Source organism: Aedes aegypti, chromosome 2 (assembly GCF_002204515.2).
Source record: "Aedes aegypti strain LVP_AGWG chromosome 2, AaegL5.0 Primary Assembly, whole genome shotgun sequence".
Classification (NCBI taxonomy): Eukaryota; Metazoa; Arthropoda; class Insecta; order Diptera; family Culicidae; genus Aedes; species Aedes aegypti.
This window is the reverse complement of record NC_035108.1, coordinates 373266369-373338457: the sequence shown is the minus strand read 5'-3', so window position 1 is coordinate 373338457 and position 72089 is coordinate 373266369. Positions and strand designations below refer to the sequence as shown.

At 38.5% G+C, this 72089-nt stretch overlaps 1 protein-coding gene across 1 annotated transcript; it reads left to right on the top strand.

The window, feature by feature from the left end:
* The first annotated feature begins 23447 nt into the window (after positions 1-23447).
* Positions 23448-43334, top strand: LOC110675215 (uncharacterized protein PB18E9.04c). Its single transcript, XM_021839635.1, has 4 exons — positions 23448-23724; positions 26919-27156; positions 27210-27372; positions 36792-43334. The coding sequence occupies exons 1-4, from the start codon at positions 23448-23450 to the stop codon at positions 39807-39809; spliced, it is 3696 nt and encodes a 1231-aa protein (XP_021695327.1). The 3' UTR covers positions 39810-43334.
* Positions 43335-72089: the final 28755 nt, after the last annotated feature.

Genomic DNA, 72089 nt, shown 5'->3' with positions numbered 1-72089 from the left:
CAAAAAATCTCCATCTAACCATACTGATGTGTTTATCTCCTGTACCTGACTGGACTCATCAACTACTAACGAGCAACTTTTTAGTAGTACCTCGCAAACACACCCACCAAACTATCCCGCTCAATTTCGAGAACCTGCACAGAAACAATTTTCCCCCGAAAACCAAACAGTTTCTATATTTTCCTGTATTTCGACATACACACACCGTATAGATTAAGCTGTGGTCCAAAGCTCCGCCATCGACAAAAGGCATCAATTGCGAAAGTTTTTCAATTACACACTGTGTATGGGAGCGTTCTCGTATCCTCAATGCATGCACAGTAACCATCGCGCGCACAAGTGCCCATACTATCTCACTGCTACATTCCGTATTCAGAGGCGTTTGTAGGGTAACCCGGGGAAATATGGGGCACCCTTGTAGCTTCCTGCGTACGGACAAGAATTAACGAAAAAAGTTAGTTAATTATACAAACTGCATCACATACCCACTACATCATGAATTAAATCGTTTGACGAATTTTCTCGCATAAACCGCTTTTACATTTCTTATCGAATCTTAAACGTTTACAAAATGAGTCGAATCAGTCCGTAGAAACTGTCAAATCAACCATGTTTTCATAAATTAAGCCGTATAAGGTTGTAGATTCGTTCGCAATAAAATCCTTTCACTCGCATAGTATGCCATTTTTCATCATATAAACTATGCACGCATATCGTCTCCTTTTTTGTACGTATTAGGGCTTTTGAAGATATATTATACGTGAAACTGTGCACATATAGGCATCGTTTAACATACAAGTTTATGTGCCTTCTTATTGTATCGGAAAATAATGCTAAACTACACAATTATGTTTAATAATTAGGAAACGTAAAAATTATAGTAATAAATAGGAAGCTTTGAAGCTAAACTTGTTGCTAACCTAAGAGAATCATTCATGTCATCTAAACATGCATCTTCTTCTTCTTCTTGGCATTAACGTCCTCACTGGGACGTTAGCCTGCTTCTCAGCTTAGTGTTCAATGTGCAGCTTAGTGTTCGTATATCGTGTGACAGGTACGATGATACTCTATGCCCAAGGAAGTCAAGGAAATTTCCTTTACAAAAAGATCCTGGATCGACCGGGAATTGAACCCGGACACCTTAAGCGTTGCTTTGCTTTGTAGCCGCGGAATCTAACCACTCGTCTAAGGAAGGCCCCATCTAAACATGTATACTGCGCTCAAAAATGTTACTGGCTAATTTTGCCCCGGGCTACCCTACCTATGAACGTATATCACTGGTACTGTACGCCAATGCTACGAACAACAAAGCACAAGGCGCTAACTTCCAGATAATTGATTTAGCACAAACTTCATCTCCAAACACTAAATTAGCACACACCCACCCGCTCGCACTCGGTTTGGGCCTCTCGAGTGAACTCAAAACGCACACCAGATCGAACGGTGAGAACCAATAACCCAATTTCAATTGCTAGCTATTTCGATGCGATTCAAGCACGGTGGGGCCAAAAACGAAATAAAAACATAAGTAGTGGGGCTCAAAATTTGTACTACTACCAAGTTTGACAAGTGGCAGTACATAGTTTTCAGCATTCTAAATTTTGCTCTATTACCTCATGTGCTATCAAATTTTAATCAAATGCAACAGACATGATTGGGGTCATATTGGTTCAACTCGGATAAGTCGTCGTTGAACTCAGTCGCTTTATATTTAAACCGTAATATGAGCCTCGTTACTTCTATCGTTTAATATATGGGACTTATGACATAGGACTTAGGAGTTAGGGCTTAGGAATTAGGTCATGGGACTCATGACTCAGGACTTAGGACTAAAGACTTTGGATTTCATATTCTTAGGGTCGTATTGCTCCAGATCTTTTTGTCAAACTTATAAAAAATATTAATGTTCTGAATTTATTGTACGATTTTTTTTTATTTTGACAATCAGTTTTGAAATGTTCAAATAATGTCCACTGTAAATCCCACCGTGCTTTTGAAGTTAGAAAGGGAGGCCCGCAGAGATCGAATCGAAAACATCAGAAACCCAGCGCTGTGTAAATGTATAATTGATTAGCTTAGTCATGCGAGTAACGTTTTCGTTAATCCATGTTATTCGACTGTCAGAGACAGTCAGACAGTCGCTTCCTGATCCTGGACCATATTCGGTCGTAGTCCAGATGGTTCGCAATAGAAGAGCCAGATAACAGGCATTACCACGAAAAGGTGCTGATTTTGAACTTCGTGTAGAACAAACTATGAACTAGGAACTAGAGCAGGGTATTTATTCCGAATTGAATAATCACATGAGGTTTGAAACAGAATAATGTTTGTAATAGTAATGTTTTATTGAAAAAATATTCCTCATAACTCATTGACACATGATTTGTATCATGTGATCATCTCATCCCATGATTTTGTATTCATCTCAATAGATGAGATCATGATTTCTTCGTATGAAGGATTATCCTAAGGGTGAAATAAACACATTGTGTTGCTCCTAGTCTAGATTCAAAACTGAATTAGAATCTAATAAATTTTAGCTCATAACACTTATACTTGGCGCTTAGCCTCAAACATTCGACCAATTTTGTAATATTGCTAGATGATAAAGGAACGCAGGGAACTGGTGGACAAAAAAAAATCAAAAATCATGTTCCTGTCATGCTCCACCCTATCCGTTGAGTTTGTTGACGAATTTTAGAAGTCCGCCAATGATCTTACGAGAAATCATTTCAAAGATTCAAAGATTTTGTCAACAGTCCGCAATACATCTCGAGAGAATCTGCAAAAACTCAATTATGGAACTCGTAAAATTCATGCGAAAGATCTGCCAAGTTATCATAAATCGAATTCGTCCAAGAATTCTTCTCAAAATTTTATAAGATCTCCTGGGATTTCTCTAGAGGTTTTTTTTCAGTTCTAAGGAATTTTTTGAACAACCACTCCAGAATTTATATTCAGAAATTCTTTAACAAATACCTCAAGATGCTTTTGAATGAATTTTCGGAATCCTGACAAAATTTCTTCAAAACATAATAAATTCTTTCATTAATTGCATCAGTCAAACTCTTGACGTTACTGATAAATTAAAGGGATTCCACTATGTTTTTGTTACGGTTAAATTCCTATGTATATTTCAAAAAATCTTTCATTCATTCTTCAAAGAAATTCATACAGAATTTTAGCTCTAGGCAAGTTCATTTTGGAGATGGGATTCGATTCCAGGTCTTCGGCGTGAGAGGCGTGTGTTCTTATTTATATTTTTATGTTATTTCTCTTTCTGATTTTTTTATGAATTTGAAACGAAACTCAATTTTATGTGAAATTGTTCCAGAAACAACTCAAATTAACAACGAACTCCCACCGTAATCATTCTGAGTTATCTTCTAGCATTTAATAAGGAATTGCACTAGAAACATCTCCTAGTATTGCCTTAGGAAGGGTTTCCCTAAGATATTGCGCTAGGGATTCTTTAAAGCAGTTTTCCTAAAATAGTTTTTTGATACTTTCCTAAAATTGATTCATAAATACCTTTTGAGCTTCGTCAGAAAAAGTTTGCAATTTTTAATTTGTTTAGAAATTTTAGGTATTTCCCTTGTTATTTTTCTGAGAGTTACTTCCTGGAATGTTATTAATTAGAAATTACTCAAGGTATTGAGGTAAAAAATATCATATGATAATCCATGCAAAAATTTCTGCAGATAATTCTTTGGGATTCCGTCAGAGATTTTTGAACTATTTAATCTATGGAATCGCTTCAGGATTTCTCCTCCCATTTCCTGAAGAATTCTGAAAAAGTTCCCTGGACAATGTTATAGAAAGTTAGGTAACTTCCAAGGGTTCTTCCAGAAAAAAAACATTCAATTTGAAGTAGATAAAGCGATATTTTGATTTAAAATATGAATTACATCTCTAGAACCTATCGTAAAAATGTCTTGATGATATTTCAAGAAAAAAGTTAAGAAAAATTCGAAAGAATTCTTTGGAAAAATCCTGAAGAAATTCAAGACGAAATCTTCATAACATCTGTTGAGGCAAAGCAAATTGAGGAGCCTAAACGCAATGGGGAGTAAGTGACATTTTGGTCAGTTTTGAGTTAAGTATACAAAAATATTCTACAGAAAAAATAAGATGATTGGCAAAGAATTTGCTTGTTTTTCGTCTCACAATAGCATGTTTAAAATTGAAAGTTGCAGAAAACACAACAAAGTCGATTTTCTTCGAACTAGGATTTTGTTACTTTTTTCTTCTAACCCCCTAAATCAACCAGACGGTAAACTAAAAACATATGCTGGAAAAATCTCTAAGGGAATCCCTAGACATTTTCATGTGGGATTTTCTGTCGAGTTGTTTTTAGGAATACTTGTTAGATGCCTTAAGAAATTCTGGAGTTTATTCTGGAAGAAATACTGGTGGAATCTATCGAATGGAATTCTTGGAGCAACTGTATGAAATCTTTATGTTACTTATCAATAACTGGCAGGATTGAAATTTACGATCGATAGGAACTCTACCAATCGAATATTCTAACTTTTTCAACCTGGAATTTTCCGAGGCTTGGCTTACTGTGGAAGCAAAAGGAGGAAAGATGTCCAAGCTTTTGAAGTCGCTTGCCTTCCTTCTGAATGAAATCCTGGCTACTCCCATTGATGATATCATATAGCCCAGTAGAAATACAGTAACCCCACGTAGTTGAATCACCCAAAATTTATGAATCAGCTGATTTAAAAAGACAAAATTATTATCAAACTTATCACAAAACATCACAGAATCATTTTTACTGATAAGCAATACATAGTGTTCAGCCATTTCAAGCCTTTTTATCTCAGTAAAAAAGCTCTTGATCGCGGTATGAACCAACAATATTACTAATTCATTTTTGTAGCTAGTTGGGCTGTATTTTTGTCCAACTTTGTAAGCCGTGTGGCGTTTGACGCTCAACTAGAAACAACGTTTTAAAGTTTGTTTCAAAGATTTTTTGTGAGAGATTAAGCCCCAGACAACTTTTACAGATTCAATAAGCATAGCTATGAGAGATAAATGCGTATTTATACGGATTTGACTAAGATTTTTGAGTAAAATACTTGTTACAGCGTGGCTCGTTCGGAATCGACCGACAGTAGGCTCACCTGTAGACGGACAGAAGGACCAAATGTTACAGCGTGGCTCGTTCGGAATCGACCGACAGTAGGCTCACCTGTAGACGGACAGAAGGACCAAATGTTACAGCGTGGCTCGTTCGGAATCGACCGACAGTAGGCTCACCTGTAGACGGACAGAAGGACCAAATGTTACAGCGTGGCTCGTTCGGAATCGACCGACAGTAGGCTCACCTGAAGACGGACAGAAGTAACTGCTTTTTGGGGGAGAGGAGCACCAGTTTTGGCTCCAGCCAGGTTCCACGATATGCAGCACTTCAAACACGTGACTCAAGCGAAACACTTCCACGGAACAAACCACTCAATCCCACTCGGATAACTAATTGGCGTAAATATAAACTAAAAACTCATTTAAACTGACTATTAAACTAATTTTATTAACTATTTTAAAAACGTTTTACAATTGCTTCCTTGCTACACAAAAATGCTTCCTTCTTCTCGAATATTTTTTTCACTTCTGATTTTCAGTTTGATTTTTTTCCCGCTTGCTACGATCGCGGGTGCGCCGTTGCCACGGCAACCTGCTCACGTGGCTGCGACGACAAGTTCGGCGTCGGGTGCCTACGGTACCCGAGTAAAATATTTGCGTTGCTCATAATGTTCGCAACATTCTCCGGGCCAGACTTCGAGCTGATGGGATTCAACAATACAATCTTGCTGACCGGTCTCTTGTACGTTGACTTCGATGTTCGGACGTCCACTGTTCTTATCTTGTCGTCAGGGCCCCGGTAAACTCGCTCTACTACGCCTTTTGGCCAGTTGCCACGATGCAAAGTCTCGTCTACCAGCATCACCAAGTCACCAACCTTAAACTCATGGTACATCCTGTTGTCGGGCCATTTGCGACTCCGGATCAGCTCCGGACGATAATCTGCTACCCACCTACGCCAAAAACGATCCGCATAAATCTGGGAATGCTTGTAGGCTGCACGACAATCTAGATCTCGTTCATCGAAATCATGGTCGAATTGGATCACGTTGTTCCGTCCTAACAACAGCATGTTCGGCGTCAGTGGTTCCGGATCCAGAGGGTCATCAGTAACGTGTGTCAACGGTCGATTGTTGACGGTGTTCATTGCCTCACACAAAGCTGTCCGAAGCACCAGGTCTGTGGGATGTCGATCGTGTAACATAGCACGAAGCGCGGTTTTAACAGAACGCACTAGTCGCTCCCAGCATCCTCCAAAATGGGGAGCACCAGGGGGTATGAACTTCCATTCCACACCTCTGACGCTCAGTGACTCCTCAATCTGCGGCTGGTCCAATGTCTTCACAAGCGTCTTGATTTCTTGATCAGCACCGGTGAAGTTGGTGCCGTTGTCGGTCATGATGCACTGCGGCAGTCCACGGACGGACATGAAGCATCGTATTGCCATTATACAGCTGTTTGTATCGAGGGATGGCACCACCTCCGTACCTTGGTGAGCGTTGGCAATGTGGTACACACGAATCAACAGTGTTGAAAACGGATGGTTATCCGGAAGAATCACCGGATTGTTCACTTCGAACGATTTGCTGTTGTCTTGAATGCGACCTCGCATACGGATGATCCCGTTATGGAGAAACGGCGAATATGTTTTTAGGCGACTGCCACTCTTCACGTAGCCTGACTTCTTCAGGCTGCACAGTTCATCCCCGAAAACCTCTGACTGTACTTTCTCATACCAAGCTCTTCTAGCATCTTCCATGTCTCGTACGGTTATCATCAGTCGCTTAGGTTTTTCGTGTCTCGGCAATACTAACAGCTTTCTCATTTTCAGATAGTACGCAGTTGATCTGATCAGCCGGTTGAAGTCAGAGAATCTGGCAATGTCAGGAAGATCAAGTATTTTCTCTTCGAACGCTGCGCAACACAGCGGATCGGCCATGGGTATATCCTTGCACTCTAGCTCGCTATGGAAATTCGCTAACTCCGCAGAGGACATCTGTAGCGGTTCATCAACCGGCCAGTGAGCATTTTCACGATAGAGGAAATCTGGACCTCGCAACCATTCCTGCATGTTGCCAAATTTTGAAAACTTCGTTGCCAAGTCAGCCACGTTCAGCTGCGACGGAATCCAGTGCCACAAATCAACTCCATGACCATTCTCTTTAATCTTCATCACTCGAGCACCGACGTACGCCGTCAGCTTCTGGTTCGAGCTCAGCCAGCCTAGGCAGATCTTCGAATCGGTCCAAAAGTACACTTTGGTAATGTCCACCATCATCTCCGTTTGAAGCACACTTATCATCTGGCTTGCCAGGACACATCCTTGTAGCTCTAGTCGCGGAACAGTCTGCGACTTCAGGGGCGCTACTCTTGATTTCGCATACACTAGGGCAACGTGTAATTTGCCCTTCCGACGGTGAACCATGTAGACCACGCAGGCATAAGCCTTATCGCTCGCGTCACAGAAAGCGTGCAGTTCGACATCACCAAACGATGGAATCGCTGGGTAGTAATACCTTGGCAATCGAATTTCTCCCAGTCTTGCGGTTTCGTTCAGCCATTCTATCCATCGTGGCACCAGACCGTCAGGAATTTCGTCGTCCCATCCAGACTGTAGACGCCACAGCTCTTGAAATATGAGTTTCAGCTGAATCGTGATCGGACTAAGCAAACACAGCGGATCAAAGATGCCCATCATAAACTTCAACAGTTCTCGCTTCGTTGGCACCGCTTCGCCAGATCGGAATCGCTGGTTCAGTTTTGGGAAGTTAAGCGGAAATACAAACTCATCGGACTGCAGGTCCCACCTGATTCCGAGCACACGGACATCACTCTGCTTCTCCGCTACAATTTCAGCATCGAGAGAATCCAACACGGCTTTCGAATTGGACGAAAACTTCACCAGTTTAAATCCACCTTTATCGTGCACCTCGATCACACGTTGAACCAGTTCGATGGCGGCTTCCTCGGTATCTGCACAGTCGAAATAATCATCGACGTAATGCTGTTTGACGACAGCTCGTTCAACGCCGGGATATTTTTCGTCCAGCTCCTTCGCATTGAAGTTTTTGATGAACTGTGCCATTGATGGAGACGAAACAGCACCGAATATCATCACTTGCATCACGTACACGTTGGGAGGATCCGTACGGTTCATACCGCGCCATAAGAAACGTTGGGAATCTTGATCTTCTCTACGAATGAGGACTTGATGGAACATTTCTCTTATGTCCGCAACGAAGGCAATTTTCTTCATTCGGGCCCGTATCAGGATCGCAATCAACGGAGGAACGAAATCCGGACCCTTCAGTAGCAAATCGTTCAGAGAAAACCCGTGCGACTTTGCTTTAGCGTCCATGACTAATCGAAACTTTTCATCGGTCGCCACGCTGAAGTGAGGCAGGTACCAGGTGTTCGGTGTTTCAGCTAGCTCTTCTAGCTCTAACTGCCTAGCGTATCCCTCATCGACATAATCCTGAATTTTCGCGCAGTAACGATCAGCAAACTCAGGATTGGAGTCCATCTTTTTCTCGATGATTTGGAGACGCCTCAAGGCTTGAGGTTTGCTATCCGGGAAGACGAAGTTGTTGTATTTGTAAATCTGACCAACTTCAAAACGTTCACCACGTCGTCTAATTGAACGGTGCATGATGTCCAATGCACGTTGATCTTCGTCGGCTATTTTCACCGACTGGCCAGTAATCCCGAAGTCTTCAACCTTGTACATCTGCTTCACAAGATCAGTAAGCTCGCTATCATCGTTGTCAGAGCACAGGAATGCGTGATGGTTGCTCGATCCTACAATAGTCGGGTCGACTACTCCGTGGATTGTCCATCCTAGATGGCATCGAGTCAGCTGCAAGCCGTCAAGCGAGTATTGCACCGTCTTCAGAGGCACAATCAGACCCGCGTTATTCGATCCAATTAGCATACAGGGACATGCATCTTGAATCGCCGCTAGCTTGTTCTCATCGAGCATAGGATATAGCTGCCTTACCTTCGCCATATCGAATTTTACCGCTGGCAGTGCGATATTCTCTACTGTTTGGATGTTGCTCACTTCGTACTGTTTTGCTTGCTCCGAAGGTCCAGAAATGCGGAACGACAGCATCATTGACTGCTCCTCCTTGTGTAGGATACCATTCGTCCAACGATAGCTCACGGGGGCGATCGGTCCTCGCAGTCCGATGCTTTCAGCAACGGCAGCATCCATCATCGACAGCGACGAACCTTCATCAAACAGCGCAAAAACTTCCTCGACTCCTCGTGGACCATGGATTCTCACCTTTCCTACTCGAAGCAGCGTGTTCATGTTTCTACCGTTGACGTTGCACACGTTCTCGCGATTGTTCTGCACGTCCGGACGGTTGAATCCAGAATTCCTTGTTGGTTCCTCGGAATGGACCAGTTCGTGATGATTCTTGTTGCAGATGGAGCACTTTCTATCAGCTTTGCAGTTCTTTCGTGCATGGTCCGACTTCAGACAGATGTAACAAACCTTGCAAGAGTTTGCTGCGGATCGACGTTGACCAACCGATAATTTCCGGAATTGCTCGCACTTCTCCAGGCCAGAGTGAGAACTTGCCGAGCACATGGGACACTTCTTCGTTGCTTCGTCGTCGCGACGGTTGACGTAAAGAACCATCGGCTTCTGCTTCTGCTGATAGCTGGGTTTCTTGACACTGAAAACAGGATTTAGACTCGCAAGTTGGTTGTCCATCTCATCCTCCAACCAACGAGAGAAAGTGTCGAACTCAATAGCAATGCCTTCCTTTATCAGAGCGGCCTTATGCCGAACCCACATCTGTTTGCTGAAAGCAGGAAGTTTTTCAGCCAGGTGAGAGATGAGTTCGGGATTCATAAGATAGTTGTTGGCCCTCGCGTTGGTCATCGCTACCTTGGTACCAATTACCGCATTGTAAAAGGCACGGAAGGACTCGATGTTTCCCTCTTTCACATAATCCAGGTTTCTCAGTGTCTCCAGTCGGTTGGCAACCACCCACTCAGTTCGACCAAAGTTTGACTTCAGCATTCGCAGAATCTGCTCCACATTCTCAGGGGATGAAAGCAACGATTCCACGGTTTTTCGCGCCTTTCCATGAAGCGCTTTGTTCAGTCGTCTCAGATTATCGCGATCTGACAACTGAAACTCCTCAGTGGATGTTCTGAACTCATTTTCGAAAACTGTCCACTCCATCACGTCGCCGGAGAAAGGGGGCAGATCCCTCATGTTTCTGCTTTGCAACGCTCTAAACGCTTGCGACAGAACCTCGTTCACAGCCGGTTCGAGAACCGACGCGTTCCTCGCACCGATCGCTGCCATGTTTGGCTCGCCGCCGGTTGGCGACCAATTGTTTCCACGTCCTGCCGTTGCATTCTTCATAGTAGGTGCCGATGGGTTGCGCTTGCTGGGTGCAGATGGATACCACACATTGGGCGCCGGCGTGTCTGGATCTCGCGAAAATTGATGATCCATCCAGGGCGACGATTCAACTAACATGCTAGTTGTTCTTACCTTTTTCGTATCGGCAAGCCAATCTACAACGCGTTTCGACGTACTAGTACACGCACTTGATCTGCTCGTAGTAGTAGACCCACGACTTGAACAGGACTGCAGCTCAAACTTCTTCAACTCACGCTCTCGTTGCCGCTTCAAGAATTCCGTTTTCCTCTGCTCGGTCTTCAGTGCCAGGTCATGTTGGATTTGCAGCTCGGCCAATTGCTTCTCAGCAACGATCCTGTCGCGTTCGATGGACGCTTGCAATTCAGCCTCCTCGTTCTGCTCCTCCAGATCCAGAAGCTTAAGTTGGCTGTCAGTGTTGCTGCTCCGTGAGGTCCGCGATCCTTTAGATCGCAATTGGGATTTGGCAGATTTCGATACACCGGAAACGACAGATTTGTTTTCCGGCGCCGTACCTTGCTGAGCAGGAACGTTTTCCCCCCCGTGGGGATGGTTGGGTGGAGTACGAAGCATACTACTTTGCTTCGGAAATTCTACTACGTAATTATCTAAACGCTTAGGAACTACACCTTTATTCGTTCTTCCAGAGCGACGTACCTGTGGTTCCATATAGACCGTTCGTAGGCATTCGAAGGACCAAATGTTACAGCGTGGCTCGTTCGGAATCGACCGACAGTAGGCTCACCTGTAGACGGACAGAAGGACCAAATGTTACAGCGTGGCTCGTTCGGAATCGACCGACAGTAGGCTCACCTGTAGACGGACAGAAGGACCAAATGTTACAGCGTGGCTCGTTCGGAATCGACCGACAGTAGGCTCACCTGTAGACGGACAGAAGGACCAAATGTTACAGCGTGGCTCGTTCGGAATCGACCGACAGTAGGCTCACCTGTAGACGGACAGAAGGACCAAATGTTACAGCGTGGCTCGTTCGGAATCGACCGACAGTAGGCTCACCTGTAGACGGACAGAAGGACCAAATGTTACAGCGTGGCTCGTTCGGAATCGACCGACAGTAGGCTCACCTGTAGACGGACAGAAGGACCAAATGTTACAGCGTGTCTCGTTCGGAATCGACCGACAGTAGGCTCACCTGTAGACGGACAGAAGGACCAAATGTTACAGCGTGGCTCGTTCGGAATCGACCGACAGTAGGCTCACCTGTAGACGGACAGAAGGACCAAATGTTACAGCGTGGCTCGTTCGGAATCGACCGACAGTAGGCTCACCTGTAGACGGACAGAAGGACCAAATGTTACAGCGTGGCTCGTTCGGAATCGACCGACAGTAGGCTCACCTGTAGACGGACAGAAGGACCAAATGTTACAGCGTGGCTCGTTCGGAATCGACCGACAGTAGGCTCACCTGTAGACGGACAGAAGGACCAAATGTTACAGCGTGGCTCGTTCGGAATCGACCGACAGTAGGCTCACCTGTAGACGGACAGAAGGACCAAATGTTACAGCGTGGCTCGTTCGGAATCGACCGACAGTAGGCTCACCTGTAGACGGACAGAAGGACCAAATGTTACAGCGTGGCTCGTTCGGAATCGACCGACAGTAGGCTCACCTGTAGACGGACAGAAGGACCAAATGTTACAGCGTGGCTCGTTCGGAATCGACCGACAGTAGGCTCACCTGAAGACGGACAGAAGTAACTGCTTTTTGGGGGAGAGGAGCACCAGTTTTGGCTCCAGCCAGGTTCCACGATATGCAGCACTTCAAACACGTGACTCAAGCGAAACACTTCCACGGAACAAACCACTCAATCCCACTCGGATAACTAATTGGCGTAAATATAAACTAAAAACTCATTTAAACTGACTATTAAACTAATTTTATTAACTATTTTAAAAACGTTTTACAATTGCTTCCTTGCTACACAAAAATGCTTCCTTCTTCTCGAATATTTTTTTCACTTCTGATTTTCAGTTTGAATTTTTTCCCGCTTGCTACGATCGCGGGTGCGCCGTTGCCACGGCAACCTGCTCACGTGGCTGCGACGACAAGTTCGGCGTCGGGTGCCTACGGTACCCGAGTAAAATATTTGCGTTGCTCATAATGTTCGCAACAATACTTGATCAATAAATTGTGGGAAATATACACACCAGTCACAGTTTATGAATCAGCGTTCAAACTATTAGTGCTTGGTATTTTTAAAAAAGATTCTTAGTTTCAAGTTATTTCCAATGTAAAATTTTGTTACGGGAGAGCAAAAGTGGTTTAGGATCGTTCATAAACTACGAATTTTTTTATTTTGTAGAAAAAAATTTGAACATACAAATGAATTTCCATGATTTAGGAAAAACAAACAAATTCTTATGGAAAAAGTTATTGAGGGGGCTTTTAGTCTGATATGGCTATAAAAATTGAGGACGTTTTTCATGTTAGGCCTCAAAGATTATTATGTTGAATAATTTTTGGATAAATAAAAATCCTAAATATGTGAGGAACAAAAAGTAACGGAATAGGTGTAAAAATTGTAAACAATTTATTTAGTTATACCTGATAGGTTCTCCATAATTTCGCTATCAAAACGGGGTATCACTTCTGCAGAAGGACTAAAAGCAACGAGTGGAAAAGAAAAGAACTGGTTTGCATCCTCTCAGATTGATGTCCATACCAATTGTTTTTCATTTTATGATTATTTTTGTTGCACGTAAGTTTCTTTTGGATTAACTCCCAGGCTAAACTGTTAACTCTATTATCAGACACATGGAGAAGTAAAGATATTCACACCTTTAAAAAATAAAAACATCGGACCACTTTACTAATAAAAGAAAAATCGAATTCACAAACTTTCATATTACACATTCAGCTTCAAAATTTGCTGCTTCTCTTTGGAAGAATGATGATGACTGTTGTTCGACACGAGGTCCAACCGCAGTTTAGTTCGCTATGGGTTGATCACAAACAATTTAGAAGTTTCGAACATAGAAATCGATTGCAAAGCCCATCGATTTCAACATAACAAACTCATTGCGCAAATCGGTTAATTGACCAACTGGAACATAATGATCATGACACAAGCTAACCATAAGCTAAACACACTGAATCCGTGTTGGGTTATTATCTATGCGTCCATAGCTTGACGCATACAAATCTGAAGGGAAAGCTTCGGGAACTTGCGTGGAAAAAATTTGGAATCCCTGTAATCAATCCATGAACCAAAACAAAGGAATTAAATGTGTAACACACACGAAGTTCGCAAGAAAATCACAGCAATTCGATATGGACGTTCATGAATCGATCGATAATTTTAAACACACAAATCGAACGTGTGAATTTTGATCACTGCAGTAAAGGCAGTCGAAAGGTCAAGCATTTACGAGCTCTGCAATCTAGATATAATGATTGTCTAATTACACTACCTGCCATCATCCTGCTCCAGAAGCATATAAATCAACAAATTCAATGATCAGTTCAGCCCGCTTAGTAGCAACATCAAAAATCATGCAATGTCATGCAGATTCTTGAAATACTTGGTTCCGGTTCAGCTCCGGATATAATTAACGTTGTTAGAATTTAATTGCAAATAGTTGAAAGTAAATAACTGATTCATAAATCGTGTTCACATTGATTCATATTTGTGGACAACTTTTTTGCCGATTCATAAATTGTGGTTTAAGACAATGTTCAAATAAGTGAAAATTTCAAATGTTTTCAGTGTATATGATAGTAGAAAGTTACCGAGTTTAACAAAGGAATCTTTAACGGTTCAAAATGATTCAAACAGATTCTCGGAATCTTCCAGGAATATTAATGTATCACGTTGGTTTCCAAGGGATCTCCACAGGTTCACAGGGTTTCAAGAGATCATCAAAGCATCAACATCAGAGGATTTACCACGAGTTCTTACTTCCTTACTGCTTCGAATATACATATGAATTTAAGATCAGAAAGCAACACATGGAGGAATTTCTAAATAGTTCATTGCAGAAAACATCGGAAAAAAAATTGAGGTGCAGTTCAAGAATATCCTTGGAAGCAAATCTGGAGGCTTCATCAAATAAATCCTTTGAGAAATGCAATCCCAGCAATGCATCCTGAAGGAATGACTGCATGAATTATTTATTATAAAACTGAGAGGGACCTTCTGAAGAAGTCTTTATTCTATTGAAGTATCTGAAAAGATAGTTCTGCAGGAATATTTGAAATGCTGGAAAAAAATCTGTTACCTATTTGAAATAGTTTTAAACAAACTCAGGATATCCCGGGTCATGGACTCAGTCAGTCGTATTCCCTGAGGACTAATGATCAAATATTTTAAAAAGGGGTTCTAAAAACCACTTGGAAACTTCTAAAGACCACTTGAGAACATCCGAAGACCACTTTTTTCGATATTCTTAAAAACTTCTAAGAAACCACCGAAAAATTCTGCTGCTTTAGATTCAAATCGAATATATTTGGACGAATGCCAGTAGATTAAGTAAGAATTTCTCCGAAACTACATTGGATCCCTTGAGAATTTTGACTTTTTGAGAACCGTTGAAATCCCTTTTACAATCGTTGAGAACAGCTGGGATCCACTGTGGATTGTTCAAGAACCGCTGTAAATTCCGTGAGAATTTTACGAATATGGTCAACAATGGACCGAACAACAATATCAGGTCGTCCATGAACTACTCGGTCAAATTTGGAGCACATTCTCGATATAGTTTTGTATAGTTTTATAGAGATTTTGAGAGCCATTCCAGACCGTTCCAGCATCGCGATTGTTTTGGCAGTTCGGTTGGCATCAGGCCTCAGGATAGTTCATCGGCAGAATGGTCTATTCCGGGAACATGTTTTCAAGAATGTCCTTCTGTGTTTGATTGGATCGTCGATACTCGATTTGCCACGAATGTTTTCCAGAGATTCGGAGCGGAATTGAGCTATTGCAGAATGGTGGTTGAATCTGTTGTGCGTAATGATTGTTCAACCTTCTGGAACAGTCTGGTAGACAGGACGGCTGCACTGAGCTCGAGACGGGTGGTGGCTAGAGGTGCGACTTTCGACTTGGACGTGAGCAGTCTCACGATTATACGAGCATCACCTTCGGAGCGAACGTAGCAACAGGCGCCGTAGGCCAACTCTGACGCATCGGAAAAGAAGTGTAGCTGAATACTGGGTGCACTGCCAAAGGAAACGCATCGAGGAATCCGAAGTTCGGAGAGAACATCCAGCGTGGCGTGGTATTTCTTCCATTCGTCGAGCAATTTGGGTGGAAGCGGTCTGTCCCCCTCGTAGGGATGATTGCCCTCGGTTTCATCTTCCAAAGCCGCTGCATTAAAATCTTGGCGGTAGCTATCACTACGGATCAACTATTCTGGCGATTTTCGTTTGGTTAGGGTCGGTGGTGGAAGTAGCATTTCGACGTTGAAGCGCAGCATGTCTGTCCTTGTGTCTCAAACAAGTCCCAATGTTGAGACGGATCAGTCGTCTTGCAGGTCATGGAGTGATTTGATTGTCAGATCCTAGGGTGGTACTCCGGCCAGTGCATCTGGTGCGGGAACGGGAATCCAGTGAATGCAAGCACATTGATGATTTGACAACGTTTCTCGATGGCAGCTTCCACATTGTCTGCTGCGGAGAGCAGATCATCGACGAAGACATCTTGAACGACGGCTTCAACGGCATATGGATCATCCTTCATCCTGCTTCAACTGCAATAGGGTACCAGAAGCCAGGTTTGGAGCTGCTGCGGTACTGTATGTGACAGTGAGAAGCTCGTAGTGGTTCCGATAGATTTCGACGAAACAAGATGCGCAAACAATGCTGATCGACGGAATTATGGAGGACTTGTTGATACATTTTCTCCACGTCTGCCACAAATGCAAATACGTGGAAACCGAAGCGAATAGTAAAATTGACAAGAGGCTGTTGCTCAACTGGACCGACGGAGAGTGTATCGTTCAACGACACAGCGCAAGACGCGTCGAATACTACGCGCACTTTTGTGGTGGTAGGTACTACTCTCCTTAAACGCAGGATGGTGTTGCAGATAACAGAGAATTTGTTTATATAGAGAAGTGCGGATTCTGAAACCAAAGGTTCCAAATGAACCGTCAAACGTGGTTCCAATCGAGCAATTTCAATGAGACTCAAAGAGATGTTACGCAAAAGAGACGATGGACAGGAATGTAGTGGAAAAGGGTTTAGCTTGGGATTCGACCGTAGCGAAGATCAACCGCTTGGTCTGCTTCATTGATTCTCCGATTCCGACATCTGCAATGTCTACGACGGCTTGGCGGAGAGATTAAGTTGGTTATTGATAACGTTTAATAATTTGAAGGAATACATCACCAAATTCATATATAAATAATCCAAATATTTTATGGGCTAAAAATCTCGTTAATAAAGATAGAAAAAAAAAATATTTTAGAAAATAGTTGAACTCATTCTCACCCCATAGGGCCTAGAACAATTGTCACCTCCATCGACGGTAGGTGAAATAATCCTTGAAGAAATTAATGAGCATTAAGGGTTATTCTGAGAATTTTGAGTATATATTTTTGGAATTCGGAATCTACTTGAGAATCAGTAACACTAATTGGGCACATCTAGAAACTCATGAAGATTCATACACAAACATTCAGAATATTTAACCTCTTGGAGATTGCTGGTTGGTTTGAACCTTGCAACTTGTGTTGAACCGCAAACGCGCTCCTTCTCTGTGCCAATGTATCAAACCGAACCCGGTACATTAGAGATGGGCAAAAAGAATCGAAACCGTTCAAAAGATCCGGATAACTCAAAAGAACGAAAGATCCGTGACTCATTTTTGGCGAGAGTCGATTAATTTGATCAGCACGGCTCAGACAAAAAGTAACTCGGAAAAACAATGAATCGAAGAATTTTCCTCTTTTCTTTTTCGTTTGTTTGTCGGCTCTATAATAACGCTTGACACGAGCCTTGCTTTGCGCGTCACGTCACACTTGCAAGCAAAATTTTCTGCTGCTCTGTGCTCTCTGCGCTCTCAGCATATACAGACAGATGCCCACAGAACAAATGCCCACTTGAATAGCAAAGCACTTTTTGCTTGGGGTAGGGGAAATTAGCCAAGTGTATCGTGAGTTTCTTGGGAAAAATGTATGAAGAATGAGAGAGAGAGAGAAAGATACGAAATAAACGACGCATGTCGCGGGAGTGAACCGTTCTTTTTCCTTTTCGCTCGGATCAGTTCTTCCTTTGCGAGCCGCTGAATCACTGAACCGTTCAAAAAATCCGGTTCACTGAAATGAGTGATTCGGATCGGATCCGTTCACTGAAATGAGCCATTTTGCCCATGTGTACTTCGGTTCACACTTGGGTTCAAATAATGGCACAAAGCAGGCAGACAGAGAACGGTTGAAATCCACGCGGATACATTTCTACGATCACATATGGAACTTCTTGATTCAAATTGCAAGACCCTTGGGGCTTGAATAAACGTTTTATTTAAGCAAATCAACTAAGATCAATACTCTAAATAACATTCAGCGGTAACTTTTAAAAAAAAAACAAGGATTTCACTGTATCATACAGCAAGACACTATAAGTAGAAATTGATTAGCGTGGATATTAACTGTTTTCTATCTGTCTGTTTGTGCCATTGTTTTGAACCTCGGATGTAACCGAAAATTTGCACCAAAATTTGAACCGCGGTTGCAAATGAGGTACAAATGGACTGGTTTTCGAACCGGCGTTTGAACCGAAGTTCACTTTACACATGTTTGGGGTTAGGTTCAGGTTCGAGAGTTTCGTTTTGCTAACGAGAACAGAGTAGGAGAACTGGGTGTAAAATGCGCCGTTGGGGTAAAACGCGCCACCCTTGTTTTGAACGAACGACGTGCTTTGGGACGCTGTTTTTCACCTGAGATAATGGAAAATGTATTAAAATGCTTCTCTATATATATTTTTAAGTGTTTTCTTGCCAAAAATCGTGAAAAACTCGAAAAAACGTATTTTGCTGTTTTAGTTGTAATATTGTGTGATTTTCTAGACCATTTTTCAGGTCGATAAAGAACAAAACTTTTGAAACTATCACCGAGAATCGACTTGTGCACTCCCATAGTTCTTATTCCATGCGAAAAAAGTGTTGAATTTATCCTTAAAAAGCGTATTGAAGGACTTAAACTTTAATCAACTCGTGGGGCAAAACGGCCACTCCTATTTCGTAACACCAAAACAGCCGTTTGAAATCAAATTCCAGCAAACGTAATGCCAAGCTATAGTAAAGTGCCAATTTGAACCTTACAAATGCACATTTTTCGAATCAGCATGTATACTATAATCGAACAATATCATCTGATCAAACGCCCTTATGTATGCAACGTATTTGCAAGCATGATTGCGCATGCGTGCGCGTCAATGATTAACGCCGAGATCAGGTGGCGCGTTTTACCCCGCAAAAAATAAAAATGCGGATAAGCAAGTATTTTATAAAAATTGATTTATAAACTCCAGAAAAAAGAAAATGGATTGCTGTTTCTACTATTTGATAGAAAACATGTTTGTCTATGAGATAATGAATAAAAAAGGCTTATAATAATGTTCTTCGCAGCTAAAACCGCTTCCTTCCTTAGGGGGCGCGTTTTACCCCCAGTTACCCTACAAGGAGAGCACGAACCCTTGGGAAGACTGTTGATGCTTGGGAATCTTTGCAAAAACAGGTTAAGAATCCCTAGTCCTGTTCCTTGAGAACTGACGACTAAGGATTTTTAGAAGGAATATGAAAACCTCTTGGAAACTTATAATTAACCTTCGTGCTGTTTAATGAAATACCTATAAATAAATGAAAACTGAATTTGGTACTTCTTTGAAGTCGAGTGCAGACTGCCTTAAAATTGAGGATGAAATACGTCAATGGATACGAACTTTAGTAAAATTGAATGGTATAGTACTAAATTTGGTTTTCGTTGATTCTCTTGAAAACTGTTTAAAGTCCCATGAGAAACCCTGAGAACATCTATAAAGCACTACTTTTGAGTTATTTGTAAACTTCTAAGAAATCATCGAGAACTTCTGATATCCTCTGAATAATGTTCGCCACTAAGAAGATATTTGAACGAAGAAATCCCTTCGAGACTAAAATGGACCCCTTGAGAATTTGTAAAACCCTCTGCGGACTTTTTGAAAACCGGTGGAATCCCTTATACAATCGTTGAGAAACACTGGGAACCACTGTGGACTGTTCGAGAACTGCTGTAAACTCCGCGGGACTTTTACGAATATTGTAGAAAATTGACTGAACTACTTGGCCCAATTTGTATGTCATTATCGATATAGGTTCTATCGATCGATGGCTTATATTATTGGGGAATCATTACACAATCATGGATGGTTTGTCCATATCATGTGTATTTCTCCCCGATAAGCCACACACATGATCATTTTTTTATGAACTGCGTTTTTTGTTTTTAGCCGGTTGTTATTATTTTACATACAAAGGTATCGACCGTGATGATTTTATTTTGAATTTATTTATCGGCATATCCGGCATACCGATATGCCGATAAATAAATTCAAAATAAAATCATCACGGTCGATACCTTTGTATGTAAAATAATAACAACCGGCTAAAAACAAAAAACGCAGTTCATAAATAAATGATCATGTGTGTGGCTTATCGGGGAGAAATACACATGATATGGACAAACCATCCATTATCGATATAGTTTCTTATAATCTTTTTTAATAATAGGTTTCTCCTTTATATGTGGTTACGTTGCTCTTTCCGAAAATTGGTGAAAGATTGATCTTATATTCGCAAAACAATCGAATAAATTCATTTGAAATCAACTTGATAATCTTTCATGATATCGGTTTACCTTAAATTCTAAACATGACTCATATTATTTGTTGAGGACTTGAAATGCAAAGAAGTGATAATCTGGAAAATAAATTAAGGTGATTTTCTTTTAAAATTTCGGTACACAGTTGAGTGCTCAGAATATGAGTTATGTTCGGAATTTCTGACTTACCGATATTTTCGGATTATATCTTCTTCGATTTTGAAATTACGTGAAGTTCGTCTCTGATCCCTTGATCTGTGAATTAAGCAGTTGGCCATACAGTATGGCCCATAAAAAATGCGAAAATCGTCATATCATAACTACCGACGAGCTAAACATTACATATAATTTGCAATTGGATTAGATGGACAAATTGATGTGAAGATTTGCAAAAAAGTTACACGTCTTCTCAGTGAGAATCGAACTCACGACTCCCCGATCTCTAGTTGGGGCGCGTTACCACTACGCCATGAGAGGACTCATGAACGCAGAAGTAAACCTGAATTCGATTTCAGCTCAATAATCACGTGGTCCTCTTTCGCAAAGTGCACCTCTTTCGGAAGATTTAGATGCCCATCCAAACACAACGCTTTTCTATATATATCCAATGCCTAGCCCGAGAGCGCATTGTTTTTTAGGTATAGGAATAGCACACTACTTTAGCCAGCAACTGCGCTGGCTGAGGTTTCTATTGTGTGGGCTTCCAATGGGTCGCGACGTTCTCAAACGACCGGTTACGGAACATGAGTCCGTTGCTCGATAAATACTTGTTTTTAATTATGAATCGTGGTTTACGGCCAACCAGCCGAATGGAAGTTCAACAACGTTTGGATACGATTTTAATCAGTTACTTTCACCTTACCAGAGAGGAATTGGAAGCTACCTTCAAATTTTATCATGCGGACGTCGAGTTCAATATCTGTGTGATGGAAGCTTCTTAAACATCAACTATGGTGTGGGATTCTTCACAGGCCTTGTCTCCAGCATACGCCCATATCAAATGATAGAATTGGTTCATGCCTGGGTAATTGGAGACTCAAACATATTTTCGGAAAAACGGCTCATTTTGGAGAGCTTTGATTGAACCTTCATATAAGTGTGATAAGCGGCTCCGTTTTGCTTAAAACCTATGAGCTAGTATGATATAAGTTGTCTCTAACCGATGGAACAAATTTCATCCTCAAAAATCTGTTATAGGCCTCCTTATTTATTTTTTATTCAACCTTATGATATGCTTTTAATCAAACCTATAAGACGCAAATGCACTCAAAACTATGACCCTGGCAAAATGTTTTATTGTGATCATGGAAAACACGTTCTCTAAGAACTCCTCCATCCTCTGATACCAAACAAACTAAAATTTTCAACAATAAAGTGTGATTTTTTAAGGTGGAAAGTTTATCACCAGAGTATACGACAATCAGACGCTGTTTCTAACTTTGAGCCTACAAAACCTTTGAACTTATTTGCTTTTTACATTATTTAGAACAGTAAGAAAAATATGAAAAAATTGTCCTGGATAGCGAAGTTGTGTCAGAATATACTACAATAATCAGAAATTACATTTACTATCAAAAACAATGAAAATGACGCTTATGGATGCTATATTCACGTTCAAACAATTTTCGCGTTTTTTTATGGGCCATACTGTAATGCTCTCCTCATAATAGTCTTTTGTCCATACAGAAATTCAAAATTTTTGTTGGTTTGTTGTCTTTGATCAGCTTTTGGTAATTTTTAGGAATTTTTGTTTCTTCCCATTCTGCTACCTATAAAATGCAAACTTAGTATTCCATTTACTCAAGGCCTATTTTTTCGAATGTTACATATACTGTTACGGATAGTTTAGGATAAGTTCAATTTACGAAAAAGGTTCCATGTCCCAATCTATCGTTTCCTCATTTTTTTACTTATCTCGTTTATTTGGCAGGTTCGGGCACCGTAGGGCATAACAGAGCCGACATCTTTTCTTTTTCCACATCATTTACATTTTATAATTTGTATTTATAAAAAAAACTATGTTAGTTTGAGGATGTTTCAAGGTAAGGGAATACATTTACACAACAGGAAAGGATTTTTCGAGATCTTAAGTTTACTCTTATAATGATACTTAAGCTACTTGACTACTAGGCTGATGAAACTTGATGGGGCAGGATGTCCTGATATGTAACGAAACTAAACAGAAACGGTTTGTGGGAGACACGACGAGAAGAGGACAATTTTAAAAGGAAAAGAAAGACACGGAACGAACGACAAAATAACTCGGATATTGATTCTCTTTTCCTACTTGACCCCCATACATTGCTGTAACCTTATATCACGGTTTACTAATTACCACCACGGCCATTTGTCCGTTTCCGCCTGACTTGGTGAAGCATCAAGTCAGCGAAATAAATCAGAAACTCCTGCTGCTCCACTAACACATTTACCGCAAGCTGTCGGAAACTTCAATGCTGAAATTCTTTCCAGCAGTTTGACCATCAGAAACACAAAGCTGACCCATGACCATTGTCCTACTGGTGGTGGAAAAGTGTTCCAAATTTGTTTCGCACTGCCATCTCCGAAGGATAGTGAAGCAGTTTTTCCTATATTTCTTATTTCGTTCCGCTCTGGTTCTTCGCTGCTGCATCCTCTCGGCTAACACCGACGCCGACGGGTTTGTCTTCGAGTACCCATCTATCTATGCACCTATATACACTGTCGTGCAAAAGTTTGGGTTCACTCACACGAAAACATACAAAAGTATTTTGTCCATATCTCTGTGATTGCACGTCCGATTGAAACTCTCTTAGGTACATTCAAAATATTATGAGTTACTCTTACTTTGTGTGCATTTTGACATTAACATTTTTTTAAATTTGCTAAAATTTGACGCAAAACTCTAAAAACTATTTACACCTACCCTATATGTTTTTTTAGGTGATCACCAAACATTTAAACACGAGTGTACAACGATAGAACAAGTGCATCAGCATTTAGCAGCGCGCCCAGCGCACTGATTCCGTGATGTTTCCACATTTATTTAATGACATTTTTCCGTTTTCCAACCCGAATCTGACCGGCGATTTTCTTTTGTGCTCTTTTCTCCTGCAGGCGCCCGACTATTCCTCGTACCAGAACACCATCGGACGGCGATCGACACTGATGGGCGTGGGAGGGGGCGGCGCTCCGTACACCCACATGAGCAAGTACTCCTACCCGACCGACGTGAGCCTCAGCAGCCACTATGGGTACACTTCGTGGGGTTTGTGGCGCGGCGATACCCGGAATCTGTCCTCGTCGATGTACGGCAAGAAGCAGAAGAACTTCCGATCGGTGTCCATCCTATTGATGTCGGCTGCCTTCGTCGTGGTCCTGGCCGTGCTCTGTGTGGCGGCGCTGGCCTTCTACTTTAGCGCATTCAAGGCGGACATCAGCGATTGTGAGTATCAAGGGGAGGCTCGAAGGGGAATATTTTTTACGGGAGAGGGAAATTGATATTGTTATGGTGACGTTCGCGGGGCTGCCTTGGCTTAGAGAACGTCCGAATTTGGAAACCGGACTACATGTGCCACCCATAAGGTGAAGATGGATCGAAGCCAAACTTCAAATTTTCAAGAGCACGGGTCTGGACAACCAAACTTCCGTTTAAGCTGAACACTTAATCGATTGGTCGCCAGCTGGTAGTGACCAATCGATTAAGTTTTCAGTTAAAACGAATTTTTGGTTCTCCAGATCCGTGCTCTTGATGATTTGAAGTTTGGCTTCGATTCATCTACACCCTAAACAGGGCGCTGCTAAGGGTATGCAACATTTTAAATGATTCCGTCAAATAGCGTTCGAAACAAATTTGCGAGAAATTCAATGGAATATAATGAGGCAATTTTATGTTTTTTTTTATTTCGTTTTGTTTTGCTTAATAGAAAAGGTTTGTTTTTTCGGTACCAAACGGAATTTAAAAATAAAATGAAAATTTCGGTATTATTAATTAAAACTGCGTTCCGTGTAACATCGGATTTTGTATCGAGTTCAACGAATCCTTTTCATATTTCGTTTTTTTCATTATTACTACTTGCAATTCTATGTATCGTTTCGTTTTGTATCGATATGACAAAAACGCATGTCGCCGCATACCCTTATTCGCTGCTGCTGGTCGACTCTGGTGGTCCGGTTTCAGATTGTATTACTTTTCCACCCCAAAACCAAGCTGGTGGTGGTGGTCCTCTCGAAAAAGCCATTAAAGGATGCCATCTTTTCGGTTCGGACAGTGAAAGACAGACAGGTCATAAAAGTGGCATGGAGAATATGCTGCCATATTCTTTAATAAATAACGGCTGCCGCTCTGGACTACAAGTTTTATTGCACCGACGAATGATTTATCTCTCAAGTTGTTGGGGCGAGTTTTATTTTGGGTTTTACAAGCAGAAAAATTGATATTTTGTGGGGACCATTGCCAAAGCTGAAAGTGAAATGGTTCGGGATGATAAGAAAATTGAGCTGTAAAAGGTTTATCGGATGACAGTTTTTTTCTTTTATTAGAATTTAACTATATTTCGGCTTTTGATTACAGAACATACATCTTCGAGAAGCAGCCGTCCATATACCAGGTGGTCATTTGCCCGGTAGTCGGATGGGCTGGGGTAACAATATAAGACAGTTTTTCGGTATGTTTAATGGTACCGTAATCCGGGGTAACATTGATCAGTTTTTAGGATATTTCTTAAATATTTAATTCAAAAATGCAAATGCTCTGAGTTTTATATTTTTAAAACAAGTACTGCCACCCATAGCTCGTGACTATATACTGTATTTTGGTTTTTGAAAGATTTAAGCATGTTTACAAAAATGTTTTATGTGATTTTTTCATTTAGCTGATATGGGGTAACATTGATCATCCATGTAAACAACATTCGGTAATATTGAAAATGTCGTTACTTACTTAAATCATGGTCCCCTGAAGCCGAATATGATGTCCAAACGCTTACATCTCATTTACTTTTTGAGTTATTTTAAACTTAAAAACACCTCAAACAGCGGAATACGCCTAAAGGTAGGCTATTTCCTAAGGGAATTATACATTCTTAACAGTAATTCGTTAATTTTGCCTAATTGAACATAGTTATAAAAAATTTGACAGCGGAATCGTTTTTGGCGATGCCATTTTTAGTGAGAACCGCATTTTCTTTGCTCATATCGCTTGCAGAACTTATGTGAGACATGAATCTTCGGTAGTGTCATCCTTAACCATTGAAATCATTGTTTCGCAAACTTGACAAATTTACGCACAAAGCTAAAGCAAATTTTGCAAAAATCTTAATTTTCAATAGCTCATAAATATAAGAAAGAGAAGCAACATTCGTGCTTTGGAAATGTTTCATCAATAAATGATGATACCAACTTATTATGAGATGAGTCATTCCGATCAATGTTACCCCGCTGATCAATGATACCCCGGATTACGGTACTGTAAAATGGCGTAAGGGACCTTCCTTAGTCGAGTGGTCAGAGCCCACGGCTACAAAGCAAAACCATGCTGAAGGTGTAAAGGTTAGATTCCCAGTCGGTCCAAGATCTTTTCGTAATGGAAATTTCCTTGACTTCCCTGGGCATAGAGTATCGTCGTACTTGTCATACGATATACGAATGCGAAAATGGCAACTTTGGCAAAGAAAGCTCTCAGTTAATAACTGTGGAAGTGCTTATTAAACACTTAGCTGAGAAACAGGCTCTGTCCCAGTGGGGACATGTGCCAAAAAGAAAAAGAAGAATTTTTGGTTCAAATCCGTTTTGAAGAAATAATTTAGGCAACACTAGACTGAATATTATTTTTTAAGTAAAATATTTATTCAACTTCCAATTTACTCAAATAAAATGTAATTTTCTTGTCATAAATATATATTTTACTTGCATTTCGTTTCACATCCAGCAATACATACAGCATATTTCTCAGCTTTGCTTACTATGAAACTTTCTCATGTTTCGTGGCAGGCTTGAGATACGAAAAATAAGTCTACCGAACAAAAAATACATTGACTCGAACCTGTGCTCAAATCCAGTCACACATTACTACTTAACTAATAAAGTACACAAATAGATTTCAACTTTCCGATATCTCAGGCCCAGAAAGCCGTAGCGGTAAACGCGCAGCTATTCAGCAAGACCAAGCTGAGGGTCGTGGGTTCGAATCCCACCAGTCGAGGATCTTTTCGGGTTGGAAATTTTCTCGACTTCCCAGGGCATAGAGTATCTTCGTACCTGCCACACGATATACGCATGCAAAAATGGTCATAGGCATAGTAAGCTCTCAGTTAACAACTGTGGAAGTGCTCATAAGAACACTAAGCTGAGAAGCAGGCTTTGTCCCAGTGGGGACGTAACGCCAGAAAGAAGAAGAAGAAGAATATCTCATCACATACGAGCAGTAACCGATCCAGAACCTGTCTTTCGTACATAGCTGAAGGCTAGTGGCTGACGCCTTCTTAATTGAACTATTTACTTTACCATTTACTGGAAAGTGTTTGTGTATGTTATGCATCCGGGACATCCAAAAGCATTAAGCAACAATTCATGCTTATCAAGCACACATTAAGAAGAAAAAAATCAGTATCATACTTCGCACTTTTTACCCCATTTCAGCCATCCTCGTGTTCGACTGCACGCTTCGGGTGACCCGGGGCGACATCTACACCACCGGACTGCGCTCGAACAGCACTCCCGTTTTCCGGCAGAAGTCCGCCTTCTACGAACGACTCATCGACACATCGCTGGAGCAGAGTGGCCTCACCGTGTCACGGACGGAAATCATGGACTTTGGCGACGGGCCAACTATAATACTCACTTTTCGGGTGTTTCTCGACATGAGGAAGATCAAGATGTAAGTCGATAGTGATTGCTAGGAACTGTCATATTGATGCATTTTTCTTTCAGAACGATTAACAACGTAGAGGAGCACATCCGGCAGGCTGTTCTGAGCGAATTGGCGAATCCCAACTCGGTGTTCAAGAACATCAGAGTAGACCCGGACACGATAGAAATCAAACGGTTGCTGGACAGGGAGGTGATCAAGACGGCCTTTCTCAAGAAGGAAGAGGTAAGCAAATATTTTTTTTTAATTTAGCTTAAACAATCGTCTTATTTAGCAATGATGCTAGTTGCACTCGATATCTATCGGCATAAACTAAAAATTTTCAGCTGTACCTTGGCTCTCGTAATTGTAACCTCATTTTGGACGAAGCAGTACCAGCGTCCCCGGGACCCGAAAATGGTCATTTGTAGGGTTTATCAAATGCAAGAAACATCGTTATCCAGTATAATCGTTACTTAAAATGTTCACGCTTATGCGTTATTGAAATTCTTTGATATAGTGGCCACATCATAACCAAATCCGAAAATTATATGATCGGCGTTAAATCAGAGTGTACCAAGCGACATTTTTCATGAAAATAACACTTGGTATTTTTTCAACTCACGAAAATGTTGGTTCAATATATCCACACATCTTTGTGTTACTTTCAAACAATATAATGTGCAGTGATAATCATTGAAAAACATAATCTAAATCAGTTTTCTGATGGACTAAGAGCACTTGGTTCACTCTGTCCGAGCTGAATACCGATTGGTGATTTGGTTCATTTTGACTGAACAATTTATTTATTTAAAGTTTTCAAGGTCAAACTAGGTTCATTTTTATTGATATGAACAGTTTACCAACATCCTTCGACATCAGTATCATAAATTTTTCATGAATCCATATCTTGTATTTCGAAATCAGGGACTTTACGATAGCTTGAATACTAATGTTTTGATGGGTCAGAGCATTGATGACCAGAAATATTCAAATCAACGTTCAATTAGTGGACCAAGTGGAAATCTTGAGTACCGACCAAAATATACTGGTCCAATAGGAGCCCAGACAACCAGAAGTCGCAAGAAAGTTTACGTTACAACTCGTTATTCATACAAAATACATCAAACCCGCAAAACACGGTGGATAAAATCGTCAGATTGATGAGTTTCCTCGCACAAAACGCCTTTTCTCTGACTTCATTTGTATATTTTGTTTCGTCCCGTACACCCGTACAAAGTAAGTCGGATCAATCCACACCAGCTGTCAAATCAACATTTGTTATCATAAGTTAAGTCGCATAAGATCACAAGTTAGTTCGGTAGAAAATTTATACACTCGCATTGTATGCTATTATTCATCACATAGTATATGCACGTATATCGCCTCCACTTTCATACGTAGAAGGCCTTTTCGCGACATCTTATAAGTGAAATTTTGCACATACAAAGACTCCAGATGATTTCGTTATACGTACATTTTGGTTGTCTGGGAAGGCTCTCACAGGTACAAATCAAAATCGAAAAACAAGATTATGACTCATGATATCATGATTTCAGAGTGTTTTCAGCTTATTAAATTACACCATGATTTGGACTCATGATATCATGAGTCAGATTGCCGTAACGCAACAAACGCGTTATGTTTTTGTTGCGGATTGCTCGGAATCATGAATCGCATGCCTAAAATCATGAGTCGCGCTTCCGTTTATGATCAACAATGTAAAAAATATATATAGGCTAGAGCGAGATGCGAACCAAGAACCTTCTGAATTATAGTCTCGCACCATACCACACTTCCACTTTATCATGTTAAAATACAGGTGATCGAAACGAATCAAATTATGAAATGCACCTTGTTTAGTGTTGTCAGTCTGGATGTTACGCGTTTGAGGGATCATGATTATGACTCCAGGAACCATGATTTGTGGTCCTGATATCATGACCTACGCAAATTATTAACTTCTGACTTGTAAATCATGATTTTGGAATCAGTTTTTTTCTCGTGTAGGATAGTCTTTACGGACATTATAAAACTACCAAAAACTTCTATTGGATCTGGAATCGACTAAAAAATACAATAACCAATAAGTTCATTGCTTTTTGGCACTTGGTCCACTCTGTCTGCATATATTTATATGTATATGTTGCAATTTCCGATAGATAGGTGGCTTAATATGATAAATGGCCAGAAATCAAAATCAGATGCATCGAATTATGTAATATTTATGAATTTCTATTGATAGATGGGAAGAGGAATCACTTCAAGTCGAAAAATCTGCCAAATATCTTGGAATGTCTAACATTTTTTCAAATTCCTCACGGGGCTGCTCGTGTTATTGTTAGGCTTTCGTTGTTATGGTTAAATGCAAATTTATTACACATCTCCCCCAGTTTACCACAGTAATAAAATCTAATCAAAGTGAAATGAAGATAAAGTAACTTTAAATATAATGACAGAATAATCCAATTTTGCCAGGTTTTGAACTTGGTGTACTCTGAATTAACGCTGACCATCTATGCCTTGAAGTTTGCCTACCTTTAAGGGCACAAAAGCACAGCACCCTTTTCACCCAACCAGACTTAGTGACTCTTCGAACTCCGAAGTGTTCCCGAGATCCTTTGGTCACTTTAAGGTGAACATGCATCGAAGCCAAACCCCGAATTTTCAAGCGCACAAACTCAGAGAACCTGACAACCGTTCGTGCTGAAAATCTAATCGATTGATCACCACCAGCGAGTGACCAGTGAGTAGCATTTTCAGCATAAACGATTGTCTGGTTCTCTAGATTTGTGCTCTTGAAAATTCGAGGTTTGGCTTCGATGCATCTTCACGTTAAGAAACTACACAGTTCGAACGAAACGTTTAAATTTCTGAGACATATAATGCACATAATTGGAGCGTGGCATATCATGGATATTTATATGATATGTCATGTAAACTTCAATTAAATGCCATGTTATCAAGCAGGATCCTGTGTGATTACATGACATATAACATATTTTTACATGATTTCAGACTTAAATTTACATGACGTCATATTTACATCGAATAAATGGAGTTTACATTACGTGTAATCTTCATTATTTTTAACTGTGTAGATATGCGTACGAGTATACTGACAAATAATAATTGAAATCCGTAGTACTCGAAGTCCTCGAAGTATTCGCTGAGCAATTAATGTTTAAGTTTGGTTTAGCCTATGCGGGTTAAAAAAATAATCACTGTTAGAAATCGGAATTATATAGAAACTTTTTAACGCCATAGAAGAGTAGTTTTCACACATTGCGTGGCAACCGGCAACAGCGACCGGTAGTACTCAAGAAGGTAAACAATTTACAGACAACCCCGAAGAAGCAGCGGAAGAATTAGCAAAGTACTATAGCGAGAGATCAGCGACTTCAAGCTACCCTCCATCTTTCCAGATGGCAAAAACGGTAGCTGAACGAGAGTCCATGGATTTTTCGCCTAACACCGGCGATGTGTATAACATCGACATCACCCTAGCCGAATTTCTGTGGGCTCTCGACAAAGGGCGAGGTGCCTCAACAGGTGCCGATTCAATAGGGTACCCTCTTCTTCAACATCTCCCTCTGTCTGTAAAGATGACTCTTCTTGAGCTGCTTAATAAAATCTGGCGAAGTGGCGAGTTTCCTGCCAGCTGGCGGAATGCTATTATCGTTCCCATCCCGAAACCGAATTGCCAAGATTCCGGACCGGCTGCCTTCCGGCCTATCTCACTCACCAGCTGCATGGCGAAGTTGTTTGAGCGCATCATCAATCGTCGTTTGATTACGGAACTAGAGTCCAGTGGGCGACTTGACAAGCGCCAGCACGCCTTCCGTGCAGGACGTGGCACCGACACCTATTTTGCCGAACTGGAGAAATCGTTGCCAAATATGGACGAGCACTGCCTTATAGCCTCCTTGGATCTGTCGAAGGCTTATGACACGACCTGGCGGCACGGAATATTGCGGACATTGAAATCGTGGCGAATACGTGGTCGAATGATAAACATCTTGCAAAGTTTTCTCTCGGAGCGAACATTTCAGGTAGCTGTAGGAGGACATCTGTCCCATGAACACCAACTAGAGAATGGGGTACCTCAGGGTTCCGTGCTATCCGTAACACTGTTCCTCGTCGCGATGCAGCCCGTCTTCCGAATTGTACCCGCCGGAGTCGACGTCCTCCTGTATGCCGACGATATTCTTCTCGTTGTACGACGACCAAAAACCAAAGGGTTACATAGAAAATTACAAGCTGCTGTGAAAGCAGTCGACAAATGGTCTAAGAGTGTAGGATTCACCATATCTGCGACAAAGTCGCACAATTTCTATTGTAGTCCAAATGCACGTCGAGAGCCAGCACGAGAAATAACCATCGATCGGATCGCTGTTCCGAAAACCAACCGTCTAAGGGTCCTTGGAATAACCCTGGATCGAAACACGTTTAAACCTCACTGCCAAGCGGTGAAGAAAGCATGCGATTCTCGACTTCGAATCCTTCAAATGATCGGAACCAAACTTCCACGCGGCAATCGATCTAGCTTGCTTAAGGTTGGTTCAGCGCTAGTCACTTCGAAGCTGACCTACGGGATTGGACTGGTGAGCCGAGGAGGACCAGCATCTCTGCAGATCCTCGCCCCGGCGTACAACAAAATAATCCGATTTACTTCCGGAGCGTTTGTTACCAGTCCAATAATATCGGTTATGGCCGAAGCGGGCACCTTGCCATTTGATCTTCTGGCAGTACAGTCGTCAACGCGGACGGCAATTCGCATTATGGAAAAGAATCGCGACAATAACAACATCCCCTTGATTCAACGAACATCGGACCGTATGGTGGAACTAACGGGAGCAGCACTCCCCAGTATCGGCCGTCTCGTAAGGTCGAGCGATCGAGTGTGGCATGCAAAAAAGCCATCAATTGTGTGGGACGTCAAACGCCATATTCGAGCCGGTGATCCACCAGAAAGAGTCCGCCCTATTGTTCAACAGCTACTCTCGACCCGTTTCTGCCAATCAACTATCATTTACACCGATGGATCCAAACTAGACAATACGGTAGGAGCTGCTTTTCATACCGCCGGATTGGCGGGCACGTACAGCCTTCAGCGTATTTTCCGCTGAAGCATACGCCATAAAAATGGCCGTCTCCATTCCAAATGTTCATCGAGAAATAGTGATTTTCACGGACTCGGCGAGCTGTCTGCAGGCCCTGGAAGCAGGGAAATCAAAACACCCGTGGATCCAAGAAATTGAAAATACGGTGCGGACCAAACCGGTCCAATTCTGTTGGATTCCTGGAAATGCAGGGATCAATGGAAATATCGAAGCCGACCGACTTGCCAACGAGGCGCGTAGGCAACCGGTCATTGACACTCCCCTTCCAGGAGAGGATGCATTAAGAGCGGTCAAGAAAGCGATACGTAGTCAGTGGGATAGCAGGTGGTATGAAACTCGAGACGTGAAGTTAAGGGAAGTGAAGAACGACACGTTTCGATGGCCAGACCGTAGTAGCGTAGCTGACCAACGTGTGCTAACCCGGCTAAGGATTGGTCACACACGGCTGACCCACACTTTTTTACTGAAGAAGGAGCCACCGCCCAGCTGTGAATGCTGTGGGACGGTTTTAGATGTGCGTCACCTGATACTGCAGTGCAGAAAATACGATGCACAAAGACAAAATAATGAAATCAGTTCAACCAGCCTCCAAGAAGCTCTGAGCAACGATGAAAATTGCACAAAAAAATTATTGAAATTTTTAACCGAAACTCAATTATATAGCCAAATATGATGAGATATGAATTGTAAACTTATAACCATTCAAGTCCGACACGAATGCACTCAGGTGTAAAGTGTCGTAAATACACAATCAATCAATCAATCACTATAAATTTCCTTCATCACTTGACAGTTTGATACAATTAAGGAAATAATAATACAAATAATCAGTAACTAATAAAATATTTCAAACAAAGGATGGAAAGTCAGATCTGCAGCCCGATACGACATGGGTGGGAAGAGTAGATATATGCTACACAAATTATGTGTAAAATGTAGCAATTTTTCAGACCCCGAATCACAAAACTGCGGTTTCGCGAACCGGCCTTCAATGTTTCAGCGGACACTACAATTCACAACTCGGTTCGACTCGCGGCGGAACACTCGAGAACTCGGACGGGGAAAAGTCATAAAAACGCCCAGAGTGATTGACTTCTTACAAAGAACTAACTTTATTACTGTACTTGGTGGTTACATAGGGACTGTGCGTGTGTAGTTCAATGACCGCACAGTGGATCAAAAGTAATGCAAACATGGTAGAAACTAATATTACATAATGCAAATTCATTACTGGTTGCACATTGTACATTATGTTACGCAAAATTTCGACTTTACCGACCGCTTACAACAACCCTCAACCACCCCCCATTCCAAAGACAATGAGTTATTCTTACTTCGTAGGTATTTTGACATGAACATTTTTTAAAATTTGTTTACTAAATTTTTCACTTAAAGCTGTGGCATTTTCCAAAAAAATAATCTTAAACACATGGCTCATCTCATTGAACAAACCAAAATTGTTTTTCCATACAAAATTCAAAAGCTTGGAGATCTCTATTTCAGCTTCTTGTAGTCCAAATTGGTTCATATTTGGATTACGATCTGCAGATGCAGCCATTCCATGAAAAACCGATCTAGTGGGTCACCGAATTCCGTGCAAAATTTGCTATTTTGTTCCATATCCGATATAAGGATACACGTATTTTTTTTTATTTTTTGATTAGGGTGACAATTTCCGAAATAGGGTGACCAGAAAAATCGCGATTTAACAAATTTTTTATTTTTCAAGAAATTATAACTTTTGAACCGCTTGACTGATTTTCAATTCTCTTGGATGAAATGAAAGCTAAAAATTTTGACTTCTCAAGGAAAATATAAAATTTCCCAAAAATTGTTTTTATTTTAAATGAAAAATAAACCATTTTTTTCGCTTTTTCGTGTTTTGAAGGCCTTGGGACCAAAGAGCCTATTGATGCTCTCATTTTTTCCTGAAAGTTCAGAAAACTTTACGTTAAATTTTCAGGAATGTATGGTTTTTAGTTTTTGATAAATATTTTTTTGAAAATAAAAAATCAGTCATTTTTATAGGCACACACTGTAATTCTCGGCGCATTAGATTTTTTATTTAAAAAATCATAATTTTTGAACAGCTCAATTTTCAATCTTTCAAACTTCTCAGAAAAAATATAAAACCCTGAAAAGTATTTTTTTACATGAAAATATATAAACATTTAGATTTTTTTTTGTATATTTTCATGCATATATATATATATATATGCCAGAGAATGCATTAGAGTTTCACCAAAAATGTCTTCAAGATCACTAAGCAAAGATTGATTTACCGAATTCTTCTAAACCCACTCAAAAATTTTAGTTTTATTTTTTTCAAAAATGCCCGACTAGAAAGTGTTTAAAGAACTCAAACATTACTACAAAATTCCTAGCGGCATACGTTCAACTGTTCCTTAACTCTCCCGCAAATACTCAAAGATTTGCGAGTTATTTGTTCAGGGATTTTTTGGAGAATTATGTTATTGTTTCCTCAAGATTATTCCAAAACATTACCAGAGATTCATCTAAGTTTTTTTCCACAGATTTTTTTTCTTTAAATTTTCTCTGACGATTGGGAATTTTCCAAAGAAATTTTTCATCCGAGTTACAGTTCCATCAAGTATTTCTTCGGACTATAGAAAAAACTCCATTTCTGAATAATAATCTCAGGATTCTTGCATAATTAAAATGTAAAAATGTATCCACTCTTCATTTTTTGGTTCAAAAACTCCAGAAAAATTTAAATTTTTTTTATGGATTGCTTGACAACCTCCTCTACGAATGGCTCTATGAAAAATACACACAAACAAATGAAAGAACTGAAATGATGACTTTTGACTTTTGAATAATTGCAGCTCAAATATAACTCGGAAAAATTTACTAATATCCAGTCGTAAAATTCAAGAATTATATCATAGAGTTTCTGAAACTTGTTGACAATGTACCCAAGAGGTCCATTTTTTGAAGGGTCATCAATTATTTTGTAGTACTGTAGAAGTTAAACGCGGAAATATTGTTGTATTTTTAAAGCGCATCACAGAAAACTTAGTATGGTAAAATTCGTAATGTAAGAATTCAATAAATTTATTATTATTATTTATTAAGGAGATTTTAACTTCGAAGTCATTCGCCAATTCAATGAATTTGAATCTTAGGAAAAACTTTTGTATTACTTTGAAAATTTGTTGAGGAATTCCTGATGGACTTTCAGAAATGAAAAAAATACACGTATAAGAATCCTGCATTTTTTCAAAACTATTTTAAATTATCTTTTTATAGAGTCATTGAAATGTTTCTGCTTTGAGTAAAGAAATATTTTTGTACGAAGTTCTTCAAAGCGTTATGCGAGGAAGGAGAAACAACAAAATATTGAAGCAGGTAGAAACTAAGACTGGCAATGGTACAATGAAAGTTAAGTAATAACCTTTTATATCATGTTCTCCAGAGGTAAATTACAGGATAGTTTAAACCCCTCTAATGAATTTATAAAATTAATTAAATTTCTCAAGAATTTCTCCCTTCCTTCTTCCCTTCCCTGTTATTTTGCTACCTGTTTCTCTACGAATTCCTTCACCGCTATGCTTATTTTGGAAGCAAAAGTTTTCCTGGGATTTTTCAGCAAATTTCCTCTGAATATTCGAAGGCAAGAGACATTCCAAAAACTTTTCTCTTTTCAATTCTTGAATAATCCGGGGATTTTAAGCAAAATTTCTAGAAAAAGAAAATATAGAAGAATTTTTGAAGCATTAATTTAAGTATATAAGAAATTTTTTTAGGTTTTTGATGTACTTCGTGGAAGAATTGGTAATATAAATTTTTGGAAAACTATTTAAAGAAATTCATAGAACAATTTCTTGTAGAATTTTCAGCGAAATATTTCAGTATAAGATTTGACAGGATCAATTATGTTTTGGAGGAATTGGAGGGAAAACCGAACTTTTAAAATATTAAGTGACATTTTTTAGGTAAACCCGGGAAATATTCCGGAATCAATTTGCTGATAAAAAGTACACTTATAAGGAATGGATGTCTTTCAGGAGGAATTTGCTCTGAAACTTTGAACAAGTCCCATAATATTACTTGAATCATTTCCAAGAGATTTTTGAAAGTTCTGACGCCACCCTTCAATATTTCTTAAAGAATTTCATTAAACTAAAATGTTCACTAAGATGTTCGGAAGTAGAACAAAAATGTCTACACATTTCTATTAATTTAAAAACAAACTAAAGAATTTATTTTATGTGCTTTTTGATGAGGCCTCATTTGTGCACAATACATAATAACCAAAGCGGTAGTTATCTTGAAATCTGTGCTTTCTACGCCAATCGAGCAATGCTTCTGTTACAAGCAAAAATTCAAAATCATGCTTCTAAATGCTTATAATCCTGAGATTCTTATCATTTCCAATTTATGTTGAAGCTTCATTTAGGAGCTTGGTTTCTGAATTAAAACAAAACCTAAATGATATTTGTGTTTTGTTTCTGTTATCTGTGCATTGTATTTAAACAAAACTCAACTAATCTCAACCCATTCTCATTATCTCCTTCCCAGACATTCCCGCCAGTTTTGAAAGCACCGGAGGAACGGTACGGTCCGGCGAAAAAATCCGGCGTTATCGAGAAAACCGTGCACAAATTCACTGCAAAGATCTCCACCTCGACCGTCCCAACGACCAGCGCCGGTGACAAACGGTCCCAACCTCGCCAGCCGGAACAGCACCAGGCCGACGGCGAATCTGACATTGACATGGATAATTTACCGGTTATACAAGGGTCATTCGAGATAACGAAAACAGATGCAGACATCACGCAAAAACGGGGCACCGTAGCAGGAACTTCATCCGGTGGAGTAACAGCCACCCTCAAACCTTTTGCCGTCAGTCCAGCTCAACTCAAGGTACGCAACGGGGCCAGCGAGAAACGGCAGAACGAAAACGCAAAATACTCGCACGTGGATGGTGATAAGGTGTTGCTCTCTTCATCAACGATGCAAACGCCGGCCTCCGGGGGTAAACCCAAATTTGAAACGGCGACGGCCAAAATTGAAAAAACGGACAAACATGGCTCGACGACGAAGAAAATTAAAAGTAATTCCGGCAGGAGCTCGTCAACGAGGCGCAGGACAACAACCACCACCACTTCCACAACGACAACGATGGCCACCCCTACTACTATGCCAATCACGACAACGGAAGAACCTACCACGACTACCAGCCCCACTCGACGAACGACGATAAAAAGTACAACTAACCGCATCACAACGCCAGCCTACGAGGAATCGGAAGAGCTGCAGACAGATCTGCCGATTAATGGCCGCAACGACACGTTGTTGGAGAACTTTTTGCTGGCCATCCTGAATGATAGCTTGTCGCAGGAGTCGGCAGCAAATGAACGCGTTGACGAAAACATACCCAAGCTAGACGTGAGTCTCTTCACAAGCGCTCCTATTCTGGACAAACAACCGTGGCAACCGATTCGGCCCACCATTCCCAAGGGCATCCCATTGCACAAGTTCGCATCCGTGAAGCCAACGAAGAAAAAGTCCACTTTGGTGGAGGAAATCCTCTATCGAACGAAGAACAGTGACATCGAAAGTTCTCTCTACACGGAAAGTCCCAGCGCGCAGGTCTACTACCAGAGCTTCACCAATCCTAGTTTTGGTTCTTCGACGCTGGGCATCGAACCGCTGGGAATGCTGGACGTTAGGCCGTACCCGCTGCCAGTTGACAAGATCTCGATCCAACCGGTTCCCGATTTTAAGCAGATGACTCCAACGGCTATCAGTATCAGTGAAAATTTGATGAACATGACTCTGGATGATAAGAAGTTTGAGCATCTGGGTGGTGGAGTGATCGCGAAGAAACCGGAAAACAAGACTACTCCGTATCGTACGACGACGGAGCCTATGAAGACCAGCGTGATTACCGTGACTCCGATTTACGTTGAGAGAACTAGCGAGAATCTGATCCGGTCAACTGAGGAGTACGTGGAATATTATCAAGGAGATGCATTGAACTTTACGGAAATGGATACGACTACAATGATGATGGAAGATTTTAATGACACTTCATTGGATTACTCTTTGGGTGTGGAATCTAGGATAAGTCCAGATGAGGACATTTACAGTACGGAGCCGGTGATGACATCGACTGTGGAAAGCGTGGAAAAGGTGACGGAAGTGCCTTTTGACTTTGGAAGTAGTGAATCGTTGATGACGACAACAGAGCAGCCTGAATTGGAGTCCACTACGGTGTCCACAACTGAGATGTTCCTGTCAAGTACCGAGACAACGACGGAAGAACCAAAAACAACCACTAGTAGCAAGCGATCGACATTTGTGGAAGTTGAAACGCTCAAGTATAATCCAACAACCAGTGTTCCAACCGCTACGGCAACCGTTCCGGAGCTGTTTCCGATCAACAAGTGGGAGTTTGTGAACGGGTCTCGAGTAACTCCGTCCAATCGGCAATCCACTCGCAAGGTGTTCAATGAAACTTTGCAAGCATTGATTGTGGAAAACATACAAGCTCCTACGACAACTGCTAGCGTGAAGATTGAGGATTTGAAGAGTAAACGTAACAGTACGACCAATCTTCAGAATTTATCGGCCATTTTCGACACGCTCGCATCCAAGTTAGGGATCCAGACCGAATCGTCCAGCAAATTACCTCCGTTCTCTTCATTGTCGAAGATCAAGAATCAGTACAAGAGCTCGACGACCCGTCTGGAAGGTGCAACCACCAAGAAGCGCACTCGAGGACCCACCAGACCAAAACGGAAGAAGAACAAGAACACCAACCGAACATCTACGACTTCAACCACCTCAACAACTAGTACCACTCCAGCCCCGACAACTCTCACCACCACTACAACTCCCAGAACCACCATCACAATGGCACCTCCTTCGGTTACCACTCCCTTCGTCAAGCTAGCCCCGACCGTCATCAACGAGGATATCGGTGACGTGGTCCCAGTCATGCTCGCCCCAGCTGCTCCGGAGTATTCTTCCGAGTACTACGCCGGCCAGGCCGAAGTGGAAGTCATCGATCCGAACCAGTACGAGGAAATGCTCCGGCTACTGGCCGCAACTCCCTCGGGAGCGGTCCGCTATGCCACCACAACGCCAACGCCCCTGGTTACGCTGATGCCCGCGAAATCCAACTCCGGTATCAAAAACTTCCGACCGAAAGTGAAACTCCAGCAACAAAGTGGTGCCTCGGCATTGCTGCTGACCAGCAGCTCGTTAGCAGCCCATAATCAGCGCCAGTCGACACCGTTCGGCATCGATGAAGGCAGGAAAATGAGCGAAAGTTTAAAATTAATGAATGCAAATAATGGCCACGGAGGTGCGGGAGACAATGTCGCCTCGGCTTCGTCCTCCTCGGTATTGTCCGTGCCTTCGGCGGTGGTTGTCAGTAGTGGTGTTGGTGGTGGTAGAATCGTCGGAGCCGAAGCCGCACCGTTGATGGCCGAAAGTGGCAGCCAGGGATTTGACCGGGAACAAAACGATAATAAAAATAACACAATCGTGGAAGCGGTGGTTAGGGCCAGTATGCGCTTTGAATCATAAAACAGAAGTTGCGGCCCAGCGGTCGGTCGGTCGGTCGGTTGAACCCTCGGCGGTGCAGCTTCAAACGACGGGGGTGTGAGTGAGACAGGTGCGGGTGAATGGGGACGCGAATGCAAGAGACTTGGATGGTGTTGTTGAATGGACGACGACTTGTACGATAGCGATTGCGATGGTGTTGGGACATTGGGAATAAAAATGTGCTTGCGGACGACCAAGAGGATGCACCCGTCGTCATCCTTGTCCGCGGGCTGGAAAATGTGATTATTCTTGCATAAAGGTGACTACGGCATTTCCCGACGGCAGGGCGGCGGTGGTGACAACAACGAGTACTACGACAATAACGATAAAAGTAAAGATGGATGTTCGGTGAGATTGCAGGATGTGTTGGAATTCGGTGGGGTCGGAGTCGGGAGGATGGTGTACTCAAAGGACATTTGTCCTTTGACATGTCAAAGGACATTCTTTAACGATTATTTGTGACATATTTTTTTGATGCTCTAAACACACTTGGCCCATTTTTGTTTTTGGCGTTACTTTCCAACTAGAAATCAGCTTGCTTCTCAGCTGAGTGTTCTAATTGCACTTTCACAGATATTAATTGAGAGCTTTCTCTGACTTACTCAATTTTGCATTTCTTCTATAGTGTGGCATGTACGACACGAATAATCTGCTAATGATTCTCGTCAGAAAATCAAGAAATTTGGTTTAGGAAATTCACAATTTCCTAAACCAACACGATATCTCTAAAATGTCTTAAGAGAAGGAATTCATGAAATCTCTGAGGAGATTTCAAAAAATCTCCAAGAGGAACACGTTGAGCAATTACTGATTACAGTTTTGAAGAAATCTTTAACGTATTGAAAAAAAAAATGGGCTGTTATTTTCTGTAGAAATACCTGAGTAATTTCTGGTAGATACAATAGCTGGAATATACACCGCAGGATTTTTTATGAAATATCTGGAGATAATACATATTTTACTGTTAAAATTTCCTAAGCCATTGTAATACGATATATCTAACATGTTTTAAGAGGAGGAATCCATGAAATCTCTGAGAAGGTTATCAAAAAATTTCCAATAGGAACACATAAAGGAATAACTGAATACAGTTTTGAAGAAATCTACAACGCATTTCTGAAAAAAAAAACGTTGCTGTTGTTTTCAGCAGAAATATTTTAGCAATTTCTGGTAGATACAAAATCTGGAATAAACACCGCAGGATTTTTTGTAAAATATCTGGAGATAATATTTTTTTGCTGTAAAAAGTTTTTAAGGGTATTTTTTAAAATATTCGTACTCCAGCTTAATATACTGATTCCTGAAGGAAAGTGTGCTTCCTGAAGGGACAACCCTTTTCAAGAATTCTTGAAGATCTTTCTGCCGTAAATACTATGTAAATCCAAATAATTTATTAAGAAGTTCCAAGATGAGTTTGATATTTCTAGTAGATACTGTTCTTAAAGGTAATTATTGATACACCCTTGAATAAACATTCAATAAAGTCCTTAAAAATACGATGCAGATATCCAGGTAGCAACCTCTAAAAGAACCAATTCTTGAAATTATTTCTGAAGGTATCTCTTGAGGATTTATTTTAACAGGAATACAAACTGCTAAAAACTTCGAGCAAAAATTTTGAAAAAGTATCTCTCGATGATTTATTAGTAAATCCTTGAATTTTTGCTTGATTGGTAACAGAAGAAATTCGTAGCTAATGGTGCAAAAAAAAGTTGGTTAGTGATTTCTAGATGAATTTATCGGACCTACAAAAAAATTTGTTGGTTGAAGTTTTTTGCATATTTTTTGAACAAGTTATTGCAAATATGTTTTGACAATGGATTAATTCCTACAGTAACTTTTCACAGAATTTTAGTAGCGGTCCTTAAAGTGATTCCTATGAATCTTCCTTTAAGGATTCGTTGTTGTATTTTTCAAAGATAGTTGAAAAATCTGGTTGCTAAAATACTGCACAGAAGCTTAGAGGAATTACAAGTGAAAAACGTAGAGCATAGTTGGCTTAATTTCTGGAGAAATCTCTACTAAATTTCCAAGGAGCAACTCCTAAAGAAGGAATCGACAGAGTGACTTCTGGTAGAATTTCTAAGTCATATAGAGCAAATTCACCGAAAGATTCCACAGAGACTTCACAAGATTAATGGCTGACCAAGCTTTATGCGAATAAGTACTTGAAAAAACTTCCAAGCAAAGAATATTGTAAGAACAATAGCTTCAAACTAGAGTTTCCTAGAAAAAAAAGAAACATTCAGGAATCATGGTTATTTAAAGAATGCCTGATAGAATTTCAAAATCAAATTTTAAACATTCTTCCATGTGGAATACATAAGCAAATGGGGGAATTCCAAGAAGTTCAAGAAAATTCTTTTGAAAAATAATAATGAAAAAACACATTTTTTTGAATAATCCTTGAAAATATGTCGCGTTTCTTGAAAAAATCAAGATAAACTCTCAGGGAATATCCTGAAAGAATTTTGTCATCAATTTTTAAAAGTGCTCTAAGTTAAATTTCTGCTCGGAGTGGTCCAGTGATGAAAACAAATATCTAGGGGTCCTTAATTCCTGCTCAAAAGTTATAACGGAAGTAATTTAAGGAGAATTGCCAATACATATCCTTAGGGCAGAGGTTCCCACACTTTTGAAGATCGTGGCGCACTTGAAAATTTTATCGGAATAACATGGCGCACCGATACAAAAAAACTGGAAGAAGCGAACTTTCTTGAACATAAGTTTTTAATTTGTATTTTTGAATGCACACTCCCAAAAAATTATGTGATTTGCGTCTTTTGGGATGCATATAAAAGAGCGAGCTGAATGACATCATCATGTGTCGAATTTTAAATACGTTAGTGTCGTTATGGAATACGTTCGGGAAATATCGATCACAGTTCCATTGTGTTTGCGTCCTTTAGCACGTAAACTTACTTTTTTGCTCAATCATCTTCAACGACACGTTTTTGTGTCGTTCTATCACTTACATCATGTATCATTCAGTCATAACCATAATTTCGTCAACATTAATTTTCATTATATTTAAGAGTGTGTTTCATTTTATAAGTATAATGTATTCAATATGAACTAAAAACGACAATAACTTGAAGAGAAGTATCACTAGGAACGCAATATTCAATGCCACGAGACCTTTCTTTACATAGCATAACGTTATGCTTTCGGATATTAAATGATTTTTATTTTCAATGTCGGGTTTTTCTCGATATTAGAAAATTCGAATGTTTTCGTAAATTTTGTACAAAGATATTATGATTTGCCAAATATATATACTAATAAAGCTACTGTTTTAATAAGTTAAAATTCCACTTAAAAACCTAACAGAAAAAAATGAATGTTTTACTTTCACGTTACAATCAATAAATAGAATGTCAAGCTCTTCGTTTTTTAAGATTGTTAGCGGCTAATAATCCTTAACTCTCAAAATTATGCTGTTTCTTTTATAATTTAAGTTTGGACAGTTTTGGTTTGTTTTTGAAACTTTGAAAGAGTCAACTTGGAAATGACCTGTTTTTCTTGTACGTCTTTTGAAAAAACATTCGTTTTTTTCCAAAAGGAATTCAGCTATTAAATGTAACATATTTTAATATGTACAAAAAACAATTTCGAATAATAAGATTTTCAAAAGAAAAAGCAACAAAACAAAATATATGAACAAAAATTAGTCTCGATTGTGTTATGAAGGCGTCACTCAAATAAAAAGTGCCTCTGGAGTCAGCCTTCAGATACTTTTACTATAGTGGCCTCTAATCCAACAACAAACATGACAAATTAATAGCGATCAGACAATTTGTGGGGTTTTCTAGACTCACAGGTTGATTTTCAAGTTCAATATGATTCAACTTGCGGCGCACAGTTTGGGAAGGGAAATGTCTCTAAAACTCGAAAACAAATCCTAGAGATAATACTTTAACAATCCTTTACCAAATTCTTTGAGAAATTCATATTGAAAGCGTGTGATAGAGAGGCGGAAAACTTTCTGAAATTCTTAAATATGGCGGAATATACGTCAAAACGTCGGAAAAGTAGAAGCATAAAAGCGTGCCTCAAGACTGATGGAGCCGATAAAATTTCTGAAAGATAGAGAGGTGAAAAAGTGTCCAAAAATTCTTTCTGGAGAAAATCTTTCAAGAATCCTTTACCAAATTTCTTGAGAAATTCTTGTCGAAAATTTGACGAATGCTTTCGATAGTGATTACCTGGGAGGGAGAAACCGATACGAAATTTATGTACGTCAAGGTGAGCCGAGATTCTGCTGTCACGAACTGTCACTGTGAGCCCAGATCTTAAACAATGGACAAACATGATAAAAGCGCGTAATTGATCAAAACACATTTTTGCATTTTTTCAAATGTGACAAAAAATCGATTTGAAAGCTATTCATGCTAATTCGGAAATAATGTCACGCTAGCATCTTTTATTCTGATTGAATATAAAGTATTCAAATAGGCATCATTTTACTTTTTCCAATAAAAACAAAAATTAAATGCATAGAAAACTTTGGCCCTATTTCCATGTTTGTCCAGAACGATGGAAGGTACACTACAAAAGAAAACTAGCGATTTTCATCAAATCCGCCTTGATTATCGTTGGCAAGCTGGATTTTTGCAGTTTCATATAACTTTGTGTCATATTTTGTGTGTATTATCGGTGCCTCCCTCCCAGGTGATTACTAATATATTTCTGGAGTTTTATCGGTTATTTCAGTCTTGAGGCAGCTAAAACGGCTGCACACAACAAAATGCATCATCTAAGCCCTTGAAGAAGACGTAATATACGCCGAAACGTCGGAGAAATAGAAGTGTTTTAGCAACCTCAAGCATGATAGAGCCGATGAAACTTCAGAAAGAAAATTGTAAAAAATGTCTGCTTGAGAGGTATAAGAGTCTCGAACATTACTGCAGGGTATTTTAAGATTCGTCCTGAAGAAAATTGTTCAAGAATCCTTTACCAAATTCCTTAAGAAGTACTTTAAACTTCGTTTAAAAAGTTATTTGTGTAAAATTTGGAATTTTACACCACTTACTACTTTTTCTCGAAAAGAATACATAAAAGGTTTTAAGAGGGATAACCCACAACAATCTTTTTTTATTGTTAGAATATTCCCAGGATGAATTCAAAGAGAATTACCAACGAGTGGAACAGGGAAAGAGAACGAGCCAAAACGATCGTGTGGGCCGAGTGGCGATTTGATAATTTATGCGGAATGGAAGGTGCACAACACTAGGTCTAGAAAGAAAAATATAAAATTTTGAAATATTTGAATTTTGTACATGTAATAACATGTGTAATTTTCAATATGATACGAATGCACCACTTTGGTGTAAAGTGTCGATAATAAAACAAACAAACCAAATTTTATGAGTAGTTCTTGTGCTCGTTAAAAATGTGTGATAGAGATACCGTTTTGAATCATATTACGGACAGCTTCTTATTCCGGACACTCTACTTTGTATGGGCAACATTTCACACGAAATGTTTCAATTTTTGCTGTTCAAAAGTTCTCACTTTCGAGGCTCGTTTTAATAAGCTTTTTCTATAGAAATCTATGCAAACTTATAATGTCCAACTGCCTTAGACGTCTCTTTAGCGGCTTGACGACTTCAACTGATGGTTTGACTTTTCTAATTATGATTTCGATGAGGTGTCCGGAATTCGAATCAAAGTGTCCGGAATATGAGTCAAAAGTGAGGAAGCGTCCGGAATAAGAATCATGAAAAGGCCACACATTTCGGTTTATTTAAAATTATTCAAGTTGCGGAAGCGTAATCTTTACCTACCATTCGAAAGTTAAGGGTTTCTGACGCTCGATAACGCTGAGAAATCATTCAAAATGATTTATTTTATATGTTCTATGCTGAGTTATACTTCACTTAAGCCTTAAGTGTCCGTAATATGAATCAAAACGGTATCTCTTCAACAAATTCCATGATAAATTCTTGTTATTATGTTTTATAAAAAGGTGCAAAAGTTCTTTCAGGATATGCATGGAGGTGTCCTGAAGAAAATCCTTCAAGAATGTTTAACCAAATTCCTGTTGAAATATGTGAAATAGAAGTGCAAAACTATCGAAAATTATTTCAGTGTATTCATGGATCTATCAGGAATCCTTTACGAAATTCTTTGTGATATTCTTGCTAAAATTTTCTGATAGAAAGGTGCAAAAGTGCTTTTATAAAATGTGTGATAGAGGGTTCAAAAGCCTCAAAAAATCTTTCAATGTATTCATATAGGTGTCCTGGGGAAAATCCTTCAATAATTCTTCACAAAATTCTTCAGAAATTTTTGATAAAATTTCTGAAAAAAAGGTGCAGTAAAGGTATTCATGGAAGTTTCATGGAGAAAATCCTTCAAGAATTATTTACCAAATTAAAAAAATTTGTTGTTAAAAATGTGTGCAGGTGCATAAATTCTTGTTTGAAATGTGTGATAGAGAGTTGCAAAAGTCTCAATTTTTTCAGAGTTTTCTTGTAGGTGTCCTGGAGAAAATCCTCCAACAATCCTTTACCAATTTTTTTGAGGAATTCTTGTTAAAATATCTGATGAAGAGGTGCGAAAATTCTTTCAAGGTATTTAAGAGGTGTCCTTGAGAAAATCCTTCAAGAATCCTTTCTTATAGAGAATGTCTGATAAAAAGTTTTTAAAGTGCAGAGATCCTAATGAAAAAAAAAAGTTTTGAAACATTCTCGGAAAAAGTGCATACAATATTTTAAGAAGGATATCCTACAAATTTCTAGATGTTATTGTTAGAATATTCCCAAGATAAATTCGAGAATTGCTCAATGGATCACTCTACAGAGGAAATTCAAAGTTCCAGTAGATTTTCCTACACAGCAAAATATTAAGTGTAATTTACCATTGGAGCATGCTTGTCCGTGGTCTAGTGTTAAGTTACAGTCTGTGCAGCTAAATGGCTGAAGACAGTGTCCGTGTCTTTTTTTTTTAAATATCAGGTCGTTTAAGATGCACATCATTCAATTTCAGCGTGTCGTATAATTAAGTTGTGATAATTTTTATTTTGGCACCTCCTTCGGGCATCTGGATCAGGTTTCGGACAACGCATGGTTATTATTCATGTAGTCGTCAAATATGAGACACTCTTACTCGATTAATACGTTTCCCTCAATCACTTCCGAACGCAGTAAAAAACGTGGTTGCCGTTGTTCCGATAGAGCTGAAAGTTTAAATTATCAATGCGCATTCCACTTCCTTACTGAGCGACAAGTCGGGCAAAATCGGCAATAGAATGAATCGCTATCTGATTGCAATAGCAAATGATTGTTTATATTCTGATACCGCTCGTGTGGCATTCGTGTTTGAGTGCTTATGAGTGGAACTGGATTGGAAATACACACTACGGTATGATTCAGTGAGCGCAAAATTCGTTCATTTGACTGAATGAATTCAGTGATTCAATGCTAAACGCGGTTTCTCGTCTCTCCCAGTTAAGAGCGGATTGGTATTGCTCTCCGCTCACTGAGTCTTTTGACTTTCGGTTTGCGGTTCGTCGGGTTTGTGCTGAACATAGAAGCGTTCGGCTCTCACTGAACATTCGGTGGCAGCCATACTTTATTATCTTTCATCGGTAGCGTTCAGGTGGGTGAGTGAATATTTGCATGCTTCGTAGTCGTAGGCAGTGATGGAAACATGCTTGGTGAACCAGAAGAAAAACAATACAAAATGATCGCGAGCATCAGAAAGCTGATTTACTGGCATCTGTCTGCTCGTGAGTAGACAAAGCTAAAGCTAATCGTGAACATGGTCGTACAGAGTCAATTGTGCTAGTGGCAAAAAGCTATTTCCACTCCGAGATTTATGGCGTTCAATGAGTTTTAACTATTAACTGGTAGTTTACTGTCGATTTGATTGGTCTGTCAAAACCACAATAACTCACAACTTTTTCGATTACTCGCGACTAACTATCCCACATTCCAAGTTCAGTCGTGCTTGAATCAGGTAAATCAATTGAAGTTGACATACATTTAAGTGTCTGAAATGAATAATTCTTTTTGATGATAAACAATCCGTCCTCGTAATTGTCGTCATCATGGAAACTTCATCAGCAGTGTTTTTGTTTGTATAGTACTGAAATTTATTCGACGAAAGAGTGTTCGCTATGTTTCAATTAAAAAATAGAACACAGTGAACATGTAAATGTAAACTAAGATGATTTTGAACGAAGAAATCGCTTTTGAATAATCTCAAATTAATGACGAATCCTACCTTCTCGAAGTAGTCTGCATAACTCCCAAATTGTTTTTGAAGAGATTTGTCAAAAATTTAATCGTTATTCCATAAAAAAAACATGTTGATCTATTAACCGAATTCAACACATCCCTGCTATCTCCTGTTCATCTCTGATGAAACGTTCCGTGAACGTATCACACCAACGTGAATACAGATCAGTGCATAACGAAGCAATTATTAAGTTATCGTTTTAAAGTAGACACAAAAAAACACGATGAACAAATCCGTTTAAAACAACGATAAATTCGAGTGAACCGATGATTCAAAAGCACTCTATGTGCACCAAACAATGTGTGATGATGGTGTTTGTAGGTTAGGAAAAAAATGTTTTAATTGTATTCAAGCGAATCACTACTCTCAGTCTCCTTAAAACATAACCCCACTCTCTCTCCCACTCAAGACTGTCTCCATCCCTTCCCTTAGGGCTATAAGGTGTGATTTTATGTTTCCCTCTAGGCTATCCCCAAGACTGATCGTCATCAGGAGATCGGAAGATGCGATGCATTCGAGAGGAGATCTCGCTCTCCTCTAGAATGCGCGATCTTTCATTCGAATACGAACCCGCTAAGCAATAATTCTTCTCTTGAGAGTAATCAAATTGCTCCTATTTAGTTGGTAGTTTAGATAAAATTTTAGTCTTCATCTCTTATTTTTAGCGTGTAAGGTTACTGTAATTCATTCGATTCAGGTCAGATTTTATGTGAATAAACTTCAATTTTGTGGTATGAACAATCGTCGCATTAGTTAAGTAAGGTGCTTACATCGAACATTGTTTTTAATCAGATGGAAATTTCTTTCCCTGTTTTTCTTAGGAACTGTACCCCATTTAGTGTTAAAACGTGTATTTTAATTTAATTTATTGTGTATGAATGAAATAAAGATTAATAAAACGAAATCCGATTCGTTTTACACCGATCAGAAAATATCACGACCTTTATCGAATACACGCTAAATCATCATCGCTTTCCGTAAATAATTTATCGGGAATCATCTGATTTATCCCACTTCCCTCGCCCACCAGCAACCCCGGCAGCAGCTGCCGTCTCGTGTTCCGTTTTAATGAGCCCTGACCTTCCGTTCGGATTGAGGTTGAATAAATATCCTGTTTCGTAAAGAGTTCTCATTAAGCGCACACAAACATCGGGCATGACCGAAACCGGACCGGCACCAATTTGGAAACGGCAATAAAAGGGTCCACTTTGACGAGCTGTAGGGGAAGACGGGGTAATGTGTGCCCCTTAGGGAAAATTCACTATTGACTATCAATTTCTTCTTATAAAATTAACTACAGTCCCAAATTCCCGATATATTTTGAGCCCCAGTAGTATTTAAAAAATACGTTCAAAAATGTTGAGAACATTTTCGACTCAGTACAACATCGCATTGAGGAACTGCAAATTGGATCAAAAAGTTCATCCATCCGATACGACAACCTGTGTTCATTAAATTGTAAATGGATATTATATGAAATGATCGAACTTGCCTAAAAATCTTTTTAACTTGCAAATGTTGCGGTGACGCGTTACCCCGACGGTGCATTTTACATCTAGTTCCCCATATACCGACCGACATCAGGTGGGGGCGACTTGTGTGGGATGGATGCATCATCGGGTTGGAATGCATAATTTTCTGTATTAAAATTCAATTGAAATGTGCATATCAAATGAGCGAGGAATGAGATTGGAAATATGTTTTCCAATTTTTCTGTTTCATAAATAATTAACGAAGCGAGATTATGTTGAGAGTATGGTAGGCAGCTGATCCCACAATGAAGCGTGATGAGGGGGTTGTGTTGGTAAGCATATAGGGATAGTGTGAATCAGGTGACCTCGAATTTTTTCAAGATTCAACGATGGGGAGGTTGAAGACTTCATTTCTTTAAAATTTGTTTGGAAATCTTATGAAAAGAGATGCACATTGAAGTAACTACTAAATCAGGCATACGCAGTATTGGTAGACTCATACGCAAATCTGTTGAGTCGTCTCGTGCGACCAAACTCGTTTGCAATTTGCTTCGCTAAACTCATGCATAAAATGTTGATATTAAATCATATAGGGAAAGATCCCCCAGTAGTGGACAGCACCCAATACCGGACAAAGTAGAAACATTGAGAAATCATGATCCGATCAAGATGGCGTATTAGAAGAAAAGGAAACTATTATGGAGAGTAATGTTATATTTATGTTATGTTTTATACACCAAGCCATCAATCATGCATTACAAAAATAATAACATTTTGAAATAAATTTTGAAAAGCGCTCTCACCCTAATGTTTGCTGTTAACGATCTTCTCAACTCGACATGAATTCATTTAAAAGCGGTCCTCTTAACTTATTTTTTACTTCAATATGAATCAAGGATGGTAGTCCTCAAAACGCGCACTCACCCTTTTTTCTACAATACACATAACATCACAATATACATAAAATATGACGGTCCTCACAACACACACTCCCATCAAAGTGGTCCTCTGAACTCGCTGTTAATCAATTCACAATCTGTCGTCCCAACTCGCTAATTTTTGCTTATTAGTCAAAGGTGGTGGTCTTCACAACGCGCTCTCACCCTATTTTCCGATCTCAGCAGTTCTCTCATCTCGCTCTTTACAAGCTGAAGTGGCTCTCTAAGCTCGCTTCAACATGGTTGAATATACCTTTCAGCCATATTACTTTGCTTCGTCTCGGCTGCATTATTTTCATCACAATTCGCCTTGGGTGATTTCCGCAAGATGATTTTTTGTGTTTTTTTTTTATTTATATTGAACTAAAATATCCGTAGCAAAACCGGTTACACTCGTCAATGTGTAGCATCTGACTGTAACTGGGAAATCACCCATCAAGCAGACAACCGCTTCGGAAGGGAATACACGTCTTCCATAGTAGTCCTCTCCAGTATGACTGATTGATCGGTTAGCAACAATCGGGCCGAGAAGACACAAACACACTGTTGTTATCTCGCCCCACACGGTAGTATGCAACTTTGTGTGCAAGAGTTAGAGTAGACTTTCCAGATAGGCAATGTCAAGCATATTGATTGAAATTTAGAAGAATGTTTGCCAACTGGTAATCGATAGGGTTACAAGACGTACTCTTTTTAGAGTACAAGTACTCTTTTTTTCCTTGAAAAATCGTGTATCTTTTTTGCTAAACAGGCTCAAGTGTAGGGGAATTTGGGGTAAAACCGACACCCTAAGCTTATTGAAGCTTATTGAATCACATATTGGTTATAAATCTGTCAATCCTTGCAATCGCTGGATGATATATTAAGGTTATATAGTGATTTAAATCACATTGATATTTCATCATTTTTAGGTGAGAAAATTGAGAGTGCAGGTAAGATCGACACCCTGTTGGGGTAAAACCGACACATGCACTTTGAGTAGAATTTATACGTTGTGAACATCACCATCATATTGCATATTCAAAAGAATGCTTTAAACATGTCTTTCGACATTTATGACCCCTTCCTCTAAAGGATTATACACATATTACGTAAATTATTGAGGAGAGGTCAAAGATCCACTATATATATATGTGAAAATTTCAAATGTCCCATGCTAAGATTATAAAGTTGGGTGAATACACATGGATATTAGTAATTTGTATTTATGGAATGTTTACGAAGATAAAGTTGTGGCGTATGATTGGTTGTGAAAATAAATACTGTTATATTATTACAAAACAGAAAAGTGTAATTATTTTTAGAAAATAAAAACTGTCGAACCTAATGGTTTGTAAATAAACAATAAGATTAACAATAAGTAAATAAATAGAATAAGATTAAAATATTTCAAATTCTATTAATTCATGAATTTTAAATGAGAAAAACCTTTTCAAGCTTCATCAAATAAGTTGAAACGTGATAACATAGAAATATTTTATTTACTACTTAATGATAGCTTCTGGCAAGTCATATTGTGTCATATTTTATATGTTAACAAGTTCGCTATCCGTGAACTTCACTGGAATTTGAAAATAAAGACTCACATAAACCACAGAGATAGTCCTCCGATTAGAAAGATTCCCAGAAGTTAGATTATGAAGCAAAGAAAGGTGTCGATTTTACCCCAAATGAAAGTATCGATCTTACCCCGAGTGGACATTTATTTTTCAATAGCGTTTTCAGCTGTCGAAAAATCAAAAAATAATTTCTCCTTCATGTTGTACCAACGTAATAATAGTTAATAAGGATGTAGACGCAGATTAAATAATGACATTTAAAAAAAAAATACATGCGAAATAGTTAAAGAATAACAGCGAAATACTGCAACTGCTGTTGTTTCTATGTTATCCAATATGATTTTGTTGTTTATTTTGGCAGTTTATTGGTAGCGTCAATTGTAATGTCATTGGAAACACAATATTTCACAAATTAAGATAGAGCGTGGTGGAAACTGTATGAAAATCTGCTCAAAACATGAAAAATCAAAGGGTGTCGATCTTACCCACAGTGTCGGTTTTACCCTGATTTCCCCTACTCTTTTCCAGTTATAACTGACGATAATCAAATAACCTGTTGAAGAAACCAGGTCAACCTTTTTCCCAGGTTTACAACGATAATTCATTCGACATTCCGAATCAAATTGGCACGATCAGCTTAACATTAAAAAAAAATTACGTTCGTCACCTCACTCTACACAGTAAATGATAACACTACTGATATACAATCAACTTACTATTAATTTTCATTAAAAAAAAAGTCGATTTAAATTCAAAATCACCTAGTTTTGACCAATTTAATCCTATTGAAGCAACTTTTTTTTATCAAGCACTTTTTCTAGAAACGTCGTTTTGGCGACGCAATTTTTTATGAACAAAGCTGTGGAAATGGAAAGGTTTCACTTCGAAATATAGTATGGAAACCACAGGAATAAACTGTCAAATCAATCAAGTTTCCAAATTTCATAATGTTTTAACAAGTCATTAAGGCCGGAACAAATCTTAAAATCTTCTTTTGTCACCTTCCATCAAAATGTGTCGAGGGGGGGAAATAATAAAATGGAAATTCAGGGAAATTCATAATTTTTTATTATCATATGGTGAAAAACAATGTTTTGCTACAAATATCCGTTAAATCAAAATTTTTGAATGATAAACACGACATTTTTTTATTGTTCGTAACATCGATCGTATAACATTTTTCATAAAACGGCTTTTAAATTGTACTCTAGCTATTAACAATTTCAAGAAGACTGCGAAAATGTTGCACTTATATGCAACTAGAAATCATATTTAGATTGTATCAATTTGGTCCAACATGTATGTTACATTGGGGCGATTCCAATTTTAAAAATGTTTGAAAATCCAATCTCTCATATCTTTCTTATAATCTTTACCATAAAAATAGCGTTCTGTGAAATTTTCAGCTTTCTAGGTGGTGATTTGAAGGTGGCCCAAAGACGATGTAGGTTTATATGAAAATTAATGTGCAGAAATTCTGAAAAACGTTCCAATTACGTTAGTACTGTAAGTACAAACATATCATCCCATAGGGAAAACTTATTCTTCATGTCTTAATGAAGGAAGTTGCTGAAGAAACAAATCCGTTTTGAGCAAATTTTGTTTGCGATTTTTGTAGATGTTTGCTGGGCTGTGAAGCTAAATAATAGCTAACAAACTCATGAATATCTTTTCTCCTATCGGTCGGATTGAATTGCTCTCTTCGACTAACTTCTTTATTTTGGTTTGAAGAATGAGTTTTTACTATAGGATGATAAATTTTTACTTACATTCCAGTACTAACGTGCTTGGAACATTTTTCAACGTTTCTCTATAGTAATTTCCATATACCGTAAAACGGGGTAACTTTGATAATGCGGGTAACTTTGATAGTGCGAGACCCACAACATATTAAACGAAATAACGAAGTTTCTGTCAATCAGTTAAGAAAAACGAATGCAAAAGAAAAGAGTATTAGTATGACACTTCATGTCACAGCTGTTTTCGTTGGAATCAAGTTTATTTGAGGGTTTATAAGCATATATTAAAAATTTACAAGATTTTAGCATTTTTGCATCGCTTACAAACAATCTGTTCTACGATCACTATTTGATAAAGTCATAACGAATTCGTTTCTTGTCTATGACAGCCTAGTTATAGTAGACCGTGAATTCGGTCTCAAATCTCTTAGCGAAAACCATGTTTACAAACTGGGACCATTTTTGTAATCTAAGTCAGAAATTTCCATATAGCGTTAAACGCCTAGAGGTATGCAACGCCCTATAAATGTTCTGTAATTCATCCAATTTTGTTCGACTATCAAAGTTACCCCAAAACAGAAAACCGACTTTCGATTATATGAAAAATTATATATCCATTCAGAATAAATCTTTTGGTAATCTATCAAGTGCAATCGATAGCTAGGATGTCAGTACTTGTTTTAAAAATATAAATTGTAATTCTTTGAAACAGCACGCATAAATATTCAAGTTTTCTTCGAAAAAACTATCAAAGTTATCCCGTTTTACGGTAAACCAACATCGTCTTTGGACCACCTAGAAAGCCGAAAATTTCACCGAACTCTATTTTTACGGTAAGGATTGTAAAAAAGATATGAGAGATTGAATTTTCAAACTTTTTAAATTTTGACTTCCCTGGGCATTAAGTGTTATAGTACCTGCCACATGATATACGAATGCGAAAATGGCAACTTTGGCAAATAAAGCTCTCAATTAATAACTGTGAAAGTGTTCAAGCTGAGAAGCAGGCTCTGCCCCAGTAGGGACGTAATGATAAGAAGAAGAAGAAGAATTCACGAAAATCATAAAAAATCTATTTTCATAGGCCACACTGTTACAGAAAAACAAACAAATTGAGGACTTGTAATCCAATAACACCTGTTATCTCATATAATACAGTAAAGACGAATTACAAAGCAAGCTAAAAACACGAATAATAATGGAAACCTACACTGAAAATAAGATATTTTATTTGTTTTCTTCCCCTGAATTTTTCAAAATTTTGAAGGGGGGGACAAAAGTAAAATTTCAAATGTGTTCCGACCTAATTGGTTAAAATATTCGGTTCACTCAGAGTCAATGTTCAATATAAGAAATATAATAGTAAGAAAGCAAATTCCTGAATTGGTGAGAAATATAAGAATTAAATTTCGTAAAATCTTTTATGAAAATTTGAGAATTGTGTCCCCATGAAAATCTTAATTTTAATTAAAAAAAAAAAAGTCGGAAATGTGGTTGTGATTAAGAATAGATGATTTTTTGGCAAGAAAATGTCGAAACTATTAAATAGTAGTGCATTTAAAATTTTTCAAGGTAGGCTAAGTGTACTCTTAAAAACTCTTTTACAGAGTTGAAAAAATGAATGAAGTAGTGTAGCCGATTTTCTCGACGAAACACAAGGTCAACTGCACCATTGTTTCGGGTAGATCAAGAAGTGCACAATATTGTGGATGATGTCCTGGTGTTAGATTTTATTGAGGGTCCCTAGCGCAATATACCAAGAATTAGGGGTTACCAGTGAGATGGGCACATTAGGATGTTCTTCACGAGCTCAGCTGTGCAAAACTTGTTTCAATCGAGATTCAGCAGAACTATTTTGTGCTTGCTTAGCATCGAGGTACAATTTATCAACTAGCTTTCATTTGTTGAGATATCATAACATTTGTTTGCCAACTACTCGGCTGTGCAAAAGTTATTTAAAGTTTGCCAAGATTAGGTATTCTAAATTCAGTGTGATAGTGATAGCACAGTGGTCCAGGAATCAGTTTTACGCGGAAAGATGCATTTTCAGCAGAATGAAACATTAGACAAAAACGGTCTTCTACAAAGTTGTTTGTATTAGTTAAGTCCTTTGTTTGGTGTTATTAAAAATTAGGGTGGACCACATTTTCATAGAAATTGTGTAACTAACTTTCTTATTTGTAGATATTATATTATACATGCTTCAGCAAAGTTATAGACCATTCAATTTCAAGCAACTTTGCCAAAAAAGTTTTTTGTATCTCCTAAATTGACCGATTTAGAGCTTTTTTCCTGCAGTGATATAGGGTGGTCCGAACAAAACTGGTTTTCTGGCTCTAGAGTTTTCAATTCAAATTTCCCATCAAAGTAGTCTATGAAACACTTTCGGAACTTTGAAAAATGCGTAATTTGGTGAGTGAAGAAACTCGCTATCTCCTTCCGTTTAGGAGTTATTGTTGTTTTTCTTTAAAAAACATGCCTAGTTTGATTGTGAATATCTCTGGTTGTGGCAAACATAAAAAATATCTTTTGACGGCATTCAAAAGACAAAAAAAAATTGTATATTATATCAAAAATTTACAGATGTGTTATTTTTGTAACTCTAATAAATTGCCTTGAAAAACAAAGGATTTTAAGCAGAAAAACTCCAATAACTTTTGAACTGAAATGAACAAAAATCAATATTTTTGCATGAAAATTTGCGTTTTGTTAAGTTCTTAAAGTCGTTCATAGACCGTTTTGACGAAAAATCTGAAATTAAAAAGATAGGGCTTTAAAACCATTTTGAAGATTTTCATAGTATATATTTCTTTATTATTATTTAAAATGCAATGAGCATGAAAATGAAATTTTAGACAAAAATGATCTTCTACAAAATTGTTTCTCAAAATGTAAGCTTTCATACTGTGTCATTTGAAACTAGGGTGGTCTACAATATCACACATATCATATAATCAACTTTTTTATTTGCAAAAATACTGGTATATGCTCTTAGGCAAAGCGGTAGAACTTGAAATTTTGATCAACTTTGCCAAAAAAGTTTTTCTGTAGCTCAAAATTTGACCAATCTAGAGCATTTTTTCCTAATCATCACAGGGTGGTCCAACAAAAATAAATTTTTCAACTCTAGTTTTCTTAATACTATTTTCTCGTCAAAGTCGTCTATGAACGACTTTTAGAACTTAACAAAACGCAAATTTTCATCTAAAAAGATTGTTGATATCTATTAAGTTCAATATTTATTAAAGTTTTCGTGATAAAAAATATTTCACTTTCAAGACATTTCATGAGAGTTACAAAAATAACACATCTGTAAATTTTTGATATACAGCTGACTCTCCACATCTCGATGTTCTACATCTCGATATCTCTCCCTATGTCGATGATTGCTTCGGTCCCTTCATTCTGCATACGATTTCTCTCTCCATATCTCGATATCCTCCTTATCTCGATATCTCAATATCTCGATGTAATCCTGTTGATTTTTCGTTCCCAATTTTCTCTCTATATGTCGATATGAATATTATCAAAGGTTACTAGACCTGATTCAAGCGATTCAGAACAATTTGGAATCTCGAAATGAAGTTTGTTTGTTTATCATTTTCCTAGTAACGAAGTGATTTTCAATCTAGTGTTCATTAAATTAATGTTCTTTGTCTCGATCTCTCCCTATCTCGATGGTCCCTTCGATATCGAGATGTGAAGAGGCGACTGTAATATACAGTTTTATTTTGTCTTTTGAACGCCGTCAAAAGATATTTTTTATGGTTGCTCCAATCAGAGATATTCACAATCAAAGTAGGAATGTTTTTGAGAGAAAAACAACAATAACTCCTGAACGAGAGGAGATAGCGAGTTTTTTCACTCACCAAATTACGCATTTTTTAAATCTCTAAAAGTGGTTCATAGACTACTTTGATGAGAAATTTGAATTGAAAACTCTAGAGCCAGAAAACCAGTTTTGTTCGGACCACCCTATGTCACCGTAGGAAAAAAGCTCTAAATCGGTCAATTTAAGAGATACAAACAACTTTTTTGGCAAAGTTACTTGAAATTGAACGGTCTATAACTTTGCTGAAGCATGTATAATATAATTTCTACAAATAAGAAAGCTAGTTACACAATTTCTATGAAAATGTGGTCCACCCTTATTTTCAATAAAACCAAACAAAGGGCTCAACTAATACAAACAACTTTGTAGAAGACCGTTTTTGTCTAATGTTTCATTCTAAAGCTCAAAATGCATCTTTCCGCGTAAAATTGATTCCTGGACCATAGTGCATTAAAACAAGCGTTCTGTATTAGTACTTTCAGCCAATTGAAACCGCTTCCGATACTAGGTTAATATGAAAAAAAAAATTCATATTGCTGACGTGTCCAAACAGCCAGGAAAAACGATTAAACCTATATTAAAATGAAAAAAATACAATTTATACCGTCTTCAGCCAAAGGCTGCACAGACTGGACAATCACGAACGTTAGGCAACGGACAACACTGAACACCCAGTAGCCCAGTGATGAATTTTTCGTTTTGACGAAAAGTTTCCACCGACTGGAGCGGGAATCGAACCCACGCTTCGTGGCGCAATACGCTTAAACAACTGACGCCGCTAACCGCACGGCCACGAAGCCCGGCCACGAAGCCCACACATATATTGAGTTGTTTGGTATTCCAATCCGCATGGTAACTAATTTTGTAAAAAAAACTCGTAGATACAAAAGTCGTGGGTTCAAATCCCACCCTGAGCACGTGGATTTTTGTTAAATAATAGTTTTACTCTTAAATTATCCATCCTTTACAAGCGTAATGAGTTTATCAAGATAAAACACAATCAAAATAATACCATTCAAGATAATTATAAAATTATATGTTTATTGCATTAACTGTGGTAAGTAGGCAAGATTGAAATTTTATGCAGTAATAATGAGATCTTCAATCCTTCTCATTTATAAAGGACGCTCTCATGTTTACCACCCATGAAACTTTGTCACAATCATCACCCAATAGTCTCTACTCCAGCAGGGGCCTGATCAAATTCAAATATTTTCATTCTCCAAGTGGTGGACACTCTCAAAGCAGCCCTGTATGCATTGTTACATTCCCAATATGAAACTAGGTGCAGATGTGCTGCAGTTGGTCATAGTTTGCACAAAGCTCTCATGTTTTCACCCCCGCATATCAGAATTCTAAGCGTTCTATAGTCATGAACAATACAAATAATTATGATTGGGAACCGTCCACTAATCAAGTAAAGAATTTTGCAGAAATATTTTTTATTTATTTCATATTTTTTACGAAATCTATACTCTTTTGTAAACAAAATCTAACTTCTTACAGCTTCCATAAAACTCCTCACGTAATTTTTGAATGGCTTCTCATTACTGCTTCGGACACTCCCACCTCACCAACCAACCGACAAGCTCCACATTAGGTTTGCAAACAGTTCGCCCGAATTTAGATTAGACACGCACACAGCCAGCAACATACCTACATGCATTTGTTGCAACAACCCCACGCGATATGGCTGCTTGCTTGCTGGCTGGCTAGTGTTGCACGATGCCCACATTCCTACGCGCTGCTGTTCTATGCATTCAATGACGCGTTGAAAATAATCAAATTTATGCATGAAAAATTTGTTATTTAGATTAATGCCGGCAGATGGCGCCCGCTGGATGGCCATCGCGTTGCTAGTTGACGAGCAGGTGACAAATGAAATCACGCTGGTCCGGTCAGGGATTCTGCCAGTATACCTGCTTGCATTCTTCTTTTCAATCATGACCCGGTTTGGGTGAAATGTCACCAATTCGATGCGACAGGATGACGGCTGGTACTGTCAGGTTGGGTGGCTTTGTTGTAGGGTTGAGCTGAACGAAGGGATTTTTTCTCGATCAACGACAGGCTTGTTAATGTTTTCTAACTGTGTCTAACAGTTAGCTGTTGGGTGTGGAAAATGAGAACTTTGTTTAGAAATTAACACAGAAATGTCTTTTGGGATATTTCCTACAATTCTTTAAAAGATTCCTCCAAAAATGCTTACAGCGAGCTATCCAAAATTTCTTGAAATAATTCCTCTAGTATTTCTGTCACTAAGTCCTTTATAAGACTCTCGAATTGCTAGAAGAGATCGTACAAGTAATCTTTCATCATTTTCTTCAGTAGGACCAAAGATTTCTGACAAACAATTGGAATAAGGAGCGAACAACTGGAAAAATACTTTGCCTCAATTGATCGATCCACACTCGATCTACCAAGACGTTTTCAACACTCGAACATCAATATTCTAAATGAGGAACCGTCGTTTGATCAAGGGCGCCCCAATCTACGGTTCGTCCTAGTAAGAATTAATGCCATCATTCTGTTTTATTTTCTTTTTTTGTTGCATTATTTCCATCTAATTGACATTCCGTGGATACGCATCATCCACGCACACAAACCAACGCAACACATCTAATCAGAGAAGGAATTTTATTGCCAATGAGTACGTGCCTGATTTGAGGCAGCTCACCTACTGGAAGCCGGTAATAACGATCGGTGGTGTGCGTATCGATGACGGTATAGCAATGGCCCAATGGTAATTTTGTGCTTTCCGTGCAATTCGAGTTGACTCCACCGGAAGCGCTGCACTCCACGTTACACAGTGGTGCAAAGCTGATCATAATCAAATAATCATCAAATCATCATAATCAGCCGTTCAATGGAATACCTCTAAATAAATGAAAGCCGAGTTGGGTACTATATCAATTAAATTTACGGAAAATTAAGTTTAAACAATCAATTAGGGGGTTTGAACGAATTGAGCTAAACTTATACCTTTATTGTTAGTCAAATTTTATATGTAGTGCAGTCACTGTGCGTTATGGGAAATTGTACGGTGTGATATGTTTCCAGTCACACAAAGGACAGATTCCATCACACAATATGGAAGGGGAAAATGAGGACGCTAAAATTTTGCTACCTAATTATATTAGTTCATTTAAATTTTGCATCAGTAGCTGACCCCTATTCGAAACAACAGCGGTATGCAAAAGGGGGTGAGGACAAAATAATCAAATGCAATATTTTTGGGGAATGCTAATTTCTAATTAATTATGTCAACAGGGGAAACTCGTGATTAAATGGTATTGCATGCTGTTTCTAAAAGGTTGGATTTTGTTAGTATTCAATGAACTATTTACTGTCAATTGGGTTATTTGTCACAGGAATTTTTTCGTAACTCGTACTTATGGAGAATAAATGCTTTTGAATAATTTCAACATTATAAATAAGTGTTGAAGCAGGCCAATTTCTCTGAAAAAATATTAAGTGGAAAATCTGCACTTGGTTTTCCACGTATCTTCCAATGAACTCTCATTCTGAACGTCCTTATTTATCAATTGGGACAGACCAGCGATTCACGGCTATTTAGAAATTTTACAAATGTTTTTACAGAAATTCGACAAATGAAAGTCATGTATGGATTACTCCAGGAATCTCTCTTCGGATTCGATCGAGGGTACTTTCAGAGATTGTTTCGATGATATCTTCGGAAGTTTCATTAGAAATTCCTCTAGCAACTACTTCAGGTATATATCCTTGAAATATCCCAGACGTATTCAACTACGCCTTCTTTGAAGATTTCTACCTTTGATTTCTCCACAAATTTTACTTAATATTCTATCCAATCTATTTAAGCTATAAAAAAAAAAGGTTCAAGGGCTCCCACCAGGAAGTTTTCCTAAGATTTCTCCAATTTCTTCTATTTCTTGTTCAAGTTTTTTTTAAGAGATTGTTCCAAGAAACCGCTTGCAGTCTAATCCACTGTGGATGCAAGTATCTGAACTGAAAAAGAATAAAAGATAAGTAACAAGGACGTAATTAAATGTTACCCCAGAGCTGGCTAAACAATCGTCATCGTCAAATGGAAAAAGTCGGCGACGAAACTAAAAGAAGCATCGTCATCGTCATTCAACCTGCGTCGGATGAAAATTTGCCGCAGAGATCCAACCACATAGGCACGGCGTCATTACGATCAAATACGATTCCTTAGTTTCGGGCGAATCTTCGTTCGGGAGCACTGAGCTGACTAAAAATATGAATCGACAAACTAAGAGCATAAAAAAAAGATAAAAAAAACAAAACAACAAAACACACCTAGAATCGAACAAACGATCTCTGAATCGTCAACTCCACGCGTTTACCAACAAAACTTTAGTAGAATGATGAGCAGAGCGGGTTCATTCGCCAATACAAGTAATTATGTGATGGCATTCGTTGGTTGGTGCGAAGCAAGCGAATACACCCGATTCTGTTTTTGCACGGATTTTTTTTACACGGCCGTGCAAAAAAAGTTTCCATACAAAATTTTCCGCCAAAACCTTATTTTTGCATGAAACGTCGAGAAATGGTGTTACTTTTTTTACACGGTTTTTGAAATTTTGAACTGAAAACTTTTTTTGCACGGTACGCATCCCCCGTGCAAAAACAGAATCGGGTGTATACAGTAAACGACTTCTTCTTGAGAGTAAGGGTAAGCCGAGCAAAGCCGAGTTCTTCGATAAAATTCATTTTAGTATTGCTTCAATTTTTTCGGGATGCATGTGACTTTACCGTTTGTCCTTTATGATATTCTTAATATTTTCCATGAATTCATTGAGCGGGTTTCAAAGGAAACAACTCAATGATTATTTCTGTAATTTCCCCAAGATTATTTCAGCATGATATCTTTTATATTATTTTGGAAATTAATGTAGGAATTTATCCAAGGATACTCAAAAGAATTAAAGCAAGTATTTTTTCATGGATTTTTTTTTCGTGCTTAGGAGGTTTTCTAAGGAATCCTGCTAGAGATTTTTTGAGAATTTCTTACAAGAATTCCTCACAAATTCTTTAAAGGTCTTTTCAATTTCAAAAATGTATTAGCAAGCGAATTTCTCTTAGTTTCTTCAAATCTTCAAATCTTCTTGATTATTCTTGCAAGTGATTTCTTCTGCATTTGCTTCAAAGATTTTTTCAACAATAAACTTAGGGATTTCTCGAGTAGATTTTACTCCATGCTTTCCTCCAGGGAATTTTAAAAATACATTTCCCATAGATTCTGTAAGGATTTTTTTAAGATTCATCCCAGGATTTTGACAGATATTAAAAAACCCACCAGCAATACCTCGATGAATTGCGTCAGTAAATCCTCTACAGATGGTTTGGAAAATACTTTCAAAGTTTCCAACATAAATTCCACCAGGCTTCTGTTTGATTTTTGCAAGTGACTAGATTCCATCCACAGACTTAGAAGTAATTTGCCAAGGATTGCAGGAGTTCATCAAATGAACTCTGTAGATATTCCTGAGGAAGATTCAAGAATTCCCTGAGTGATTTTTTCAGCGTTTTTCCTGGAATTCATTACATCATAACGTCTACTTTAATTCCTTTAGATATTCCGAAAGCAATGTCTCAAATTTTTCATTATTTTATTATAGGTTTTTCTTATGGAACGTATTCAGAAATTCTTACAAGGAACCCTCCACCAAAATCTCCAAGGATTCGTATAAGTAAATATAGAACAGTAATTTCAACTATACTGCATTATCCTGAGTATTTTGTATCGCGGATTTCAAATTTCAAATTTTATTTTTCACTTTCACATTTTTTTTATATTTCAGCGTGTATGTTGACGAAAACTCGAAATGGTTTGTGGCTGCTCAATCGAGTAAGAATTATTAACTGGTGAGCTCGTTCCATGCTTGTGTTCCAATCGAGGCACTAGACTATTAATCCTGGTCACCCCTGGTGCATAGGGTCGACGTGAAAAATTTCCATTCTAAACGATTGCCCGCTATTGCTTGACCTGATGCCAGATCAAATTTTGATCGAATTCTTGTATTCATTTATTGAGGCTGCACCGCCATGAGCCTCTGGGTCTGCTTCTGTTGCAATGTCCTGATGGAAGTTAACACCCATTCATTCGACTCATCAAAATAACACACCGGATACCGATCGCCTGCAATGCGCTGACGCTGCACCACGCGCTGCAATCAACCCGTGTGGAATCTAGGCCGTTGTCAACGCCGATCTGCTGCTTAGGTTGCATTTTATGTTTTCATTATAATTGAAATAAAATTATTTCTCACTTCTGTTTCGACCGTCAACGAGTCCGCGTTCTTTTTTAAAAACCCGAACAGGCCCCTCAGGTCTTAACTGGCGCCCGAAAACGGGACCCTTTTTAACCAGTAATCGTATAAGTGTTTAATCACGAAGCTGTCTTCAGCCTCCGGATAGGATCCTCATCGGCCGGACCCAGCTCCACTCGCTATCAAATTGGCGACTTGCGTCTTCGAGGAACGGCGAAAAGACACACTGGGAAAAGGAACACCCGCTACCCCGCATCAGTGGCCACAAGAAGTCGAATCGCTGCCACCGACAGGGATATGAACACCCTGCTTCTCTATTTGTAAGTAAATACTAAACATAGAAAGAAATTAGATTAAGATTAACACGACACTGCTTGCCGTTAGTGTCTTAAACCATAATCCCTACTAATTCAGAGTGACTAGGCCGGACCAACCGTAACCGAATCACTGAATATCACAGATCAATCCGAAAAACTAACCCTAAAAACCACTTCAAAAGATAACCGAGAACGAACCGCGAGTGACAGTGAAGTGAAGTGCTAGTGAAATCTTAGTTAGAAAAAATGGCAAACCCACCAAATCCAATCCCTCTTTTGCAACCTGCACGTTTAACGGTGCGAAATAATTCTTCAAATCCAAATGCCACCCAGGCAGCACAAAGATATGCAATCGATGCTTCCGTTAGCTTTTTAGATAGAGGTAAAATCCCGAGTATTGTGAAGGATTTACCTGAGTTCAATGGTAATGCACGAGATTTATCCACTTGGATTCTCGATGTTGAAGATTGCCTGGAATTGTTTGATGATTTCCGGGACAGTTTCGAATATCATCTCGTGATGAAAACAGTCAGGAGAAAGATAAAAAACGAAGCAAATGACATTTTAATTTCAAACAATACATCCAACAATTGGGATGAAATCAAAGAGGTTCTGCGGTTAAATTATGCCGATAAACGGGACCTCATGACACTCGACAATCAATTGAAAACCATGGTTCGAAGGCAAAATGAAACTATCGAAACTTATTACAGTAGAGTGCGAGAAATGATCACCTTGATCAGCTCAGCCATCTCTACAGACGAAACTTGGAAAGGACATGAGGCCGCCTTGATAAAACTGTACAATAGGGTGCGGCTTATTTTTGAAAAGTTCTCAAAACCAAAAATTCGTGTGCTCTACTGAATTCAAATCACATTAAAAGAGAAACCTCAAAATTTGAGCCAAAAATATTAACATTTAGAGGTGGCGCAAGCGTCTTGAAGTTGAATTTTCACGTTATAAAAAATGACCTTCATTAAAGTACACATAACTTTGTTATTTTTCAACCGATTTCAAAACTTTTAGCATCAATACCTTCAAAATTAAATTTGTAAAAACTTTGTTGAACTCCAAATTTGTCTAAAATCAAAACAAGTTTTAGTTAAAAGTAATTTATTCCAATTTTTTCCTCATTTTACTAAAAATTTCAACTTTGTTTGACCATAACTTCATGATTACTCAACTGATTCCAAATCTTTTTACATGCTTTTGAAGCTAATTTAATTGTTTTTAAACCATTCATATATCACATTTCACTAAAAAAATGTCTTGACCAAGTTATTCAGCAAAAACTGCACAAAAACATTATTTTTTAACGAAAAATGCCAGTTTTGTCAAATCTTTGGCAGTTAAATATTGTCTCTTAAGCTGAAACTGATTTTTATCATTTGTTAAACCTTTGGGAAGGACTTTGCAACAATTTTTAAATAATTTTGAAACAAAATTATGTTTGCATATGTTAAAAAATATATGCACTATTCAACTCGTAACTAAGGCAAAATGCTTTACATATTTAAGTTTTATAGAAAAAATGCTGTTTTGGCAAAAAAAACTTAAATTATCCAAAGAAATTTGATTTTTTCATTGAAAAATCATGTTTTTGGGTAGTTTTTGTTGAATACCTAAGTCAAAAATATTTTTTAGAAAAAAATGTTGTATGTACAGTTTAAAAACAAATAAATTTGCTTCAAAAGTAAGTAAAAAGATTTGGAATCGATTGAGTTTTAATGAAGTTATGGTCAAACAAAAATGATTTTTTTAGCAAAATGAGGAAAAATTTGGATATAAGTATTTTTAACTAAGACAAGTTTTGATTTTAGACAAATTTGATGTTCTACAAAATTTTTATAAATTTAATTTGAAAGAAAATGGTGCTAAAAGTTTTGAAATCGGTTGAAAAATAACGAAGTTATGTTTACTTAACTGCAGGTCATTTTTTATAACTTGAAAATTCACCTAACACGCTTGCGCCACCTCTAAATGTTAATATTTTTGGCTCAGATTTTGAGGTTTCTCTTTTTTTGTGATTTGAATTCAGTAGAGCACACGAATTTTCGGTTTTGAGAACTTTTGAAAAATAAGCCGCACCCTACTGTACAATATGATGGCGCTAGACACATTCATTAGAGGTCTAGGTGAACCGCTATCACTTTTTTGCAAAAATTACAAACCGAAATCCCTTGCTTCAGCCTATCATTATTGTGTTGAGTTCCTAAATTTGAACGCTCGCAATGCACCCTTCAAATCACATCCTCTACCACCTATCCCAGCTCCTCGAGGTAACATTCCGGTACCACCGCCAAAACCTATTCAAAGGCATCCTCAACAAGCACCACCGCCTCCACATAGAAACAATTATCAGCCCCCACCAATAAATTTCAGACAACCACCCCCTTTCCAAACACAAACTCAAAACAAACCCTACATTCAAAACCAAACTCCATTTAGAGCGTATGCTCAAAACTCGCCTAACGTCTTTGCTCCTAATAGAACCTTTTATCAACAGCAACCCAAGCCTGAACCAATGGACGTTGATAGATCGATCCATTCTCGTATGTTAAATTACGGAAATAGACCAAATTTCAAAATGTCTAGACCAAATGGTTCGATTAAAACCTACAATCTCTCCCCTTCCATACATTAAAATCCCTACTACTAGAGGTGAAATGAAGTTTCTGATTGACTGTGGAGCCAACGTAAATTTAATTTCAAAAAAATGGGCATACCACTCCGGTAAACCCGTATTCAGATGCACCCGTAAAAGGAGTAACCGGTAAAGGTTTTATTTCCGAAATGATGCATCTTTCATTATTTGAGCCAGTTAGAAAAGAACCTTCAGAATTTTTGGTTTTTTACTTCCATACCTTCTTTGACGGTTTAATAGGAACCAAATTTATATTTGGGGAAAACTACAATCTCATATCTAGTTTATCGACTTTCCAAGTGTTCGGTAACGACACAACCCTTAACATTCCTTTGCATTTTTACTTCCCTTCACCGAGCCCACGCAAAATTAACCACGTTAACCAAACTTCCGATATTAGAACTTCACATCTCACCGAAGAAGAAAAAAATGCTTTACTACCAATTTTGAATTCTATCAAACAAGTTTTTCACAATCCGGACAACAAATTATCGTGTACAACTAATGTTGAATGCGATATACGCACGGAAGATGATATGCCCATCTACCAAAAATCTTATCCTTACCCCGTCGCTTATAAAGAAGAAGTTAATGCACAAATTACAAAACTATTACATGATGGAGTCATTCGACCATCCAGATCTCCATGGAACTCACCAGTTTGGATTGTTCCAAAGAAGATGGATGCGTCTGGCAAAAACAAATTCAGACTCGTAATAGACTATAGAAAACTAAATCAGAAGACAATATCTGACAAATACCCGATGCCGGAAATTTCTAATATACTAGATCAGCTTGGAGGTAACCAATACTTTACTACTTTAGATTTAGCCTCTGGGTTTCATCAAATAAAGATGAATCCTAGAGATGTTGAAAAAACAGCATTTTCCGTTAACCAAGGCAAATACGAATTTGTTCGTATGCCATTTGGTTTAAAAAATGCTCCAGCGATTTTCCAAAGGGCAATGGATGACGTTTTACGTGAACACATTGGCAAAATTTGTTATGTGTACATGGACGATGTCGTTGTATTTGGAAAAACATTGGAAGAAGCTACAAAGAATTTGAAAATAATTTTAAAAACATTACAGGATGCAAATTTGAAAGTGCAACCTGATAAATCTGAATTTTTGAAAAAATCTGTTGAATTTCTCAACAGACGGAATAAAACCGAACCCAAAGAAAATAGAATCAATAGAAAAATGGCCTGAACCTAAAACAGTTAAAGAATTAAGAAGTTTTTTAGGATTAATCGGATACTACCGAAGATTTGTAAAAGATTTCGCTAAAATAGCAAAACCTCTTACAAATCTCTTCAGAGGGGAGAGAGACCCTTCATCTAACAAAAAAATTACCTTTGGAGATACAGAGAAGGAGGCTTTTGAACAACTCAAAACCATACTTACTTCCAGCGATATATTAACGTATCCAAGCTTTGATAAAAATTTTCTTATTACGACAGATGCTTCTAATTACGCTATAGGAGCAGTTCTTAGCCAAGGTGAAATAGGGAAAGACAAACCAATTCACTTCGCTTCTCGGACGCTGAACAGAACCGAGGAAAACTTCTCAGCTACAGAAAAAGAAATGCTTGCCATCTACTGGGCTTTGAAAGTTTTCAGGAACTACATTTACGGTCAAAAATTTGTAGTAATAACAGATCACCAACCCCTAACTTTCTCTTTATCTTCAAAGAACACTAATGCTACCGTCGATGGGGGTGACAATGGGTCTAGGGGGTGAGATTGGGTCAAAACGGAAAAATATGTTTTGTGAAATATTTCAGCTAATAACGCTGATATTACTAAAATTAATCATTCAAATGTTAGAGAACATATTTTTGCACATAATTCAAAACAATATACATTTTTAGAAATAGTAGTTTTTGTTTACTACATCAATAAACTTGCATGTTGAAACTAGATAAAATTTACAACATTAAATTTCTCCTGTACAAAGTATCACGCATGTACTCTAGCCTTTATCGTTGTATTAGAAGAATGTTGAAAGTCTTTTCATTACACATCACAGGTATTTTCCGGAATCTGTTTGATTTTCCCACAAAAAAATCATTTTTTTCGGTATGATGTCTAAAACATTGAAAATGGGGGTGAGATTGGGTCAAGCAAGAACGATAGTAAATGAAATTCCAAGTCCACTTTTTTGACATTTTACGGTGCCGGGTGTTCTCTTTTTTCATTAAGATGTGTTTATGCTTTCCAAATACAGCATCTCTGAAACATCAAACAAGTCTACTTGAGTATTCCGTGCATTGAATAACAATACAGTCATCTCTCCCTTACTCGATATTGAAGGGACCATCGAGTTAGGGAGGTATCGAGTTACAGAACACAAAATCAATGCAACTGCGATCCAAGGGACCATCGAGGTAGCCATGAAAACCAACTTTTACTATGGTTCTCTAACTCGATATCGAGATACGAAATATCGAGTAAGGGAGAGATGACTGTATAACGCATTTTGACAACTTCTCAAACCTGCAACTGTGCTTCGTGCGCAGCAACATCGTAAATTTTTATCAAAAGGCAGTTTTTTTTTCTAAATTTGATTATTTATCAGCGTTTTCATATTATAGAAACATCTCACGGAAGTACACATGAGTTGGATCGCTGAAATACTGGAGTTATGACGTCAACTTCTGCCTGAAATTTATTGATCGTGGAATGTCGCACCGAAATTTAACTATTTGCGAAGGTTTAAAATAATCACTGTTTCAGTACACCTTTGGGGAAACTGGGGCTTTGGGGCTTTATAGCAATTGGGATGAGACTTTGAAGACAATCTGAGGGAAAAAACAATAAAATTTATGTAAACTTGACGATAAATGTTGGGTTTACATATTTTTTCTCATGGCTCTTCAATTTTCAGTATAATCTTTCTTTTAAGTGGGTTTATCATACTTGTGAAACATCTTAGATATCTTTTTGTCTTGTTTGCATCGTTTTTTGTCAATATTTTTCAGTTGTGAATGGTTTTGAAATCATATTCTCAAAAACAAGTTATTTCAATTACAGTGACCCAATGTCACCCCCTCTATGGGGTGAGATTGGGTCATTTTTCATTCACTTGTGGTGCCGCTGTAAATAAATATTTGTCTTTAATTTTTTGAACAGTTGTTAATGTACCATCAAAGTACATACACACCAAATTTGAAGTTTATTGGAGTTAAATTGCGATAGTTATTCGGAAAATAAATCGCACATATCCCTTTTTGACCCATTGTCACCCCCAACGACGGTAAATTAAAACGTTGGAAATCGTATTTGGAGGAACACGATTACCAAATCATATATAAACCAGGGCGGACAAATGTTGTAGCGGATGCATTGAGTCGAATTCAAATTAATTCTCTCACTCCAACACAACATTCGGCCGAAGATGATGACAGTAACTATATTATATCGACTGAAGCCCCACTTAACGCATTTAGACTTCAAATTATAGTTGAGCATACCAAAATTAATCCCGAAACGATAGTTACGACTCCCTTCCCAGGTTATAAAAGAATTTTGATAAAACGGACTCAATTTACGGAACAAGTACTTACTACCATTTTAAAAAACTTTTTTGTACCTAGTAAACTCATTGGCCTACATACATCTGAAACCATCCTCGGACAACTTCAAGAAGTATACAGAAAATACTTTAGCAGAGCAAATTTATTAAAAATCCGATTCACACAAAATCTCCTTATTGATGTAACCGACCCCAATGAACAAGATAAATTAATTGAAAATACTCACGAAAGAGCACATCGAGGCATCAACGAGAACAAGCAACAAATTTTACGCACACATTACTTTCCAAAACTCTCTGCAAAAGTGAAAGATTTCATACGAACCTGTGACACTTGCAATACAACGAAATACGACAGACACCCTTTAAAAATCCATATCCAAGAAACTCCTATCCCTAACCATCCTTACGATATCATTCATATAGATATTTACCAGATTGACAACAATTACTTTTTGTCCAGCCTAGACAAGTTTTCAAAATTTGGAAGAATGATACCTATTAAATCACGCCATGTTGTTCATATTCGTCGAGCATTTGAAGAAACCATAACGTCTAATATCATTCCTTCAGCCGTGACAACGGATAACGAGAAAGCATTTCTGTCGCCGGAAATAGAAGGCATTATGTTAGATCTGAATATTCAGGCATACGTTACCCCCAGCAATAAATCTGAAGTTAATGGACAGGTTGAACGATTTCATTCAACCATCACTGAGTTATACAGAATTCAAAAATCCCTAAACCCATCTTATCCTTGTCGAAGATTGATGGCAATATCCGTGAACAAATATAACGACACAATTCATTCAACCACCGGGAAAACTCCAAAGGAAATTCTTTTCGGTAAATCCAGTAATCCTGTACCTATTGAAGAAAGTGACCAAGGCGCTACGACGAAGTTATTGTACAATTAAAAGCGAAACAAGAAAAACTTTTAGAAACACATAACAGGAAAAGACAAGAGCCCCCAGATTTAGAAACAGGGCAAGAGATTCTTGTAAAAGACAAAATTTTCAAAAGCAAACATAAACCCCTCTTCAAAAAACATTTTGTCCAAACCAATCAAAGAGTAACGGTGAGAAACGAGAAAAATCAAAATTTACATAAGTCAAACATAAAGAATATCAACATACGAAATCAAAACTTGTAAGATTCCAGCGAACCAATAATCCTTCCTCTAACACCGCGCCATTCTTTTCATTCCAGCATACCCCCTATCCTTGCATCCCTGCAAATCCACAACCTGGATAAAAATCCCATTGCTATAGTAAAATTAAGAAACGGAAGAATATTAGAAGGCTACACAAAATTTATACACACTGTCAATGTGACGTCTATTCAAACTACTGTAACCTACCTTGAAGATATTGTAAATGAAAAAAATTGTTCTAATCCAATACTTACTCATAGAATCGAAACATTAAAAAATAACCTAGCACAAGTAAAACCCTTAAATAGCAAAAGAGTCAGAAGATGGGACGCTTTAGGTAAAGCATGGAAATGGATGGCTGGATCCCCTGATTCAGACGACCTCAAAAATATAAATAGTTCGATAAATCACCTTGTTGACAATAATAACGATCAAGTAGAAATCAACGAAAAATTAGAGAAAACACTTACAAATTTGACTATCTATTTGAATGACATAAGCTTCTTAGATTCTCAAAATTTTAACGAAATATCAAAGGAGTTAGATTCACTGAAA

Bases quoted from the DNA above. Each gene is read 5' to 3' on its own strand.
- LOC110675215 (XM_021839635.1), top strand. From the start codon at position 23,448: ATGGGCGTGGGAGGGGGCGGCGCTCCGTACACCCACATGAGCAAGTAC. The intron at 23,725-26,918 runs GTGAGTATCAAG...ACCCCATTTCAG, and splicing joins CAAGGCGGACATCAGCGATT to CCATCCTCGTGTTCGACTGC. The intron at 27,157-27,209 runs GTAAGTCGATAG...TTTTTCTTTCAG, and splicing joins GACATGAGGAAGATCAAGAT to AACGATTAACAACGTAGAGG.